The 72089-nt window shown below is 33.9% G+C and overlaps 2 long non-coding RNA genes across 5 annotated transcripts; both read right to left on the bottom strand.

Annotated features, from left to right (window-relative positions):
* Positions 1 to 21026: 21026 nt before the first annotated feature.
* Positions 21027 to 29349, bottom strand: LOC129294002 (uncharacterized). Of its 3 annotated transcripts, none has more exons than XR_008589247.1 (5): positions 29135 to 29349; positions 28863 to 28935; positions 27426 to 27541; positions 26631 to 26705; positions 21027 to 21137 (listed from the first exon to the last, which is right to left on the bottom strand). It is a non-coding gene; the product is annotated as an uncharacterized LOC129294002 (long non-coding RNA). The 3 variants fall into 3 exon arrangements; XR_008589248.1 differs by lacking the exon at positions 21027 to 21137 and adding an exon at positions 22451 to 22563; XR_008589249.1 differs by lacking the exon at positions 21027 to 21137 and adding an exon at positions 24486 to 24568.
* Positions 29350 to 60378: 31029 nt separating this feature from the next.
* Positions 60379 to 66701, bottom strand: LOC129293914 (uncharacterized). 2 transcript variants are annotated; one of them, XR_008589237.1, is made up of 3 exons: positions 66017 to 66701; positions 65746 to 65818; positions 60379 to 60428 (listed from the first exon to the last, which is right to left on the bottom strand). It is a non-coding gene; the product is annotated as an uncharacterized LOC129293914 (long non-coding RNA). The 2 variants fall into 2 exon arrangements; XR_008589236.1 differs by lacking the exon at positions 60379 to 60428 and adding an exon at positions 61132 to 61265.
* Between the last annotated feature and the right edge of the window lie 5388 nt (positions 66702 to 72089).

The following is a 72089-nucleotide window of genomic DNA, read 5'->3' as shown; positions in this document are numbered from 1 at the left end:
AATTTCCAAACAGGGAGAGAGATATGGTCATCCAAATTTAATCATATCTATCTGGAGGGTCATTGGGAGTCAGCAGTGGATCTTATGTGCTTGTTTAGTGCACAACTATCTGGTCTTGAATCAAATTGAGCTGAAATTTTTACCTAAAACTTTCAACACACATAAGGTTATATAATCTAATTTTCAAGCAAAAATTCATAGTCAATTCTTCCTAGTATTTTTTTGAATTAAGGTCTGCAACACTAGAAATTCCAGTGAACCCTGTTTCAGTCAAGCAAAAATTCAACCAACTTAATGGCTGAATTAGAAATTGTGTTCAACAAAAAAGATGTTTCTAAGATAACCAGGAACACAATAAAATAAGAATCAGCTCAAAATGTCTAGCAAAAATTATACCTGTCCAAATTTCGTGCAAAATTTCTGGGCAGAGCAAATGCTCACAGCTTGCTGGCACTTGAGTTAACCTTGACAGTTTTAGAACTCACGTCCAGAATCAATGACTTAATGGCTAAATCCAGCAGCAAACAAGATCAACAAAGAGAGATCAAGTGCTCAATTACACGTGCTAGCCACCACAGTCACAAATTACAGATTTAACATAAATGAATACAAGTTAAAAACAGCAATTGAAACCACAATTAGTATGGCTACTTGCTCTCCGGCAATGGCACCAATCGATGAAACCCTAAGTCGCTTTAGGCCATCAATGAAAACTAGAATGTAGTTGAGAGCATTGTAGGTCATCTCCCAAGAGAACAATGCACACAAATTATGGTTCAATTGCCAACAAATTAAGGGAATGAAGATATGTTTCAGCTATGTCTAATACAAGAACTAAATGTTTGTAATTTTTTGATTTAAATGTGTTGATATGAATGAATGAGATGATGAGCTCAAGTTAGAATCGCTTGTGATAATCCTTGAATTCCAGAATTGCAACCACACATGTAATGACAATTAGCTTAATAAAGAACACTCTAAAACCTTTAAAGTGTTGTGAAACATTGCATCCAATGATCATTATGAATTTAAGCCAAGTAGAGTGAAATTAACAATGTAAGTCAGCCATGTTCATAGCCATTCAATTCAGACCAAATTAAATGGCAAAAAAACTTCTCAAACCAAATTCATATAAACACATGTGGATCTAGCTTGAAATTTGGAGAAATTTGAACAAGAACATATGAACACATTCAAGAACACTCAATTGAATTCATACATTCCAGAACTGAAATACAAAATCAAATATCAATCCAACATCCACAACTTCAATCTAACATGTAATTGGAATCAAAATCACTATCCAACCTGAACAATAATTTCAAATCCTTGAAAGAAAATAGAAGAAATTGCAGAATTGAAATTACAAATAAGGAAGGCAATTATAAAATACTCAAATCACAAGTTCATCTTCCTTGAAGCTCAATGGAAAATCAGCCTCTCATGTTCTTTATTTTCAAACTAATCAGACTTTGAACTTGAGAAGACATCTTGAATTTGGAAAATATGTGACTGACTATGGATGAAATTAATGCTGGAATTGGAAAGATGAAGAATGAAATTGATGAAGAATAGGGAAGAGAATGACACAAGGTGGAAGAATCAAAGAGGAGAGATAAGAAACAAGTCTGGACAGAGGAAGAACATGAATGAAAATTGAAGAAAAAAATGATGAAGGAAATGAAGGAACAAATATGGAATGATGGAATTGATAATGAACACTTGATGAACAATCTGGATTAAGGATAGAAGAAAAACAAAATTGGATGAGGAATTGATGCTGGAAAAATGAACTTGGAGCTAGATATGGAGGAGAACCAGATCTGGAACTCCCAATACTTGAGGAATGGCGTGAATTGTGAAGGCTGGAGATGAGAGAATTCAGACCAAGAGAGAAAGGATGAATGTGTAGAATTAGGTCTCCATCTGAAAATTTTGCTTAAGTATGAGTAAATAATTCTGATCCAATGGTGATAATTCCAAGGCCAAAAACTGAATCAATTATTCAAGCTGGGAATAATGAATTAAAATTGAAAATTAATTCTGGAAATTAGAGGGAATGAGGCACCAAAATGAGCTGGAGATGAGAGCATGAACAATGTGACTAAGCATGGACCATGTGACTTCATTTAAATATTGCTTCAGCTGCCACGTGAACTTCTCATGAATCCAGATTTGAATTCACGCCTATTATGCTCTTGGCTTGCCTCATCATGACATCATCCTAATGTTCAGCTTCCACTTCACGCACAACATGCATTTCCTTGTTTCCAATGATGATGTCATCTTTGCTCCTTGATTACAAAATTGCCCTCACACAAATCTGAAAATAAAAACACAAGACTAAATAAATTCTAAAAAGATAATTAAAAAGGAAGAAAATGAGAATTTAAGCTCAAAAATCCAATCAAGCATCTTAAAGTCTCAAACCATCCACCAAATAGCATTATTAGGGTCTATATAGTTAATGTGTAAAACATAGCTAAAAACTGAGAAACAAACCCTAATATGTACTATTTGGTGTGAAAAACTAAGTGTATAACATGTAAAATATGAAGTAGATCAGTAGGCAACTGAACCCTAATTTGTGTGCATTGCTCTCTTGGGAGATGACCTAGAATGCTCATTCACGACTACATTGTAGTTTTATTTGACAGCCTAAAGCAACTTAGGGCTTCGTCAGACCCTGATAATATTGTTTTGGTGGTTGTTTTGAGGCTTGAAGATGCTTGATTAGATTTTTGGGCTCAAATTCTCATTTCCTTCCCTTTTAATTTTCTTTTCAAAATCTACTTAGTCCTGTGTTTTTACTTTTAGATTTTTGTGGGGGCAACTTTGGAATCAATGAGCAAAGACTTGGTCAACAATTTTGGAGAAGTCAAGAGCACATGTATAATCTGATCTAGGGAATATATTGGATGACATCATCACGGCTCCTCATGAGAAAGGGGAGCGATTTAGGCGTGAATTGAAGTTGATTCAACAGGAAGCAATTACTGACACCATCATGAAGCAAGCCAAGAGAAAAAGAGGCGTGGCTTCAATCTGAAATGCACGAGAATTCACGTGGAACGAAGCAGGTTGAGATAGTCACGCTTTTGGACATCATCAAGTCACATTTCCCATGCTCATGATTAGCATTTTGTGCGCCAACTTGCCTTGCATTTTCCAAAATCAGTTGCTCAATTTCAATTCCATTTTCCAGCCGAATTCTGACTAATTCCAGGCCTGGGCTTTCCTTGTTTTTAACGCCACTCACTTTGGTCTTATCACCTTCATACTATTCACATATATGTAAGCCTAGTTTTCATATTAGAGCCTCATAATTTGGATCCCATTCTCTCTCTTCGACTCAATTTTCTCTCATCTTTCTGATCAGTTTTCACGGCGTCTCCTTCATCCTCTCAAGTCCAGATCCATTTCTTCTCCTTCTTCCTTCATTTATGTCTAGATCTTCAGCCATTCTCCTCCAGATTTTCGTCCGTCGCATCCTCCTCTCCACAAATTTGTCCAGCACACATCCATTTCCAGATTTCATCTTCATCTTCATACATTCATGGAGGCTTCTCAAGTTCTGATTCAAGTGAAGAGGAAGAGCATGAGTAGCTGACTATTCTTTGAGCCTCAAGAAAGACGAACCTATGATTTGAGCACTTCAGATTTGCCTTCTTAATATGTAATTTCAATTCTAAAATTTCATCTATTTTCTTCAAGGATTCAAAATTGGATTATGATTTTGATTCCAACTACATGTTAGATTGAAGTTATGGATGTTGGAGGATTGAATTTTATATTGTGCCTTCAGTTCTAGAATCTACGAATTCAATTGAGTGTTCTTGAATGCATTCATATGATCTCATTCAGATTTCTTCATGTATTTCAAGCTAGATCCATGTGTGTTTATATTACACTGTTAATTTCACTCCACTTGGCTTAGATAATGATCATTGAATGCAATGTGCCACAACACTTTAAAGGTTTTAGAGCACCTTTCATTAACCTAATTGTCATTACATGTGTGGTTGTAAATTTAGAATTCAAGGATTATCATAGGGGATGCTAACTTGAGCTCATCATCCCATTTATTTACATCAACACATTCAAATCAAAAAATTATGAACACCTAATTCCTAGCAATTTAGATAGTAGCAAAATCATATCACCACTCTTTTAATTTGACGGCAATTGAACCCTAATTTGTGCACATTGCTCTCTTAGGAGATCACCTAGAATGCTCATTCACGACTACATTCTAGTTTTATTTGACGGCCTAAAGCGACTTAGGGTTTCATTAGACCCTGATAATACTGTTTTGGAGAGGGTTTCGCCACGACTACATGCTAGATTGAAGTTACGGATGTCGAATTGAATTTTATATTGTGTTTTCAGTTCTAGAATCTACAAATTCAATTGAGTGTTCTTGAATGCATCCATATGTTCTCGTTCATATTTCTTCATATCTCAAGCCAGATCCACATGCGTTTATATGAAATTTAGGTTGAGAAGCTTTTCTGCCACTCAATTTGGTCTGAATTGAATGGTTAAGAACAAGGCTGGATTAACTCTACTTGGCTTAGATTTATGGTGATCATTGGATGCAATGTGTCACGACACTTTAAAGGTTTTTAGAGCGTCTTTCATTGAGCTAATTGTCATTATGTGCATGGTTGCAAATCTGGAATTCAAGGATTATCATAGGAGACTCTAACTTGAACCCGTCATCCCATTCACTTACATCAACACATTCAAATTAGAAAATTATAAGCACCAAATTCTTAGCAATTTAGATAGTAGCAGAATCATATCACCACTCTTTTAATTTGTAAGCAATTGAGCCCTAATTTATAGCCATGATGACCTAGAATGCTCGTAACGGCATTCTAGTTTTACTTGACAGCCTAAAGTGACTTAGGGTTTCATCAAACCCTAATAATACTATTTGGTGGTTCTTTTCAGACTTAAAGATGCCTAATTGAATTTTTGGGATCAAATTCTCAGTTTCTTCCTTCTTAGTTTTTTCTTTTTTAGAATTTACTTTGTCTTGGGTTTTTATTTTTAGATTTTTGTGAGGGCAGCTTTGGAATCAAGGAGCAAAGACTTGGCCAACAATTTTGGGGAAGACAAGAGCACATGTATAATCCGATCCAAGGGATACATTGGATGACATCATCATGGCTCATCATGAGAAACAAGAGCAATTTGGGCGTGAATTGGGGTTGATTCAATGGGAAGTAACAGCTGACATCATCATGGGGCAAGCCAAGAGCAAAAGAGGCGCGACTTTAATCTGAAATGCATGAAAATTCACATGGAACGAAGCAGGCTGGGAGAGTCACTGTTTTGGACGTCATAAAAGTCACATTTCCCATGCTCATGATCAGTATTTTGTGCGCCAACTCACCTTGCATTTTTCAAAATTAGCTACTCAATTTCAACTCCACTTTCCAGCCAGAAATTAACCAACTCCAGACCTGGACTTCCCTTGTTTTTTAACACCACTCACTTTGGTTTTATCTCCTCCACATTGCTCACACTTGCATAAGCCTAGTTTCTAGACTAGAGCCTTGTAATTCAGATCTCATTCTCTCTCTTCAACTCAATTTTCTCTCATCTTTGCGATCAATTTTCACACCATCTCCTTCATCCTCTCAAGTCCAGAGATCCATTTCTTCTCCTTCTTCCTTCATTCACGTCTAGATCTTCAGCCATTCTCCTTCAAATTTTCGTCCATTACATCCTTCCTCTCCATAAATTCATCTAGCACACATCCATTTCCAGATTTCATCTTTGTCTTCATACATTCATGGAGGCTTCTCTAGTTCTAATTCAAGTAAAGAGGAAGAGCATGAGTGACTGACTCTCCTTTGAGCCTCAAGAAAGATGAACCTATGATTTGAGTACTTCAGATTTGCCATCTTAACGTGTAATTTCAATTCTGCAATTTCATCTATTTACTTCAAGGATTCGAAATTCTAGTTCAGGTTGGATTATAATTTTAATTCCAATTACATGTTAGATTGAAGTTGTGCATGTTGGATTGAATTTTATATTGTGTTTTGAGTTCTGGAATCTATGAATTCAATTGAGTGTTTTTGAATGCATTCATATGTTCTCGTTTAGATTTCTTCATATTTCAATCTAGATCCATATGTGTTTGTATTAAATTTGGGTTGAGAAGTTTTTCTACCACTCAATTTGGTCTGAATTGAATGGTTAAGAACAAGGCTGAATTACATTGTTAAGTTCACTCCACTTAGCTTAGATTTATAGTGATCATTGGATGCAAATCTAAGCTTACCCTTCATCGAGCACATCGTGCTATTTTTTGAAAGTCCATATGAGTCTTGAGAACCCTTGCATCATATTGGTGGAGAGACAAGGGGATTACAAGCCTGTGGTTGGACAACCTGCCAAGGAACTTGAGTGACATTTGTACGCCTATACACTGACTGTTAGAGTGAAACGCTAACCCGGTAAGGTTTCTCTTCGAGATTGCATTCTTGCAAACAGTTTGTGTACCTGTGATGTATTAAAGTTCTCTCTAAAAGGTTGCAATGCTGACTTAGTTCTTGTGATCATGTTTGGGGGTTGGATTTGCTCTTGAAAGCTTACATCTTTGTGTTCTTCTTGTTTCTAAGCTTTTGGAGAGGGTTTTGCCCGGAGGGCAAAATCCAAGTGCAGGGGAATTGATCTATCTCATATTTTACATCTTATACACTTGGCTTTTGGCATCAAATCGTGCCTACTGTGGTTCATCTCCTAACTTTTAGTTGTCTTTTACACATTGACTTTATAGACTCTAATAATGCCGTTTGATGGCTGCCTTGGCGCTTGTGGGGGCTAATTAGGATTTTTGGGCTTAAATTCTCCTTCCCTGCCTATTTCATAGTCTTTCTAGAATTCATTCAGTTTCTTCTTTTTGCACGTGCGTGTGTGCACCTTTGTTTTTCAGATTCTTGAAGAAGCAAGTTCGGAGTTAAGGGGCGAAGGTAGGTCAACTTCATTTGAGAACCTAAAGAGTAAGAGGGGAAGCGGTGAATTGAGTTAATTGTAGGTTCATTTGGGCTAAAGGGCGTGAATTCCAAAAGCTAATTAGAGAATTAATTAAATCAGAGTTAAAGGTGCATAGAATTAATAGGATGGCATCATCATAGGCGAAGGGATGATGAGCATTGTATGCATGAATTGGAATCTGGTGCAAGAAGCGATGTTTGATGACATCACTCTGAGGTAAAGGAGGAGGCATTTTGTGCCTGGCTTCACTTGAATCCAAGGGATTAATCACATGGCATCGGATCGAGCATTGAAAGGAGTCACATTGGCCTTACCTGATTCACATAGTTCGTGCTCTACAAATCCAGCACATACGGCGCCACCTTTTTGCTGATTTTCAGAGCCAATCCCTCAACTTTAATTCAATTTATCCAGCTGGAAACTCCCATTTCAGATTCAAACTTTGCAATTATCACTACTCAACCTTGGAATAATCACCTCGATTCATATTATTCATGCACACACGAGCCAAAGTCTTAGATTCGAGCCTCGTCCCTCATTCTCCATTCTCCCTCATCATCCGATTCCTCTCACGTTCCCTCTCGATTCCTCTCATCTCCAGCTTCAAGTTTCGTGCCATTTTCACCAAGATTGAAGGTCCAGATCTGATTCTTCATCTTCTCCGGCCCCAAGTCACGTTCTCCAGCAGTTCCAGCCTCCTTCCTCAATTCCAGTTCGAGCTCATCACGTTCCTTCATTTCCAGGTTTGATTTCTCATCACATATCTTTAGAGATTGTTCGTTTGCATGGTTTACCTAAGACTATTGTGAGTGACAGGATGTGAAGTTTCTTAGTCACTTCTAGCATACCCTATGGCATAAATTAGGGACTAAGTTACTTTTTTCTACTACTGCCCATCCACAAACTGATGGTCAAACTGAGGTAGTTAGCAGAACTATGACTACACTGCTAAGAGCAATAATTCAGAAGAATTTAAAGAATTAGGTGAATTATTTACCTCATATTGAATTTGCTTACAATATGGATGTTCATTCTTCTACTTCTTATTCTCCATTTGAAATTGTTTATGGTTTCAATCCATTATCTCCTATTGATATTTTACCTTTGCCTTTTTTTGAGCATACTAACACTGATGGCAAGAAAAAAACTGAGTTTGTGCAGAACTTACATGCTAAGGTTATAGCAAATATAAAGTGAAAGAATGAGCAATATGCCAAGCAAGCTAGATATATCATGAAAGGGGTCGTCACCTCTGGGATGCAACTTTGTCCTCTTTAGAAGCCTTAGCTTGGGATTGTATGGCCATGTCCAATTTCCTTAGTCGAAGATCATTCTTTTATGCTCTCTAGTAGAATGACTTCTGTATTTATATTTCTCCTTAATTGTAGACAAAGGTGGCAAAGAGTAGTCCTAGATTGTCCTTTTACTTCCATTTGAATGATCACATAATCAAATCCATGCAAAAAATGGATAGTACAAATTGGAATAGAAAAGCTAAGGTTGTTAGTAATCAAAAGTTCATCATTATACATAAGCATACTTAGAGGTTTTAGACAATTATTAACCTGGAACATATTAAAAACACAAGGCAAAGAATGATTAAGAGTGTTAGTAGTCACAATCACTCTTAATATCACCTTTCTCACTATGTTCTTGCTCATACTTTTCTTTACATGGTTCGACACTCTTTTTTATACTCAATATTTTTCTCATTCTCTTCTTATGGTTTTCTCTCAAGTAACTCTCTCTCTCATCACTCAATTTCTTTTCAATATTTTCTTTTTCAATCTCAAGCTCTTTTTCTTTTTCTCTCTCATCCTCTTTTCTTAACCTTCTTCTCTTTCTCTCTCAAGCACCTTTCTTTTTCTCGCCATATTTCTTTCTCATGCAAGATGAGAAAAAGAGAAGAAGGTTGCACTCAAAAGCATTGATTGGAGGTCTCATGGTGGCAAAGAAAAAGAAACAGGAAGCGCTTTTGTTGCATGAACCCCACAATAAAAAAAGATGGAACATAAGAAGCTCAGTAGCAAGGCCATCTTATAGTCACCACTTATTTGTCATTTCAAGCTTCAAATATACCGTTGTCAATTCAGCAGCTTGAAGTTCATCTCAATACAATGTCAGGTCAGCAATTAAGGGAACCATAATCTCTATTTGCAACACAAACTGAGTCAGAATTAAGCCCTTATTCATAGTAGCATTTGGAGTCTCCTTTACACCAACTCATATCATTGATAACTCCATTTCTTGATGGTACTACTCTATGCTCATTGTACCTTGCTTTAATTGTTGCAATTTGGCTTGTAATTCTTTTCTTGACTTGGAGTTAGAACCCAAGTCATCCATAGTGGCTCTTAGCTTTTAATTTTGAAATTCACTCATGAACAATTTAAAGATAATAAATAAACCTCACCACACAAGCTCATGTGTTTATGTAATATTGATCACTCATGTATCACATAAAATTTGGCTTTTTCAATAATAAAAATTCACTTTAGCTTTTTGCTACTTAACCTTACTTTACAAGTATCGGAAGTGAAACAAAATGCAAATCAAGAAATCAAAACCAAAAAGTGAAATCTCTAAACCAAAATTGCAAGAAAACAAGAAGAGGTAAAAAGAAGAAAACTAAAAGGACATCAAAAAGGAACACACAACCAAAAGTTAAAAGGAATCAAGCAAAAGAAACCAAACCAAGTTCTACATTAAGGGAGGGAAGAGACAAACAAGAAACCCAACCAAGCTCGGGATCTTCTTAATCAATGAATGGTCGAAGAAACAAACACAATCATTGGGCTCTTTCACGTCCTTGTGTTATTAGGCCTCCAACACCTTGTAATGGATCCTTAGACATATTATGATGGTCTTGTACCTTATGAATCAAGTGGCCTTTAAGGGGATGAGACTCAATCACACATCCTAGCTCCTTTTGGGCTCAAGTACTTCACCTCCACTCCTTTGGCCATGCTCTTCATGATCTAACTGTTAATTGAGTTGGGTTGTCTGTCCCACTAGATTTGCATCATCTATTTTGGTCTATGGGACTTTTAAGCTAACACTCATGAAGCTCTTGAGGCTGTTGGATTATTTGAACTGTTTTCACTCTTCTCTTTAATTCTTGTAATGTTACTAATGAATTTTCAAATTTTTGTATTACATTTTTCAATTAATGAAGTTTAATCATTCCTTGAGTTATCGTGTTGCAATTGATGTTATTTTATTATTCTGTTGTTGCCTTGAGTATTTCTTAATTCACAAAAGTGAGTCAAGATTATATCATTAATCCAGTATTTTGGAATATAATCTTTCTTTTAGCATGTCCCGAATTGAATTCATCATGTGTGATTACCGCATTTAATGTATTATTGAGAGATACATAGTTGAAGAAGCAACCGAGTATCTATCCAATGTTGATGCAATAGAGTTGCCAAAAAGACACAATGAAACAATAGGTAATAGGGGTGGAATTATTGGGAAAATCGACAAACATGAAAGGAAGACAAACAATAATAAGCATTAGATAATGAAAATAGAAAAAAATGTATAACAACATAATGTTCATTATAAAACAATACCTATTAAAGGAAGAAAACTACGATCAATAAAAGCCCATTATCAATAAATGAGTGAATGCCATGTGTCTCAAAATAATTAACCAAATATCATTCATATGAAAAAGATATCAAAACCATATTGCCAAAACAAAAAAATTGAATAATGAGTATACAACAACAAAAAAATAAATTAATAAATAAATAAAGATAAAAGTTATCAAAAAGAAAATAAGACAAAAAAAATAAAATAATATAATGAACAATCGAGTGAAAAAGAGAGATGATAAAATAACAAGCAAATATCATACAATAAAAAAATAATTCAAGTGAAATGGTGACATGAAAATAGTAAATAGCTAGCTTGAATAAATTATTGTTCCAAACAAATGGTTTACTTGGTCAAGAACAGGTTGGGGATTTAAAGAGTCTAGTCATTCTTTTATTGCCAAGGATAGAGCAAACACACCTTAAGAGGTTGACATTATCACTTGAATTTTCATATTCTTTCCTTTTTAGTTGAAGTCACACTCGCATATCTACTTGTTGCTTGTTTGTCTATCAATTTCTCTTGATACTCATGTATTAAAACTTATTCTCTCTTCTTCACAATCCAAACATTAAATGAAAGCAAGATTAGTTGAATGTTATCCCATCATTTAAAAGAAAACTAGCATTGTACCCATCAACCTACATCCCCTTAACATTCAACCCGTGCCAATTGTGGATAGAACAATCTACCTCAAAATTAACCAAATATCATTCATATACAAATGGTAGAGGCAAATATATATCTTGAGAGTGAACGATATAAATAATGTGAATTGAACAATATTAAACAAATTATCAACACAACATCCAATTAATATAAATTATCAACTTAACATTCAAACTATAATCAAACCACTAATTACTAATTTATCCATGATTAACAATTAGTTCCTTAAATTCAATTCAAGAAGTTACAAAAAAACAAGTATGATGTAATCGAGTAGTGTTTTATGTACCCTTCTGTAATAAAATTAATTGCCCTTACCATAAACTGCAATTTAACCTACATATTCACATCAAATTAAAATGGAAAATAAGAAAAGAAAAGAAAAAGAAAAGCAACGACTGAATAGGAGAAATATGATCACATCAATGGACAAATTGATTAAAAGCCCATTATCAATAAAATAAATTTCAAAATGGATGGACCAAAGTGAATGCCATGTGTCTCAAAACCATATTGCCAGAATAATGATTATACAATAACAAAAAAATAAATATTATGAAAATAAATTAATAAATAAATAAAGATAAAAAACAAGCTATCAAAAAGAAGCAAAAAGACAAATGTGTAATAAAATAATATAATGAACAATCGAGTGAAAAAGAGAGATGATAAAAATAACAAGCAAAAAGAACCAATTGTATTAACAAAAAACAAATAAAATTCAAGTGAAATGGTGACATAGAAAATACAGTTAGTGATAAGAAAGCCATACGAATTGGTAGAGGCAAATATAAAATGAAAATAATCTTGAGAATGAAGGATTGTAATAAAAAGGAACAATATAAATAATAAATGGCAAATAAATTATCTCATATTGACATACAAGACCAAACTAAATTATCAAAGCTCATTATCAATACAATTTCTTTTAAAACAGGTGGTCTTATCCCGAAAATGACAAAATAATGTCTCAAAATTATCAACTCAACATTCAAACTATAATCAAACCACTAATTATCAAAAATTCAACATTATAAACAAGTCTTAAAAGTGATAATAAAAGGAACAATATAACTAATATTCTATTGGTGAATTGAACAATATTACCAAATAAATAAAATAAATGACAATAAATTAATAAATATACAAAGATAAAAACAGAAAAATAATAGAAAAATAGAGTATAATAAAATAATATAATGAACAAGATGGAAAGACAAGACCAAGGAAAAAACCAAAAAAACAAACAACAGAAAATGAGTCAGTCTTCGCTAGTGTAGCTACTGAAGTAGAGCACCTGTGTAAAAAAAAAAAAACAAACGAGTGCTTTGTTGCTCCATTGTGAGAACATTGGCCAATAGAAGTTACGGATGACAAAGAAAGAGAAAATGAAGAAGTAGGAGACAAGGAAGGATAAGCAAAATAATAAAGGAAAGTGACAACTCTCAGGAATTTCTAGGACATATCTTAGAGGATTGAAAAGAAGAGTAAGCAACGAGTGGTTCAATCCGGAATGAGAGTAACCACAATCAAATTAATGGACAAATTGATTGTAAATAAATAATTAATCAATCACTAATGATCCATTTAAAATAAAATCATTCAGTTAAAAAAAAAAATAGTAAATAGCTAGCTTAAAGAAATTATATAGAATACCAATGATTATTGTTCCAAACAAAAAATCTATGATTTACCTGGCCAAGAGCACGTATGATCTAGTTGATAGTGCTAATGCACCCTCTGTAATAAATTAAATTGCCCTTACCATAATCTGGAATCTAAAACCAAACATTTTCACATCAAATTAAAATGGCAAATAAATTATCCCATATTCCATCACCCAGAAGAACCACTTGTGTCATAAGCAAAATAAGAAGGAAGAAAATGACAATTTTGAGGTAAAAACAATGCTTTTTCAATCTGACACTAAGCCGAGATGATACTGAACCGATCAAATCAATGGACAAATTGACTAAAACCCATTATCAATACATTCGATATGACGAAATAAAATAACATTCATAACAAAAAGATACAAAACCAACTGCATTAAATAATAATTAACAGGTAAATAAAAATTAATCGAAAATACAATCACTAATAATACAATCACTAATAAGAAATATAAAGAACAGGATCTCAAAGTATTTCAAAAGATTCCAAAATCAAACTATTAAAGAAAGATTACAAATATATCCACTTGGGTATGATTGTGATCGGAGTAAAAGGCCTTACCCAAGCTGGTTTGGGAACCAAAGTTTTGGTTGTTATAGTAAACACTGGCCTTCCTACTCAGGAACAACAGCTCATCGCATCCATATAAGTGGATATGAATGAGAATCTTGGATTGTTCTATTGTTGCCCAGATTTTGACTAAAATTAGAAAGACGTTATGTCGTAGTTCCAGCCACACCTTCACCAATAGCAAGGGAAGCGTCAATTTATGATTCTCTGGCTATGAAATCAGGAGATTTCTAAGGCGAGAAAGAAGAGTGCTAAGTAAATTGGCAGTCTAATTTTATGGCCGAATTTCTAGTAATTTACCCCAAAGATTTGGGCCTCGAACTTACAGATAGTGAGCTTGATATTAATACGACAATGAGAGGAATATCAGGTTAATAACTTATGATATTACTTTCTGTAACATTCATAGTCTAGAAAGGACTGAAGAATGTATGTCTACCTTTCCAACAAATAGTCAGACAAACTACTTCAAAGAGGATTATCAGACAGATAATCTCCAAGATAATTTCAAAGATACAGACAGTGTCTTAGAAGGAAGTATATCTTGCCGTAGTAATGTATCAAACTTTAGCCAGAAGTCTGATGTACAATGCCTAGTAGGGGATATTACAATGGAAGATGCGTACAGTTTGAAGAGACCTAAAGTTAGTTTACGAATATGGGCAATTTCCTAGAACTCTGTTCCTAGATTATAACCAATCTGTTGCGGAAGTTAGTAAACTGCTGCAGATAACAACAGTCAACCCCCAACTTCTTAAAGAGGTGGTGGCTCAGTGGAAACAAATCACTATAAATACCTACGTTCAATCTAATGTAAAATACACTAAGGCTGAAGACCTCTTTGGATACCTTGAAACATTCCTAGGAAGTGCCACTATGGCAACCTGGGAATCGTTTAAACGCGACAAAAGGGAAGAATTCCAAAGGTTACTGGTACAAGGTGCCAACCCTCACAATTTCGTCAATAAAATTGCGACAATTGTTCTGGGTCACGATCCTAATGAAGGGTATATAGCCCAGCAAAGGGATCATATAAGGAGATTTTGAACAGTTAAAGTTAGTAAACTTGACTGGTGTCAAAGAATTCCTCAGGGCTACGGTATACCATGTCACTCTAGCAGGAGCGGCATATGATCTTACAATCTTGAGAAGATTGTTGGACAAAATACCAAGGCAGCTTGGTGTCGATATTGTGAAGAAGTTCGAAGAATCCCCAAATAAAGAAGGGACGAACGTTTCTCAACTTTCGCAGTTTATATTGTCCATCTTAGAAACGAGATGTACATATATTCAGATCGATAGGCAAATAAAGAAAGCAGATAGCTCTTTTTGCCGCAACATATTTACTGTTCAACATTACGAGGAATCCAGTAAGAAACCTCATAAGAAGAAACAATATACCTCTGCTTCGACTCGGAGAACTCCGCGTAAAAAGAAACTTGTGTACTTACGTAAGTCGAAACAGAGGAAACCTTTCCTAGATGCTAAAAAGCATGTTAGGAAATACAACCCAAAACGACAGTACCCTAAAGAGATTACTTGTTAGGGCTGTGGTAAAGGAGGTCATCTGAGCACAGAATGTCCTTCTCGGCATTCGAGGCTACTCAATCAGAGAATTGAAATTGTGACAAATGAGGATCTCTTAGGAGTAGATTCAAATATTTCAGATACAGAAACTATCTGGAGTGTCTGCACATAATTTGTGCATGAACTAGCTAGGTCAGACTATGATTTTGATTTAGGTGAAGAAGAAATAAAGCCTTTGTTCAGGTCAAAGAAGTCCTTGCTAAGTGTCAAATAGTGCTTGGCTTGGATTCCGAAAATCATGAGTAATCCTTAGACAGAGGATAAAAATGGTAAAAATTAAAGGATTCTCTAGAAAGAAGAAACCTCTACTAGTAGATACTTTAGCCTGTAACCTTAGAAGATGACTTCTGGAAGGCTACAATAAATGCTAAAGTCACTACTAATTCTGGTCATATTATAGAAACGCCAGCACTCGCAGATAGCGGGACTACGTCGTCTGTAATATCCCAGTTCATCCTAGACAAGACAGATAATCTTGTCAGTGGACCAATCATCTTAGGATGGACGATTCTTTGAAGGTTTATGATCAATATGTTCTTTTGATGAATGTATTGGTTGGGTGAATGTTATGCCTAGTAAGGGTAATTGTCGAATAATGACGCATAACTTTGAACACCAAAAACATAATCTCATCATAAGTCTTGACATTTTGACTTGTGGAAGAAGGCAATGTTCTTTTTCAAGAGATATGTTTTATATTACGGAAACAATAGTCAATTCGGCTATTATTCCTAGCTCTTGTCCCTGTGACAAACCTGGTTCGTGTAAGCTTAAGACTAAGCTAACACAAGTTTCAGAGTAAGAGTCTCCCGAATATGATGAACAGATAGTTGATGAGTTTTGGGAAAATTGCACCGAGTATGAGCATTTGTATCTTTTTCATAGTTGTGAGAAAAATATATTTATGACAGAAGTTAGCTACTGACATGTTGGGAAATGCCAACTTAGTGAAAGATGAAATCATTGGTGAACACCCTCTAAAATATTGGGAGAGATCCAAGATTACATATTCTCTACAAATTATAATCCTGAATTAAGGATTAATGAAAAGCAAATAAGGGTTAATCTCAGATAGAGAAAACCTTCTTTGAAAGTCATATCAAAGAACTGCTTGACCTTAGGGCAATTAGACCATCTAATGGTCCTCACTGCAGTCTGGCATTTGTGGTTATGAATCACTCCGAGATAAAACGCGGTAAAGGTCGCATGGTGATTAACCATAAGCGTCTCAATGACAATACAGAAGTTGGTTCGTTTGTTATCCCAGATATGGATATGTTAATCAATCAAATCTAAGGGTGCAACTGGTTTTCAAAATTTTTGATTGCAAATCAGGATTCTATCAAGTCAGATTGGCTGAAGAATCGAAACCCTAGACTTCATTCACCTGCTCAGAAGGACAGTTTGAATGAAATGTTATGCCAAAAAATGCACCTGCAAAGATGGATGCAGAGTATTTTCAAGGATGTAATTACGTCTTGGTCTACGTAGATGATTAGCAGAGATAAGCATCTACATACGACTCACCTCCTTGAAGTTCTGACAATGGCATGAAGATGGAACTCTATAACAATCAAATAGATTTCTTAGGAGCAACCATCGAAGTATTTCTGAGTTGCTTGTGATCTCTACTAGAAGAGGCGATCCTTTTCTTGCTCTTTGTTGATTGGTGGATTTCTCCAGACCATTCAATTCTGTTGAATTCTATCTTAGTTCAATTGGCTTCATCATTATCTATGATTAGCCAAGAAAGCAAATCGATATGTTCAAAAACAAAGCTGTCTCCTATGGGCTATTGTAAAGCATTAGGCAGGCTTGCAAAATCACTCTCTACACTCTCTCTTCTTTAGTCTTATTATGGATTCTCTGAACGAGGCAATCAATAAAGCTGTCTCCAAACTTAGAGAAAGGAAGAACAAGGGGAAAGCTAAAGCCAGTCAGCCCAGCCGACCTCCACCTCCGAAGGAAGTTAAACAATTTTCCTTCAAAATGTCAGAAGTCAAGGATCTTGTTGCCCAATTGGTAGATAGCCAATTGCAAGCGATCCGTCCAAAATCTAAGGCTTCTACTTCATCTTCAAAGCAAACAGCTAAGAAGAAGATTGCCAAATCTCCAGCTAGCGAGGTTGAAGATAAGGCAAAGGACATTAGTCCGAAAACTTCAGGTGATGTTCAGAAAGAACAGCCTAAAGTGTGCAAGGATTGGAAGACGATTACTGAGTACAGGTGAGTTTCTCCGATTTAAAATTAAATTAATGAGGAGATTCCTACCACAGATTCTGATGATGCTGGAAGTTTGCCTATCTTTAAAGAAGAGCATCAGTATCGCAATCGTTATTATGGAGATAAAACTATGATAACTTATTTTGGGCCGCAAATAAGCCATGATGTGAGAGTAATCGCATAGTCGGAGGCAGTTCCGGCAGTCTACCGAAACAGTCCTAGAGAGTCAATGTCAAGAAGTGGGTTAGACAGACTCATTCCTTCGCGTCATTTACTTTGTTTGTAAATGTTTTATTTCATTGAATAATATACAGTTTATACTTTCTTTATCTCTATGAGTACTTTTATTGTCGTCGTTTCTAACTTTCATTCCTTTACATATCATGTCTCTAACCATCTTAAAATGAATGAATGCCATGTGTCTCAAAATAAGAAGACTAAAATAATAAGCATTATATAATGAAAATAAATATATTGGTGAATTGAACAATATTACGAAATAAATAAAAGTTGAATAATGATTATACAACAACACAAAATAAATATGAAAATAAATTAATAAATAAACAAAGATAAAAACAGAAAAAATAAGTTACCAATAAGATAAATAAGAGATAAAAATGTATAATAAAATAAAAAAATGAATAAGATAAGGAATCAAGTGAAAAAGAGAAATGACAAAATGACAAAATAACAAGCCAAAATTATACAACAAAGAAAAAAATTGTATTAAACAATACCTATTAGAAAGCAAAAAAATAATCAAGTGAAATCAGTGAATCTCATCAAGCTAAAAAAAAAATGGCAAATAGCTAGCTTTAAGTAAATTGCCCTTATCACAATTTCCAATCTAAAACCTACATTTTCACATCAAATTAAAATAACAAATAAATAATCTCATATTCCATCACCCAGAAAGAAACACACTTCATAGAAAGACCAAACCAAAAAATCAAGCAGCACACACTTTGACTCACGAACAATCTTCACTAGTGTAGCTATTGAAGCAGAGCACCTTGTGTATAAAGCAAGTGATTGCTCTGCTCTGCCATTGTCAGAATATTTGCCAATAGAAGTTAGGGATGACGAAAAAGAAAAAAATGAAGAAGTACGAGACAAGGTACGTGTATGTTCGCACATCCATCGTAACATTCTCATCTCTGCTACTCCAACTTTATGCTCTTGCTGTCCCGTTAGAGCCCAGCATTCACTACTATATAACATTGCCGGTCTGATAGCAGTGCGATAAAACTTTTAGGCACCTTACGGTCGCAAATAACTCCTTTAACTTTTCTCCAATTAAACCACGTGAAATATCTCCACTGATTTTGCCATCATTTTGAATAACGGCTCCCAAACTTTTTCACTTGAGGTATAATTTGATCTCTTAATTTCACTTCCAAATTATTGTCGAATAGTCCTTTACCAAATTTACAATATAAATATTCCTTCTTACTTCTACTCAGACGAAAACCTTTCGACTCCAATGTCCTCTTCCATAATTCAAGTTTGCAATTAACCTCTTCTCTTTTACTTCTACTCAGACGAAAACCTTTCGACTCCAATGTCCTCCTCCATAATTCAAGTTTGCAATTAACCTCTTCTCTTATCTCTGCTATATATCATCCGTGAAGAGCATACATTTCGGAATTTCCCCTTGAATATGTTCCGTCAAAAATTTAAGATCAAGTTGAACAAATAAGGACTCAGAGATGATCCCTGATGTAGTCCAATCTTTATATTTGTTTGACCACTAGGCGTTCTTATACTAGTTTTTACCATCTCATACATATCTTGCATGGCTTTAATATAAGCAATCCGTACTCCCTTTTTTTTCTAACGCTTTCCAAAGCACTTCTTTTGGTGTACGATCATAAGCTTTTTCCAAATCAATAAAAGCCATTATCTTTACAACGATACTTTTCATTGTGTGTGGCTCATGAGCTTAATCCCTCTATAGTTAGTACAATTCTGAATATCTCCTCTATTTTTATAAATAAAAATTAATGTACTTCTCCTCCACTCATCAGGCATTTTCTTGGACCGTAAAATCACATTAAACTTAGTTAACCATCTCACCCCTTCTTCACCTAAACATTTCCACGCTTCGATAGATCTGTTGGCTCTACCATTTGCCATTTTCTTAAGAGCTTCCTTTACCTCCTTATCACGTATTATTCGATAGAATGACAAATTTTTGTTCTCCTTCACCAGTCCAAGTTACTAGATGAACCCTCTCTATCATTGAAAAGTTTAGTTTAATCTATTTTTTAATTTCATCATCTGTAATTAAAAGTTCTTCTCTCTTCATCCTTAATACACCTTACCTGTTCTAGATCTCTTTCCCTACTCTTGGTAATCTTATAAATATTTCGCTCTCCTTCCTTCGTCTCAAGGCTCTTATAATTTTCCCTCTATGGTATGTGTCGAATCAACCCCTCCAGATCCTCCCAAAATAATTCTTTAAGACTGGCTTTTGTCCCGACTTGCGGCGCATAAGCACTAACAATATTAATAGTGTCACGTCCAATTATCAGTTTTAAGGAAATAATTCTATCTCCAATTCTGCTAACTTCTACAACGTTCTTCCACTCCTTATCTATAATGATGCCCACTCCATTGCGTGCACTTATACCAAAGTTTGAAACCTTAAATATCCTTAGCTTCTTCTCTACGCCATTTTGTTTCTTGCAGGCAAAGGATATTGTCCTTTGAATCATAACCCCGATAACCTCTACAGATTTACAATTCAATGTCCCAACATTCCAAGTACCAAATCTAATTTTGCTCTCATAGACTAATTTCTTTAGCCGCGTGCGTCCAGAATGACGCCATTTTGTTTCTTGCAGGCGAAGGATATTGTCCTTTGAATCATAACCCCGACAACCTCTACAGATTTACAATTCAATGTCCCAACATTCCAAGTACCAAATCTAATTTTGCTCTCATGGACTAACTTATTTAGTCGCGTGCGTCGAGAATGACATGGTAGCCCTTACTCATTTAATACTACATCCGGGCGCCGATACAGCGGCTCTAACTCACTTAAGCTAAATAATGAAGGAAAAAAATGACGATTCTGAGGAAAAAACGATTCAATCCGAAATGAGAGTAAGCCATGATCAAATCAACGGACAAATTAGTTAAAAGCTCATTATCAACATGATTTCTTTCAGAATGGATGGTCAAGATTGCTCTCCCAAAAATGACGAAAAAAATGAATGAATGCCATGTATCTCAAAATAAAATATCATTCCTATGAAAAAGATACAAAACCAACTGCATTAAACAATCACTAATACAATCACCAACAAAGCCAACTGTATTAGGTAAATAAATAATTAATCAAAAATACAATCACTAATAAGACAATTTATAGAAACAAAAAATTTATCCATCTATAAAGAACAAACATGAAAAGAAGACTAATAATAATAAGCATTATATAATGAAAAAAAAGTCTTGAAAGTGAAAGAATTATAATAAAAAGAACAATATAAATAATAAATGTTCTATTGATGAATTGAACAATATTACCATACAATAACATAAAATAAATATGAAAATAAATTAATAAATAAACAAAGATAAAAATAGAAAAAGGTTTTTATAGGCAATATGAAAAAACTCATTAAGTTAGAAAAAGAAAGGTAAATAGAAATTATATAAAATACTGATGATTATTGTTCCAAACGAAAAATATATGGTTTACCTGGTCAAGAACAGGCGCTAGATGCACCCCTCTATAATAAAATTAAATTGCCCTTATAACAACCTGTCAATGTGATCTGCATCTGAAACCTACATTTTCACATTAAATTAAAATAAAATGCCAAATAAAGAAGCCATCAGTAAACTGAAATCCAAGGATTATCCCATAATCCATCACCCAGAAAAAAACACACTTCATGGAAACAAACAAGACCAAGAAAAAAAAAACCAATAAAACAGACAGAACAGACTCTAACTCATGAACAATCTTCGCTAATGTAGCCATTGAAGCAGAGCACCTCGTGTAAAAAGCAAGTGATTGCTCTATTCCGCCATTGTTAGAACAGAGATGGTTTCGCCAATAGAAGAAATTAAATTTATACCAAAATGCTAAGATTGGAAGGACCATGAAGGAACCATGACTTAAGAAGGATTAAAGGAAATTGAATGATTGCACATTGCCTGAACGCAGCCAATCTGACAGTAGTTAAAACAAACACAGTTGAGACATTCATATTGAATGAAGAAAGCGAAAGATGCCCCAGAGGAAAACATGAGGTTTCCATGAAAACTTAGATTACTTGAAGGAGGAAGACTAGCCTTGAAACAAAGACCATAACCTCTCTAGAGGCATTTTTGATCGAACTCAAAATTTTCCTACCTGACATCCAAATAACCGAGAAGTTTCTAACATATAAAAATCAACTGGAAAATTGATTCAAATGCAAGGGAATTAAAGGTTGCCATTCTTGTAAGATAACAAGGCCATCATTTATATAACACACGGACCACCATTCAACATGAAAAGCAATCCTTATGATGTTCAGAGTAATGAGTGAACCCGTTATTAACGAACAGAACCAAAGAAACACACCCACTCAACTTCCAGAAAGCTAGGAACTTAGCCGGATGAAACTTGCGACTGTCCCAAATGATCCCATGAACATAATGATACTTGCACCAAGAAGAAATAACAAACTTTCCATGAAAAGGATCCATCAGCAACAACAAAGACCAGCAGAAGCAACAAGCAATAAACAGGAAGAAGGGAAAAAAAGAAAAAGAAAAAGAAACTTCAGAGAAAAAACAGAGAGATAGAGCCCTCCCATCTGATCAATTTCCGGTGTCAGCCAAGACAATACAATAACTACATGCATAGTTTGAACTTTTATCTAAGTATCCTCCGCCAACTCAAACATAATATTCATCCTAAAAATTGCCCCCAACATGAAGCCGAGTGCTCAATACATGGTTAATGCAAAATATTCCCATCTCCAAAGACAGGTCAAATATGAAGTGGGAAAAAGAACACAGGAAGAATAGAGAATAAAAAATTTCATATTGGAAAAAAAAAGGTAAATCAACCCCTGACATTAAAAAATGCACAAACTCCCTAAACAACCAGTAAAGAAAAGCACTTACATTAAATTGTAGATCTAGTTCAGCTTTCCCTTCAATGATTCCAATCAGTTCATACATGTGCTCATGTTAGAGCTAGTCACTGAAGACTCAAACTCTACCAAAAAAAAAAATCCATCTTAAGAGGAGAAGGGACACATGCAATAAAAGTAGAATGGCAAGAAAAAATTGTTATAAATATTAGAAATAAAATTTCATAACATAGAAAACTTTAAATACTTATTTTTGTAAAGATTAAACTGACAAAAACCAAGGAAAATGAGGGTGACAAGTAAGTATGAAATATCATTCATCAAAATCCCCGACACATAGCTATTGCACTCCTGGACAAAATTTCAAAAAGTAATATATATATATATATATAAATATATATAGAAACATAAATGAGTTCATGCTCAAAATGATAATTATGCCAATTCAATTCTCCATGCTCAACCTGAAATGATTCTCATGCAACTAGAATATTCAGAATGCAAACCTAGTAAGCTTGGATAGGCAAATAACCACACAAAGAAAAGTGTTTACTCTCAACTCAATAGCGTTTAGGGGTAAATTTTCACTCAAGTCCACTTATCCAATCATTCTACCATAGGCTTGTAAAAATTCTAAATCTCCACCACTTGTTAGCAAAATGCATGCATGAATCAAAAGGGCTTTCATTTGGTTGTAATGTAAAGGGTGGGAAGTGGATGTAAGAATGCATGTGGAAAGAAAAAATGTATAACAATATATCACATTTATCCAGCAAACTGATGACATGGGATTCATGAGCATGAGCTAGGTTCAAGACATGGAAATTATACAATAATACTATCAATTAAGAGCAAAGTGATTCATAACTAAGCAAGCAATAACTATTATTTCTTCTTCCTTTTTCTGGTTTTTCTTTCAATTTTTTTATACATTTTTTCACATTGCCTATTGCCTTTTTCTCTCTTCTTTTTTGACAATCTTTTCTTAACTTTTTCTTCTTGTTTTCTTTTCTTTTTCTTCCTAGCTGTATCGCCCTTGTTTCATTTCTTTTTGACAATCTTTTCTTGGCTTTTTCTCCTTCTTTTCTTTTCCTTTTTTTTTTTTCTGGCTATTGCAAATCAATCATTTCAGCTTTCACCTTCAATTCGTTCACAATTCATATCAAATATTAATACAACTCAAAATATCCAAAACTTGAATACTAGATATGCAAATGAATCCCAACAATAATAAATATAGCATAACATGCATTCCTAGAAAGCAAGAGGGTGTAAATAACAAATGTAATGAAAGAAAATAACCGACAGGCCCAAAGTGGCTAACAAAGGATATGATCATGTTAGGTTGGCTATTTGGCTAGACTGGCTATTTTATATGAAGGCTAGCTATTTTATACGAATGCCTTGATCATTTTCACAATGCAAATGCAAAAGTAGGTTTGATAAAGAATTAGAACAAGTTCTGGGGAATGAAATGGAATAAGTGGAAAATGCACACTAGAAAGGAATCAGTATAAGCTCAAAATAACCTTCCATCAGGGCTCTGTTATCCCCTAGCTCAAGCAAACCAAGTAAGAACATTCTATCCTATCCTAGCTACACTTGAAACAGCCAAGTCTAACAATTCAAATCCCATTGGCATCTCATGAATCTAAGAATTTTTATATCAAAACAAAACTTTTATTTAATTTTCTAAAGATCTTTCAAAAAAAGAACCAAAATTCTTTTTATTTTTCAAAAATTTTGGCCAAATGACCTAAAACACACTCCCCCCCACACTTAAATGTTACATTACCCTCAATGCAAATAGACATATCAACCTAAATGAATGCAACACCTAAGGGGAAGAAAGCTTCAAAATGATTACCCCCAATGCAAATAGACATATCAACCTAAATGAATGCAACACCTAAGGGAAAGAAAGCTTCAAAATGACAAAACCTAAATGCAACGGATGACTTTTTTTCTACTAGATCCCCCTACCCAGCCAGTTAGACAATTGCCAATCACAAAAATCAACCAGCAATATTCTATAGGAAAAGAAAAAGTAAAGGAGATGATACAACCTAATTTGAAGCACTTCAAGCACTTGAAGTTGAAGGTGTGATCCATAACAACCAACATGCAATCCTTCAAGATACGCTCCATATCAATATTCCTTCTTGAATTACCCGGTGGCTTGGGATCAATGGGTAATGGATCCAAGATATAAAATATAGACATTAAAAAATGAACAAACTCCTCAGACAACCATTAAAAAATGCACTTACATATTTTTTTAGTTAAAAAGCACTTACAATGATTCCAAACAATTCCTTACTGCTCTTTGGTAGAGGAGCTTGTTCATAAAAAAGACTCAAACTCTAAAAAAAAAAATCCATAAACATTTGAAATCAAGCATCAGTTGCATCTTCTAAGCTCTACAATAGCATTCAAGAACATATTTACACCCCCTAGCATATTACCAATGATGATGGAGAGGGTTCATCTAGTAACTTGAATGATTTAGTAACTGGTGAAGGAGAACAAAATTTGTCATTCTATCGAATAATACGTGATAAGGAGGTAAAGGAAGTTCTTAAGAAAATGGCAAATGGTAGAGCCAACGGACCTGATTGTATATCTATCGAAGCGTGGAAATGTTTAGGTGAAGAAGGGGTGAGATGGTTAACTAAGTTATTTAATGTAATTTTACGGTCCAAGAAAATGCCTGATGAGTGGAGGAGAAGTACATTAATTCCTATTTATAAAAATAAAGGAGATATTCAGAATTGTACTAACTATAGAGGGATTAAGCTCATAAGCCATACAATGAAATTGTGGGAGAAAGTAATTGAACACAGGTTGAGATTGGAGACAAGTATTTCTAAGAATCAGTTTGGTTTTATGCCAGGTAGATCAACTACAGAGGCGATTTATCTACTAAGGGGATTAATGGAAAAGTATCGTTGTAAAGATAAAGATCTACACATGGTTTTTATTGATTTGGAAAAAACTTATGACCGTATACCAAGAGAAGTGCTTTGGAAAGCGTTAGAAAAAAAAAGGGAGTACGGATTGCTTATATTAAAGCCATACAAGATATGTATGAGGGGGTAAAAACTAGTATAAGAACGCCTAGTGGTCAAACAAAGGATTTTTCTATAAAGATTGGATTACATCAAGGATCATCTCTGAGTCCCTATCTGTTCAACTTGATCTTAAATGTTTTGACGGAACATATTCAAGGGGAAATTCCGAAATGTATGCTCTTCGTGGATGATATAGTTCTTATAGCAGATACAAGAGAAGAGGTTAATTGCAAATTTGAGTTATGGAGGAGGACATTGGAGTCGAAAGGTTTTCGTCTGAGTAGAAGTAAGACGAAATATTTATATTGTAAATTTGGTAAAGGACTATTCGACAATAATTTGGAAGTAAAATTGGGAGATCAAATTATACCTCAAGTGGAAAAGTTTAGATATTTGGGAGCTATTATTCAAAATGATGGCGAAATTAGTGGAGATATTTCACATAGAATTCAAGCTGGGTGGTTTAATTGGAGAAAAGCTAAAGGAGTTATTTGCGATCGTAAGGTGCCTAATAAACTTAAAGGAAAGTTTTATCGCACTGCTATCAGACCGGCAATGTTATATAGTAGTGAATGCTGGGTTCTAACGGGACAACAAGAGCATAAAGTTGGAGTAGCAGAGATGAGAATGTTACGATAGATGTGCGGACATACACGTAAAGATAAAATTCGAAATGAGCACGTACGCGAAAAAGTGAGGGTGGCACCTATTGAGGAAAAAATGGTAAAAAAATCAGTTGAGATGGTTTGGGCATGTACAAAGAAGACCAAGGGAGGCACCAGTGAGAAGAGTGGAACATATAACTTTGAGTCCGATTAAAAGAGGTAGAGGAAGGCCTAAGAGAACACTTTTGGAAGTTATTGAACGCGATCTGTTAATTAATAATATTCCTAAAAGCTTGATAAATGATAGAGCACAATGGCGTCTTACAATCCATGTAGCCGACCCCACCTAGTGGGATAAAGGCTTGTTGTTGTTTGTTTGTTTGTTTGTTTAGCATATTACCAAATTAAACATATCAAATAGACAAATACACTGATAAAATAATGTCGGGAAATTACAAATTAAACATATTAAATAGACAGATACATTGATAAAATATGTTGGGGAATTACAGATACCTTTTTAATCAAATCAGTTATGGGTCTTTCCATTTTCTCTTGGGGCTTCAATAGTTCTGCTTTAACAGGGAAAACCTGAAAGAAAATAAGTATCACTTACTTCTAGCTAAAAGGCATAATAGAATAAAAGGGCCGTCAAAGTACAGCCTCTTGCATGAAAAATTCCAATCATAAATCCACTTGTCAGCATAAGGGAAATTTCTCAAGCAATACCAAAGTCAAATGAGTAATTATTTTTTGAGCTTAAATCAATTCCTAAGAATTAACGAAAGGTTAAAAAAATCATCAAGAATATGGGGGAAAAAAAAGATAAGTCAGCAGGAGGAGGACAAGGGGACATTCAATAGAAGTAAATGTCATAATATATATTTCTTACTAGAAACACTCTTGTGGGTTTATTTTTTTAAAATATATATATATATATGTATTTATTTTTCTTATGCTAGCTTGCTTCATATTTAATTTAAATGTCATGATCATTTAAATAATAATTTAAATACACAATATAGAAACACTAAACACACCAAAGCCTACAGCAAATTTAGATAGCAGTAAGGAAAATTTAAACATGTTGATGCAAATGTTTACAGCTAGACCAATACATCACAAATGTAAGGAGAATATTTTCTTTTTGACCAAAAATCTGCAATGATATTAATATTAATCCAGTAGGGTACAACTGTCCAAATGAGTGAGGTGACTTTGGAAAAGACTAAGTTACCCAATGAGATGGAATTTTTCGATGTGAATAATCACAAATTACCGAATTGAGAGTGAAAAGAGTCAAGCTGTTACATTAACTTGACTGTCAACTTAGAATTGATTATAAGGTCATCCCATGCTTAGCATCCTCATATGCAGCTGCCAGAAATTCTTCATTGCTAATATCACCAACAATGTCACAAGGAGCACTGCATCCTAAAAATTTAAGTCAAATTTTACTTTACTGAGCTTTTTTTTCCCATTCAAGCAAAAGAGAATTGGAGTGTTGTTTATTGAAGTAAACTCAAAAGAGAATCAGAGTATTGTTTCCCGAAGTATACTCTAAAAAAACATAATTTATCGTCACAGCTGCCGGAAAATGCATGGGCAAAGCTTTCTATGCCACTTCTTGAGATGAAAATGGAGGTTAAACCTTGTTTTCCTCTCTAGTAAGTTCACAATCAATTTGGTTCCATACATACTACAAACATTGACCACAAAGTCCACATAATAAAACATGCCAGTGAGTATGATATTGTTTTCTTTGAAGTAATGGATTGGCTTTTTCTTTTCAGACCAATAAAAAAAATACATTATTACTTATCACCCTATTTGATGGCTAACAAATAAAGAATTTATTGCTTCAACCACGTATATGATGCTGATCAACAGGGACAAAATGTAATAGCCCCAACTCATATTGAAATTCCAACTCATATGCCTAAGCACACAAGTTTATTACAAGGGGACGGAGATCAAGCATTTGATTGTGGGTTGGCAAATACTATTAAGACTAAACACATGCAAAATTATATGTTTTAAACTTTCAATACCAAATCAGCTTTCAATTCTGGCAGCAAATTAACATCTCATACACTATATAGTATTCAATGTAAGAAATCACTGCTCACAAAGGAACAATGTAAGCTAAACTCAATTCAAATATATCAAAAGATATATTCAGTACTCTTCTATATCTTTGACCACATCCAACAATCAATCATAACACCCACAAATAAAAGACGATTAGCAAGTTTACATTAATAGTAAGCCCAAAATAAAAAATGTTGACTATCCACTATTAAATGAAGGAATCTGAGATGTAATCCAATGAACCAAACTTTGTGAAGCAATACAGACACAATATGTAAATCAAGTACATAATACAAACAACATTTACAAGTCTCCAAAAGAGGGTGTTGCGGTTCTTCTCGATGCCCAAAAGAAAATGATGAGCATGAAAACCATATTTGAAGAGCACAATGTAAAATGATTCTGTCTAGATTATAGTAAAGAGTTTTGGTTGTGGTGCACTGTGGAAGTAAAGGAAGGATGATGCAGAGAGAGAGAGAGAGACTTGAAATTTAAAAACCAATGAAGAATGGAAGGAGAAATCGACGAAAATGACCAAGCTTTGTATATATTGAATGCTATCATTCGGTAGGTTAATCGAAGCATAGAGGAAGAGAAAGGATAATTTTTTCAACAAAATATAAGTGCATTAACCGTGAGAGATGTTAGATCAATTACCATTCTTCACTCCTCCCAAATCCTCTCCCCCATCGCAAATTCTTCTTCCAAAGCTTAATTTATGGGAGAAATCCTAGATGAAGGAAGAAAACAAACGAAGAAGTAATTAAGAACAATTGATTAGAACTTGGGGAGGGAAAAAAATAAAAAAGCATGGCGATACGACTGAAGAAGACCAATAAAGAAGAACAGCAGAGAAGACAGGGATTATTGGTTTCTATATTCTGATATAGCTTGTTAATGGGCAAAAGTGACAAGATATTTTAAACAACCTGAAGGGGTCAGAGTGGATGTCGATCTCATTCTCATTTGTCCTCCGCCTCCTTGATGACCCTCGCCGCCAACCAAGAACAACATGAACTGGGTCACAGATGGCACTTCAAATAGACGCGCACTGTCCCCTTCATCTTCTTCGTGCTGCCTTCTGTTGTGATCGAATCAAATACCTATACGCCCTTTGTCTCTTACTTAGGACATTCTAGAAGAGGGAGTGGAAGGAATGAAAGTGGCGGGCAGGTGATTAGGCAGGGAAACCGACGCGCAATTGCTACCACCTTCGTCGTTCATCGCTAACACAAACTCACAATTTCCTCCTTCAAAATCCTCAAACTCGCCTTAGATCCCAGTCGCCTCTGCCTCAGATCATTCAACCGTCCTACCGAAGACCAATATCCCAAAATTGACATCAACCCTCTTTAAGAACGCCCACACACAAAACCGAATTGCCCAGCGCACAAATGCACCGAGCCAAAAGAAACCCTCTTTCACACTCGGCCTGTGCCGAGAAAGGGTTGCCGTAGACGGCATCGTCCGCCGTGCGGAGAACCCTCCGAAAACGAGGCGACGGTTCAAAACCCTAGCAAGGCATGAGGCCCCAGCCAATCGCTTCCCTATGACTTGAGTCTCAGTCTTGAAGAGTCGCGCCGCAGATACCGTCAGTTATTTGTGCCTCGCTTAGGTTACATGATAGCAGCCGCTAATAATAGCTTCGCAGAATCGCACAGATGTGCTCATCACTCATGATTGGAAATAAAAAGCCCTTTGCAAAAGGAAGGAAATAAATAAATAAAAGAAAGCCCAACATAAATTATGATTGAACGGTAAATCATCGTCTTCTTAAATTTTAAGGCTTTACCATTAATTTAAAATTCACTGAATCTAATTTACTTAATTGTTATTAATAATTATTAATTTTTATTAAAAAATAATATGTTATTCCATAATCGTTCACACTATTCAATTTAAAATTTATTATTATTATTATTATTATTATTATTGTTATTATTATAATAAATTTGTATTCAAAAGATATTATAAACGCATGCGCACTTGTTTTTTATATGCAAGAATAGATATTTAGCCTTCTTTTGCAAAACACTCGTTGGTTAAGGGTGCTATAGATCTGTCAAAAGCATTTTTCCTTAAGAAGTTAGTTTTAAAAAAATAATAATTCCTAGAAAATATTATTCTAATTTCAATTTAGACGCATGTAAGTGACTTGCCTATTAGAATGTTTACCCCTCTAATATGGCATTTTTTTTTTGTCTTAATGTAAGAACAAGTTGACTAATTTACATCTATTCAAGAAATTAAGCAATTTAGATACAAAACTTGGATAAGTCACACCCATTATAGTAGGATTTAGACACTGAAAGTGGAATATTCTATATATTTGTAATTTAGTGTATATAGTTATATTTTCTTTTTTAAATTACATTTATTCTATGATATTTGTTAAGATTGTGTACAAAAAGGCAAAATAAATAGAGCGATGAGGATTTAAAATAAAGAATATTCAAACCTCGTGCATTGCACAAATGTGATTAAAATTCGTGTGAGAGAAACAAACATAAAAAACACAATTTAAATTAGAACATAAAAAATAAATATTTTGTCATCAAATATATAAAAAGATAAACCTTATGCACGTTGATATTATTTAAAGATCTTATTAAAAATTTTATCATTTAAAGATTAAAACATCATTTATAAAAAGAATAGACATAATGTTATTGATTAATTTTACATGTCATTTATTTATTTAATCAAATTAAATTATTAAGTTATACAATGTGATGAAATTTTGTAGAATCTTTTTAATTACTTCTTCACAAGAACAAAGGTTTTAATGAATAATAAGTAACAGACGTATGTGAAACTTCTTCGTATTGAATTGTTTTAATTGTTTTTTTTTCAAGAGATATATTTTAAAAAAATAATTATAAATGATCTTTAAGCTATTAATTTGAAGTCCCAAAAATGTAGTCTTTTTAAACATTTGATGATAGAAATACATCTAATATGTCATCTAATGTAAATACATTTGAAGTCACAAAAAAGTCATTTACTTTCTAACATAACTATGTTGTGTTTTTTATTTTTCATTTTTAATCTTTATGTAATAAAAGGGATATTTTTATCTCATAAAATGATAAATGATAAAAATCAAACTATTTGGGGAGCTCTATCTTCAGAGCCTTCAAATTTTGTAAACAGATAGAGCAAATATTGAATCACTTTTTCAAGATTAATCATCTAGCTATTTCCAAAATTTGGATTCTAACAGATTATGAAGGAAGAAACTTACTTGAGACAATATCTACAAAATATTAGGAGGAGTTAACATAATCACCATATCAAATATATCAAATTGTTCTCAATAAATAATTTATAAAGCGATTGGGACCCAAGACTTCATTTTCAAAATCGTTCAAAATTATTTGAAATCCAATACATATTAATCATTGCACAATGGAAGAGATATAAGATTAAAAAGTGAGCAATGCGCCACGGTGTGGCATGCACCACATGCACCACGGCATGTGGCACAAAGCTATGGGCTCCCCTTTTTATGCCATGCGCCATGACTTATTGAGCCATATGTCACGGCACACATGATAGATTTTTATTGTTATATGATAATTCATAAAGGCGAATTTTTAGGGTGCACAGTTTTCCCATACGTCATCCGATCAAAGTGATTCAAATGCACACATGAAGTTTATTTCATAAGCTAACTAATGAGATAAGTTTGAACACAATCTAATAGTTCAATTTAAATTTGAACACTAGAGTGCAAAAAGTCACTTTTTCTAAAAAGTTTGCACACCAAAGTGTTTAAATTGCTCACTTAGCCTCATTAAACTGTTTGGGACTTAGATCTAAAAGAACTTTATACACTTCCACACATCACATCATATATTCATGTAAATTAACATTTGACCATTCAACCGCCCATTTTACAAGCAAAAGGGGCTATATATTTCACTAGTAAACACAATAGTGTATTCTTGGCCATTCTACTCATAATCCCCATACAGTTTTCACCACAATTCATTGCAAATATACCCACACATACATTCACAACCAAATCTTAACCTCAATCACATCATTTACAAACACATTGGCTAAGATTTCTCTGAAGTCACTAGAAATCATAATTCAAACATGCATGCAAGTCCTATGGCACCTTTCATTTACAATATTCACAAGAGACAAAGTCTATTATGCATACTCTAAATTTGCATGATTTAATCCATACTAAGCTGGCCTTTAGTCTTTCCCTTTTCCTAGCTTACTATTTTGACTTGTAAAAATGTAACCACGAGATGAGATAATAATCTTAGTAATAAAACAACCCACTACTATAAATTATCACAAGTAACTATAAGCAAATATAGTATATATATAATTCAAACATAGCATATAATACAAATATGATTTCATAAAACCATTTTTACTGCAAATCACTACTTTCTGCATGATCACTGCTGTCCAAACTTTTCTATCACCACAACTAAAACCATAGACTTATAATGGGCCAATACATACTCACTGACCTGAGCGCACCTTCAGTTGTAAAATCACCTAGCTAAAGGTGTTCTGTCCCACTTTTGGACTATGATTTCCTCCTATCACACACTCATCAAGGTGTTGTTACTCCAACGCTGCATTACATAGATGCTAAGGAGCTTAGATCTCCAACACCGCACCCCTCATAAGCACTAAAGAGATAGTCTCCAACACTACACCTAAAAAAGTACTGAGGAGATAAAATTCTCTGACACCGTACCCTGTCGGACACTAAAGAGAATATGCCGTATGGGCTTTCACTATTTCTCCTTACGGGTGAACTCTCACCCCTATGACCATGCTTTCATATAAACCACATATGCATATATATAACCACATATTTTCACCTGTTTTTGTAACTGAAATCCATTTTATGCAATAACCATGCATTGTCTCAAAACATGCTTGGTTTAAAACAATGTCATGCAATAGATATCATACTTTTAAATAGTTATAATAGATAGTCAAACAAAAGAAGTTATTCGATTACCTTAATCCTTCTATCACTAAAAAGGTTACCATGGATTTCATAACCACTAACGCTTCTCTATATGCTTCCTTTCTCACTCTACATGTATAATATGCTAATCTACACACAATTGGTACTATTAGTCAATTAATCAAATTGACCAAAAGCACTTACTAGTAAAAACCATATCTAGCCATTCATTCTCTTTCACTTAGTCAATCTAGGCTCATCACTACTCATTCACCACTTTCTACCACTTTGATAAACCCTTAGTTGCCTTAGGTTTTCAAATTTAAAACTAAAATGCAAAAGTGAATATCCTAGGTCATTTCCCTAGGGACATTCAAATTATTGTTCAAGTGCTACAAATTAAGCTAAATTTCAAGTAATCAAAACTAAGTCTAAGTGCATGAATTAGATATTCGTAATTTTCTATTTTAATTGGAATGGAATAAATGGTAATTATGATGAGCTAAGTTAGATTTCCTAACATTAATAATTGATTTCCAGAAATATATTAACACAAACCCTCTTAATTAACCTAATATGAGACACTTAGAAGCCTCTAAATGTAGTGCACTATTAGATTTAATGGATACTATTAAATCTAGGTCAAGTGAATTTAGAATTAACATTATGTCCAGCTTTGTTCTACATAAGTTTCAGACTAAAATTAGTGGAAGAAAAACACCTTAAGCCAAATTCATATAACCAATATGGATCTAACTTATGTCTACATATGAACTTGAACAAGAATGAGCAAGAACTTGTGAAATAACCCTAGAACATCAAGCTAAATCATAAATTTTAGATATGGACATAGCATAAAAATCTAAATCCAACATTCATATTCTCATCAAATCAAACTTAGAATTACAAAATCCTTAACCAAACTAGGTGCAGAATTTGAATTCCACTATGAATCAAGAAAAGAACATAAAATCAAGAGAGTGAATGAAGATTACAAATATGAAAATCTCATAATATCAAGTTATCTTTCTTGGAGCTTGAGGTGATTAGCCTCTCATGCTCTTCTTCTTCAACTAAATTAGACCTTGAGCTTGAGAAACCACGGTAAATCTAGAATCATGAAGCTTGCTAGATGAAAATATAGTGATAGAATGATGAAATCTAAATTTGGAATTGAGATAGAACAGGACAAAATGGTGCTAAATCTAGACAAAGGAATGCACGCTGAATGAAATGTGGATTAGAAGTGAAGAGAAGAAGTCCAGACGAAGTGATTGAGGGTGAAAAATGAAAGAATTAAATCTGGAAATTGAAGGAGATAAACCTGGACGTGTGATGTGGATGAAGAAGATGAGAGAATTTGAGAGAAAATGTGGCTGAAGAAAGAGATTGGAATGTACATAATGAAGCTGAAAACAAAATAAAATGTTTTATATATGTGTGATAAATGTGAATGGGTGATAATTTCAAAGTGGTCCAGATCTGAATGTGGCTAATGATAAGCTGGAAAATAAACTAAAAATGAGCAAATAAATCTAGAAAATCAGAGGGGGTGAGGCGCCTAAGTGCTAACATTGAAAAGCATAAACGATGTGAATGAAGCAAGGCCAATGTGACTAATTTGAAGGCTTGATCAGATGCCACATATTTAGCCAATTAGATTTAGATGGTGTCACGCATGAAATGCTTCTCTTAAGCCTCATGATGACGTCACCTAATAACTTCTTTGAATCAGAATTGAATCACGCATGCAATGCCCTTTACTTTCTTATGATGATGTCATCTTATACTCTCATTTGGATCAGATTGCATTCACGCACGTATGCTTCTTTGTTTTCCCTTGATGATGTCATCCTATATTTCTCTTAGATCAACTTCAATTCACACACAAATGAGTCTTTAAGCCAAATGATGATGTCATTCTAAGCTTCTTTAATTAATTTCTGAATGGCACCAACTCAACTCTTTAATTATAAAATTCTAATGCCACATAAGTCCTTTCTGGTTATTGAATTCTCCAATGAAGTTGACTTAGTCTTTACCTTTTAGCTCTAAATTAGCTTATCCAAGAATCTAAAAATAAAAGATACAAAACTAAATAAATCCTAAAAAGACAACTAAAAAGGAAAGAAAAGAGAATTAAGGCCCAAGATCTCAATTAAGGTATGAAAGTGTCAAAACAATCATCACATAGCATTATTAGGGTTCATAGAGTCAATATAAAAATGACAACTCAAAATTGAAAAATAAGCCCTAATATGCACAATTTGATGCCAAAAACTAAGTGTTTAATATGTAAAATATGAGATAGATCATACTTCTAGGAATTCCATTTCACATCTACTTAATTTCCACCCCCTTTTACCATTGGTTTAGGGCTAATTTAAGCCTATAACTTTAAAGCTTTATCATTCAATCCTAAACTAGTCCTAAAGCCTTAATTTAACTTTCGAGAACTTTTTCATTACTAAAGGATAAGAAACAAACCCCTTAAATTTCCCTGATTTAATTTCTTTATAATTTATTCTAAGAGAAACTATAACAGAATCGAAGCTAAGGGTAGTACAAAACTTACTCGATAAGCTATTAGTCAGAAATTTCTTTCAAGCTCTAACAAATTGATGCCCTAGTAGAATAATGCTTTCTTCTCCTCTCTCTTTCATGTTTCCTCTTTCTCTCCTTTAAAAATCATCAGTTGACCACTATTTAATCACCAAAATTTTTGATCTGTGCATCGTAGTGCAGACAGCTTGTGCCATAGCATGTGGCATAGTGAGGAAAATCCTCACCACGCACACATGCTTCATTCCGAGACACGATTCTTTCACCTGTATCTACCTATTTAACACTCCAATGAGTCAAAATATTAAACTATCATCCAAAATCCTAATTACTCACTAATTGTGGATTGCTAACACTTTCTATAAGCTTGTATGAGGTACTCACTTGCCAAGAGCTTTCCCAATCCATGCCAACACTTGCCACAAGCTTTCCAACACATGTTCGTGTCTTGTCAACACTTGCCACGAGGCTAACTCGAGGTTGCCAACTCTTGCCACAAACTTCCATAAGGTCTTAGCACTTGTAAAGAGCTTTTCTAATCCTTGCCAACACTTCTTTGAATGTTGCCAACACTTGTCACATGTTTGCCAGCATATGTTTGCGCCTTGCCAACACTTGCCACAAGTTTGCGTGAGGTTCTAACACTTGTCAAGAGCTTTCCTAATCCTTGTCAACCCTTGCTCAAATGGTGCCAACACTTGCTACAAGTTTGCTAACACATGTTCGTGCCTTGCCTGATGTTGGCAACACTTGCCACAAGCTTTCATAAGGTTCTAGCATTTGCCAAGAGTGATAGAACACATTTGTTACACGTTTTTCTATGTTAATTAGGACCATTTATAAGGTTCTATTATCTTAAAATGCATACACGTTACATTAGATTTGGAAATTTGCCTAAGTGCCTAGATTTTGTGCACTAAAGATATTTTGGTCTAAAAATAAACTTTTGATAAAATGTACAAAAAAAATTGACAAAATGTATTTTTAGTGTAGAAGAAGAGTGGTCAAATTAGATTTTACAAATTCATTTTAATTTGGGAGTAATTAAATAAAAACTTAACACTTTCTCAAGTATGCTAGTTTAACCTAGTTTCGGTTTGTATTTATATGAAAATTTTTATATAATTTTAGGCACCTAAGAACTTGGTTACTTTAATAAATTTTTCCTTCTAAATATGAATTTAATTATACACTTTAATCATATTTTATAATGTCACATGTTAGTTAATTGAATTATGTGATTTTTGTTACAAAGGTGACATGTGACTTGTGCATCAATTAGGCAAATGAAGTCAAAAGTCTATAGGGTCAAAGCTGAAGCATTTGGACATGTTTTGCTTTATATTAGGTGGTCTAGATCAGCTTAAAATGTAGATGATACATAAAATTAATTTGACATACATTGCAATTATCTACAAATCAATAGGAGGGTGCCACCTAGCAAGTGTCACAAGGCCCCAAAATTCCTTTTTATTTTGTTTTCTTTTATTTCAATTGGTAATTAACTGAAGGAAAACTCTTTTACACATCCCACAACCTCTCATTTCAGATCTACCACCTCATTTCCTTATCTCTTCCATATCTCTCTCTAGTTAATTTTGTTTTTCATTTTCTCCACCTTCTCCACACCTTTTTCATTTTTTCAGCACCCATAACTCTATTTCTAACCACCAAAACTTCAAAAAACCCACACCATTCTTCCTCTCTTACTTGTTTGTCTTATTCCTTCCATTCTCACAAGGATCTAAGCTCAATTTTTTCATTCAAGCTTCTATAGATTTCAGGCTTCACAAGCTTTTACTAGGATTCTTGAAGATGAAGATGAAGATGGTTGGCTAAGTTTCTTGGTGGAATCCTAGAGAGATGAAGATAGAGGAATCTAGAGCTTTATTTGACTAAATTTCTTTTGTTTCCTATTCTCTTCTCTTTTTCCTAGATGATTAGATTTCTTAATCTAGAGTACATAATCTTGTGTTTTGTATTTAGTGAATTACATATGTTGATGTTGCATAATCTTGTGATGTTAATGCTTGTATTGTTGAGTAGCTTGACATAATCTTGTAGTTGCTCATTCTTTGTTTTGGCTATGGCATTGAGGGGAGAATTTGAGTGATTCACTTGGCTAGTTTTTGCACTAATTGGTTAATTAAATTAGAGACTTTAATCTAAGACTTAAGAAAAATTAGCTAATTAGGTTAATTGGCTTAGGATAGTCTTCTTAGGTCAAGACAACTTTGGTCAAAAGGAAAGGAAAGCTTAATTTAGCCTACTTACAAGAGAATAATGATTCTAAAATCAACTAATCTCGAGGGTTCCACATTCTTAAAAAGGGAAGTCCACATCATTCACCTTAGCTAGCATTTTTAATTAGTTGTTTGTCAATTAGGTAATTAGGTAATCAAACTTCTACTCATTAGGTCATTTATTCCATTAGATAACCTTTTTCGTTGAACTCAAACCATTCCTTGGGAGATGACTAATGAAACCCTAGTTACTTTAGGTCACCAAATTTGACTAGAATGTAGCAGTGAGCACTCTAGGTTATCTCCCATAGAAGCAATGCATACAAATTCTCAATTCAAATGCCAACAAATTAAAGAATGAAGATAATGGTTCAGCTAAGTCTAAATGCAAGAATTACATGTTTATGTTTTCAAATTTTAATGTGATAAGATGAATGAATGAAATGGAGAGCTCAAGTTAGATTCCCTAGCTATTACCCTTGAATTCCAGATTTGAATCCACACAAGTAATCTCAAGTAACCTAATGTAGAACACTTAAAAAACTTTCAAGTGTAGTAAATCATTTGACTCAATGTTTACTTAAAAATTTAGGTCAAGTGAATTAAAGTGAATATCATGATCAGCCTTGCTCTTAAACCACACAATTCAGACTAAATCTAGTGGTGGAAAAACCTCTTAAACTAAATTCACATGAACTCATGTGAATCTAATTCAAGCTAAAATGAAACTTTGAGTAAGAAAAGTAAGAGAACACGTAAACAAACCTAAGAACACTCAAATTAATTCATGAATTCCAAAACTAAAACACAATATTTAACTTCAATTTAACATCTATAATCTCAACTAAACATGAAATTGGAATCAAAAATCATAACTAAATAGATTACAAATTTTGAAATCTATAAGAAAAGAAGAAGAAATCATGAAATTAAAAAAACAAATGAGGAGAACAAATCTAGAAAGCTCACATTGCTAAGTCATTTTCCTTGGAGCTTAATGTTGAATCAACCATTCAAGCTCCTTTCCATCACTTAGTTGAGAGCTCTTGAACTTAAGAAGCATATATGAAATTGCTAAGTCATTTTCCTTGGAGCTTAATGTTGAATTAGCCATTCAAGCTCCTTTCCATCACTTAGTTGAGCTCTTGAACTTAAGAAGCATCTATGAATGTTGAATGAAGATGAAGAACTGTTCTGGAATTGAAGAAGAAGGGATGAAATGATGCTAGAATTTAGAAGGATATGAACGAAATTTTGAAAGAAAGAGGAATGGAGAGCTGGACATGAATGAGAGGATGAGAAGCAGAGAGAATATAAACCCAAAGCTCAAAAGTAAAAGTGAAGAATAATGAGCTGAAATGAAAATAAGGGATTATGTAGGTGTGAAAAATGTGAAGGTGATAATAACAATGCTAGAAGGTGATAAAACCAATGAAGTCAATATCTGAATTTCTAATTTCTAGCTAGAAAGTGGGGTGTAAAATAAACAAAATAAAATGGAAAGTAGGGCTGAAAGTGGTGCATAAATGTGATCTGATCATGGAGCAAGGGACATGTGATTGAAGTGTAGAAAATGTGACTTTCTTTTACTTGTCTTCAGCTACCACCTCATCTTCCCAAATCTGATACTCAATTCACGCCTATCATGTTCTTAATTCACTTGATGATGTCATCTAATGCTTCTCTTGGATCAGATTTGAATTCACGCACAAATGCTCTTTCTTTCTTATGATGATGTCATCCAATGCATTCTAAAATTAATTAATTCCTTATCATGCTCCATAAAAACAATGCAAGAGGGTGATAAAACCAAAGTGTCTAGATCTGAAATACTTGACTTTCCAGCACGAAATTGAATTAATTTGGTTGAAATATGAATTAAATGTGGTGCCTAATTAGTTGATTATATGAGCTGGAATTGAAGCTTGGAACATGTGACTGAGGTGTGGAAAATGTGACTCCTTTGGACCCTTGATCAGCTGCATACGTCATCCCCTTAGATTCAGCACTTATATCACGCCTCCCATGCTTATTTTTGCCTTGATGATATGTCTTTCATGCTTCTTATGCTCCTTAGCTTTGATTGAATTAAATTCCCTAATTAATTTCTAGAATAATCATGCCATTCAGCCTCTTTAAATATGAATTTATGATGCCAGATAAGCCTTCTTCTTGGTCTTGACTTCTTCCAAACATGCTAACTTAGTCTTTGCTTATTGATTCCATATTTGCCCTCACAAAATTTGAAAATAAAAGATGCAAGACTAAATAAATCCTAAAAAGAGAATTAAAAAGGAAGACAAGAGAATTAATGCCCAAGATGTCACTTAAGAGTTTAGAAGTGACAAATCAATTATCAAAAAAGCAACATTTGGGTTCACATAGTCAATATAGAAAAGACAACTCAAAACCGAGAATAAAATCCTAATATGCACAATTTATGCCAAAACCAAGTGTTTTAGTATGTAAAATGTGACTGATCAATTTTCCCACACTTGGATTTTGCTCTCCGGGTAAAAACTCTCAAAAAATCTAGAAAAGAAAAAAAATACAAAGATGCAATCTCTTAAGTGTAAATCCAATTCTCAAAGTAAATACATCCACACAAGAACTAAATCAATGTTGCAATCTTTAGATAAAACCTTAATACATCACAAATCAACCATTTGTAAGAATGTAATCTCAAAGAGAAACCTCACTAGAATAATATTTGCACTTTATCAACCAATATATAAAGGCACATATATATTACTCAAGTACCTTAGTTAGCCATCCTACCATAGGCTTGTAATTCTCCCATCTCTCCACCACTAAGATGTAAGGTTCTCAAGAATCATATGGACTTTTACAAGGACGTAATATGCTTAATGAAGAGTAAACTTAAATTTGCATATGAAGGGGTAAGGATTGGCTCAAGAAACTTGTCTTGGCCACAATGTAAGCATGCACAATATACAAGACTATTAAAAACTAAACCAAGTAGATAACATATAAAGATCATGGATGGAATGAATAAAATGGCCAAGAGTAAAGTGTAATTGGATGAAGTGAAAATCTATAAATACGAACAAGTGAATCACAAGACAAACTCAATGAAGCTTGCTTATTCAAACTTAACTCTTTCTTTTTTTTCTTTGATCCACTTTGGATCTTTTCTCTGTAGCTCAATTTTCTCTCATCTTTGCACGCCATCTCCTTCATCCTTTCAAGTCCAGAGATCCATTTATTCTCCTTCTTCCTTCATTCATGTCTAGGTCTTCAGCCATTCTCCTCTGGATTTTCGTCCATTGCATCCTCCTCTCCATGAATTCGTCTAGCACACAACCATTTCTAGATTTCATCTTCGTCTTCTTACATTCACGAAGGCTTCTCTCAAGCTCCGGTTCAAGTGAAGAGGAAGAGCATGAGCGGCTGACTCTCCTTTGAGCCTCAAGGAAGATGAACTTATGACTTGAGCACTTCAAATTTGCCTTCTCAACGTGTAATCTCAATTCTGCAACTTCATCTAGTTTCTTCAAGGATTGGAAATTCTAGTTCAGGCTGGGTTACGATTTTTGATTCCAGTTACATGCTAGATTGAAGTTGTGGATGTCGGATTTAATTTTATATTGCGTTTTCAGTTCTGGGATCTACGAATTCAATGGAGTGTTCTTGAATGCGTCCATATGTTCTCGTTCAGATTTGTATGAAATTTGGGTTGAGAAGCTTTTCTGCCACTCAATTTGGTTTGAATTCAATGGTTAAGAACAAGGCTGGACTAACTCCACTTGGCTTAGATTTACGGTGATCATTGGATGCAACATGTCACAACACTTTAAAAGGTTTTTAGAGCATCTTTCGTTAAGCTAATTGCCATTACGTGCGTGGTTGCAAATTTGGAATTCAAGGATTATTATAGGGGACCCTAACTTGAGCCCGTCATCCCATTCACTTACATCAACACATTCAAATCAGAAAATTATAAGCACCAAATTCTTAACAATCTAAATCGTAGCAGAATCATGTCACCACTCTTTTAATTTGTAGGCAATTGAGCCCTAATTTGCAGCCATGATGACCTAGAATGCTCGTAACTGCATTCTAGTTCCTAAGGGTGAGAAGGGACGGGTAAAGGAGAGTAAAGTCCATGAGGTTAGACCTTAAATTTTGCCTGTCTACATTTAATGCATTTGTCACAAGTAGATATGACATCTTTCTGCATGTGAGGCTAAAAGAAATGATCAGACAAAATAGCCAAAGTTTTCTCTACACCAAAGTGTCCCATCAAACCACCACTATGTGCTTCCTTAGTAAGCAGCTCATGTGTAGAACAAATAGGAATACATAATTTATTTTTCTTAAAAAGAAAGCTATTAAATTTAAAGAAATCACCAGATCCATGATTTTCACAAGATTTTCAAATATTTTCAAAATCAGAATCAGTTTTATAATAGAATCTCAAAGCCAAATAATTGAGCATGCAAATAGGAAAGTAACGTATACTTTCAAGATAAGGCATCAGCAATGATATTTACTTTACCTTGATTATGCTTAATCATATAAGGAAAGGTCTTAATAAATTTCATCCAGCGAGCATGTCTCTTGTTCAACTTACCTTGAGACTTAAGTTTAAAGTTTCATGATCAAAATGAATGATGAATTCCTTAGGCCACAAATAATAATGTTGCCATGTTTCTAAGGCCCTCTTTAGAGCATAGAGCTCTTTATCATAGGTGGAATAATTCAAAACTACACTATAAAGCCTTTCACTAAAGTAAGCTATGGGCTTAGAATCCTGCATTAAAACAGCACCTATACCAATACCAGAGGCATCAAATTGAATTTCAAATGCTTTAGAGAAATTAAGCAAAACAAGTAAAGGGGCAATAGTCAATTTATCCTTTAGGGTTTGAAAAGCCCTTTCTTGTGTCTTACCCCAATTGAAGGTCACACTCTTCTTAAGAGTTTATTAAGAGGGGTAGCAATGCTAGAGAAATCCCTAACAAACCTCCGATAGAAGCTTGTTAAGCCATGGAAGCTTCTAACTTCACTTGCATTCTTAAGGGTTGGCCATTCACAAATAGCCTTAACTTTCTCCTCATCCACACGAATTTGCTGTGATCCAACAACAAATCCTAAAAAGATAATAGAGTCCATGCAAAAGAACACTTTTGAAAATTAGCATATAGCTTATATTCCCTTAAGGTATTAAACATAGTTTTAAGATGATTCTCATGATCAGTCAAAGATTTACTATAAATCAGAATATCATCAAAGTAAACCACAACAAACTTGCCTATAAACTTTTTAAAAACATGATTCATTAATGCCATAAAAGTACTAGGAGCATTAGTCAAACCAAAAGGCATAACTAACCATTCATATGATCCAAATTTAGTTTTAAAGGCAGTTTTCCATTCATCACCCTCTTTCATATGAATTTGCTAATCTTCGACCAAGCTAAGGCTTCTAAAGAGGACAAAGTTGCATCCCAAAAGCGACGGCCCCTTTCATGATATATCTAGCTTGAGCGACTGTTTATATAAGTGATTTCAAGGTAAGTATGATGTGACAATTATTCTTGGTGTTACTAATTTCAAGGTAAGTATGATGTGACAATTATTCTTAGTTTTCCATTCCAAATTTAATGGAATGTGTGACTCAAGTGTAAACAATGTGATTCAAAGATTTGTGTAAGAACCAGCACATGCTAATGGTGAGTCTTCAATCTCAAAATACAAACTAGGTGAAGATAAAAGAGCCTCCCCCTAAACCATTGTACAAATATAAAATTAGACTAGTTATGCTTCAGTTATTAACAACACATCTTGTTATTTCATGATAGATTTATTAGCTCAACTAAGTAGCATTAGATTCTTGAATACACCATTATAAAAAGTGACCATCCACAACAGATATACTCCTCAAGAGAGAGAGAGAGAGACTACCCATGACTAATATATACCTATAAGGAGAATGGGTTCATGTTTTAGCTATAAGATGATCCTACCCTAACTCATTTCAAAGACTATTATGAGACTTTCCTCAGTTGGTTTTGCCTCCATCCATGTGAAAATGCCTCCCTCTTTCCATCGTTTCTTCCCTTTTATTTAGCCAGGGCAAATGGGTCAGGACCAAGAGACTTCAAAATAATTTTTCTATTTCATAGGACTTGACTGTATTTAAGTTTCTTCTATAAGACCTGATTGTAATTTTCCACTATTTTTAAGTTGCTATTTCCCCTTACTTTGATCACCACTATGACCTTAAAATGTAACCTAAATTTTGACTAGAGTTGTCACTACCCAAGCAAAATAATACTAAACTACACTAATGTAGTACTAGTATGAACATTAGCATAGAAATGATTATTTGACATGTATATGTAACTAAGCGTGAACAATAAAAATTTATTAGTCGAAGTAAATTTTGATAATTTATCGAATAAATATGAAAATGCAATCACTAATTAAGAAAGACAAACAATAATAAGCATTAGATAATGAAAATATAACAACATAATATAATGAACAACTATAAAACAAAAATGGACAAATTGGTTAAAAGCCCATTATCAATACGATTTCAGAAGTGGATGGTCCAGATTAATAATAAAATGAGTGAATGCCATGTGTCTCAAAATAATTTAACCAAATATCATTCATATGAAACCATAATGCCAAAACAAAAATAATGATTATACAATAACAAAAAAATAAATATGAAAAAAAGAAAATAAGAAAAAAAAATGTGTAGTAAAATAATATAATGAACAATCGAGTGAAAAATAACAAGCAAATATCATACAATAATTTTGAATTGAAATTCAAAAGAGGTATGATATAATCGAGTGGTTATGCACCCTTGTGTATAATCACTATATTGCCAAAGTTGAACAATGATTATACAATAACAAAAAAATAATATGAAAATAAATTAATAAATAAATAAAGATAAAAACAAAAATATATAATGAAAATAATCTTGAGAGTGAACGATATGTAATAAAAAGGAACAATATAAATAATAAATGATCTATTGGTGAATTGAACAATATTACCAATTATACAATCTAAAAATAAACAAATATATTTATTAATACAACATCCAATTAACATAAATTATCAACTCAAAATTCAAACTATAATCAAACCACTAATTACTAATTTATTCATGATTAGCAACTATTTCAATTCAAGAAGTTACAAAAAATAATGATCAAATCAATGGACAAATTGGTTAAAAACCCATTATCAATTCAAAATGGATGGTCCAGAGTGAATGCCATGTGTCTCAAAACCATATTGCCAAAAAAATTATGAAAATAAATTAATTATATAAAAGAAAATAAGATAAAAAAATGTGTAATAAAATAATATAATGAACAATCGAGTGAAAAAGAGAGACGACAAAAATAACAAGCAATTGTATTAACAAAAAACAAATAAACATGAAAATGGTAAATAGCTAGCTTATCAAATACAATTAGTAATAAGAAAGCCATACGAATGGTAGAGGCAAATAATAAGATGAAAATAATCTTGAGAGTGAAGGATTGTAATAAAAAGGAACAAAATAAATAATAAATGGCAAATAAATTATCTCATAAACATAGAAACATACAAGACCAAAAAAACAGGTGGTCTTATCCCAAAAATGACAAAATAGTGTCTCAATTCAACATTCAAACTATAATCAAACCACTAATTAATCCATGCAACAGGTATGATGTAATCAAGTGGTGTTTTATGCACCAAAAAAAAAAACAAACAAACAAACAGAACACACCCTGGATTGCTCTGTTCGGCCGTTGGCCAATAATATTTTTCCTCAGCTTTCCTCAGGACATGTCTTAAACTAAAGGATTGAAAAGAAGAATAAGCGAGGAGTGGTTCAATCCCGAATGAGGAAAAATTTTCAGAATGGATGGTCCAGATTAATAAAATGAATGAATGCCATGTGTCTCTTCATATGAAAAAGCAAAAATTGAATAATGATTATACAATAACAAAAAAATAAATATGAAAATAAAGTAATAAATAAATAAAGTTATCAAAAAGAAAATAAGAAAAATGTGTAATAAAATAATATAATGAACAATCGAGTGAAAAAGAGAGATGATAAAATAACAAGCAAATATGGTTTACTTGGTCAAGAATAGGTCTGATTTAGCTCATGCACCCCTCTGTAATAAAATTTAAATTGCCCTTGCCACAAAATTACATTTTCACTCAAATTAAAACGGCAGATAAATTATCTCATCAAAGCTCATTATCAATATGGTTTCTTTTAAAATGGGTGTCTAATCCCAAAAATGACGAAATAAAATGTCATGTGTCTCAAAATAAATATTATTCGAAAAAGATAAATCAAGAAGTTGAAAAAACAAGTATGATGTAGTTGAGTGGTTGATGCACCTTTCTGTAATAAAATTAATTGCACTTACCATAATCTGCAATTTAACCTACATTTTCACATCAAATTAAAATGGCAAATAAATTAACTCATATTCCATCACCCAGAAAGAAACTCACGAACAGCAGCTAGTGTAGTAGCTATTGAAGCGGAGCACCTATGTAGAAATCAAGTGATTGCTACGGCCGTTGTCATCAAAACATTAGCCAATAGAAGTAACAGGTATAATGTAGTTGAGTGGTGCTAGATGCACCCCTCTGTAAAATTACCATATTTCATCACCCAGAAAGAACCAACCACTTGGGTCATAAGCAAAATAAGAGGAAGAAAATGATGATTCTGAGGAAAATTCAATCCGAAATGATAGTAAGCCACGATCAAATCAATGGACAAATTGCTTATTAAAAATTTATAATAAAATAATATAATGAATAAGATGAGGAATCAAGTGAAAAAGAGATAAGAAAGCAAGTTCAATCAAGTTAAAAAAGAATGGCAAATAGCTAGCTTTAAAATAGCGATGACTATTATTCCAAATAAAAATCCATGGTTTACCTGATCAAGAATAGGTATGATGTTGTTGAGTGGTGCTATTATCACAATCTCCAATCTGAAACCTACATTTTCACATTCCATCACAAAAGAAACACACCTCATAGAAACAGACTAGACCAAACCAAAAAAACAAGCAGAACACACTTTGTTTCAATCAGTCTTACACTAGTGTAGCTACTGAAGCACACTTTGTCCAAATCAGTCTTACACACTAGTGTAGCTACTGAAGCAGAGCACCCTGTGTGTGAAGCAAGTGATTGCTCTGCTCCGCCAATGTTCTGACAATGGCCAATAGAAATTAGGAATGACAAAAAAAAGAAAAAAATGAAGAAGTGCGACACAAGTGCTAATGAAGGTAAAAAAATGACGATTCTGAGGAAAATTGATTCAATCTGGAATGAGAGTAAGCCACAATCAAATCAACGAACAAATTGGTTAAAAGCTCATTATCAATATGATTTCTTTCAGAATGGATGGTCTAGATTAGTCTCCCAAAAATGATGAAATAAAATGAATGAAATGCTGTGTCTCAAAATAAAATATCATTCATACGAAAAAGATACAAAAACCAACTGTATTAAATAATTAATCAAAAATACAATCACTAATAAGAGAAAAAAATATAGAAACAGAATTTATCCATCTAAAAAGAACAAAACATGAAAAGAAGACTAACAATAATAAACATTATAAAAAGTGATAATAAAAGGAACAATATAACTAATAAATGTTCTATTGGTGAATTGAACAATATTACCAAATAAATAAAAGTTGAATAATTACAATAACAAAATAAATGACAATAAATTAATAAATATACAAAGATAAAAACAGAAAAAATAATAGAAACATAAGAGTATAATAAAATAATATAATGAACAAACAAAAAAACAAACAACAGACAATGAGTCAGTCTTCGCTAGTGTAGCTACTGTGTGTAAAAAAAACAAAGTGAGTGCTTTGTTCCTCCATTGTGAGAACATTGGCCAATAGAAGTTACGGATGACAAAGAAAGAGAAAATGAAGAAGTAGGAGACAAGGAAGAATAAGCAAAATAATAAAGGAAAGTGACAACTCTCAAGAATTTCCAGGACATATCTTAGAGGATTGAAAAGAAGAGTAAGCGACGAGTGGTTCAATCCGGAATGAGAGTGACCACAATCAAATTAATGGACAAATTGATTGTAAATAAATATTTAATCAATCACTAATGATCCATTTAAAATAAAATCATTCAGTTAAAAAAAAAAAGTAAATAGCTAGCTTAAAGAAATTATATAAAATAACAATGATTATTGTTCCAAACAAAAAATCTATGATTTACCTGGCCAAGAGCAAGTATGATCTAGTTGATAGTGCTAATGCACTCTCTGTAATAAAACTAAATTAAATTGCCCTTACCATAATCTAGAATCTAAAACCAAACATTTTCACATTAAATTAAAATGGCAAATAAATTATCCCATATTCCATCACCCAGAAGAACCACTTGTGTCATAAGCAAAATAAGAAGGAAGAAAATGACAATTTTGAGGTAAACAATGCTTTTTCAATCTGACACTAAGCCGAGATGACACTAAGCTGATCAAATCAATGGACAAATTGACTAAGACCCATTATCAATACATTCGGTATGACAAAATAAAATAACATTCATAAGAAAAAGATACAAAACCAACTGCATTAAATAATAATTAACAAGTAAATAAAAATTAATCGAAAATACAATCACTAATAATACAATCACTAATAAGAAATGTAAAGAACAGGATCTCAAAGTCGGAGATGCTGATGGCGAGATGATAGATTTGATTTCGGAAGATTCCAAAATCAAACTATTAAAGAAAGATTACAAATATATCCACTTGGATATGATTGTGATCGGAGTAAAAGGCCTTACCCGAGCTGGTTTGGGAACTAAAGTTTTGGTTGTTATAGTAGACACCAGGCTTCCTACTCAGGAACAACAGCTCATCGCATCCATAGAAGTGGATATGAATGAGAATCTTGGATTGTTCTATTGTTGCCCTGATATTTTGACTAAAATTAGAGATTCCAGCACCGCAAACTAAAACCTTATGTCCTAGATCCAGCCACACCTTCACCAATAGCTTGATCGAAGCGGTCCTAAGCCGACTGCATAGATCTCATTCAGAAGATGTCTAATGAGATGAAAACCTACAAATCTGAATCTCAAGCGAGATTTCAGAGATTAGAAGCTAAGATAGATAGTCTTGCTTCTAAAATTCTTGATAGACGCTGTTGATGGCCTATCTTCAGATCTTGAAACTATCAAGAAAAACCTTGACTTTCTCCTAAGTTGTCAGCAAACAATAACCAGAGAGAATCTGCAGATCTAGCTTCAAAGGTATATAAATATCTTGAAACTATAATTGTAGATCTTCAAAACCCCTTAGAAAAAGGATTTAAAGAGGTCAAAATTCTTTTGAACAATAACGTTCTTAAGAAACTCGAGAAAATTAGAGAGGTGGTAGAAAGCACCCTCCTTGATGTAAGCGAATTGAGACAATTATCTCAAAATAGCTTACCTCTTCTTGAAACAAATTTGCCTATTCTCAAATCTAAACTAGATGACCTTAGCTTGAGGTTATTTGGTGAAGTAATGAGAACTGTACAACCGTCATCAGATTGATGTCGCTAAATACAGTAGATGAAAGAACCCAAGGTATCTTGCCAGAAGTGCAGATACTTCGGACTCATCTAAAGGCAGTGGAGGATCAAATTACTAGATTTAGTAAAGCAGTTGAGACACAACTAAATTCGATACTCCAAGAGGTCATTGCCGTCAAAGTTGATCAGGCAAGGATTCCAAGAAAGATTGAAACGTTGTTTACCAACATTCAGTCTTCTCTAAATACGCAGATAGCAGATTTAGAGAGAATTGCCAAGGGTGAGATAACACCTCAGGTATCAATCAATCTTTCTGAATCTCAAATCGATCGTCTAGCGCAAGACTTTTGCTAGTATGTTCGGCGCTGGTACAGCACCACCCAGATTGGGTAATGTGTTTAACTGAGAAACGGAAGAAGATTAGCTATTAGATAGATGGCTAATAATCGTCCTAATCTTCCTGGAATTCCAAGGATGGGTAGAAGCCTACCTTTAGATGTATATTCGAACTTAGAAAAGTTGAAGAGGTATTGGAAAAAGAGCTCAAGAGTTTAAAAGAAGTCAAGAGTTTCTCTACAGTGCTTTCCAGAAGGTTCCATTGAGTATGAAATATTTGCTCGAACAAGGAACAAAACGCTTAAGGCTAGAGATGTCCTCTAGAATATGCTCTCTTTCCTTATCCAAGCTTATCCAGATAATTGATAGATAGTCAAATGTCTGCGATAACAAAAGCTTTCACTGGATCTAGTAGGACTCTGAGTGAAAACCATTTCTTAAGGCTTCAGAAGAAGAAAGGCGACCTTGAAGAAGTTATAGACTTAGATAGAGACTATAACAACTTCAGTTAACGAACGCTAGAAGTTATCGAATTGAGTAAGCTATACGAGGTCGGTACTTGGCAGTTCAATACTGGACTTTACAAGAAATGTAAAGAACAGGATCTCAAAGTCAGAGATGCTGATGGCGAGATGATAGATTTGATTTCGAAAGATTCCAAAATCAAACTATTAAAGAAAGATTACAAATATATCCACTTGGGTATGATTGTGATCGGAGTAAAAGCCCTTACCCGAGCTGGTTTGGGAACCAGAGTTTTGGTTGTTATAGTAGACACCGGCCTTCCGACTCAAGAACAACAGCTCATCGCATCCATAGAAGTGGATATGAATGAGAATCTTGGATTGTTCTATTGTTGCCCAGACATTTGACTAAAATTAGAGATTTTACAAAATATTTCAAAATTGGAATCCTTACTAAAGGATATGGGGCAATACAACATTCCAATATTGTTGTTTCAGTTGCTGTTTTGGGGAAATTAACCCATAACACAACTCTGAACTACAAACTCAATATAAAGTCCTTAGAAGACTTGTATTTGAAAACGCAGACAAAACCTTAATAAACTCAACTAAGATCTGGCTAGCTTTTGAAATGAATTACTGTGAAAGAATTAGAAAGATCCTAAGGCAAGAAAGAAGAGTGCTAAGTAAATTGGCAGTCTAATTTTATGGCCGAATTTCCAGTAATTTACGCCAAAGATTTGGGCCTCGAACTTACAGATAGTGAGCTTGATATTAGTACGACAATGAGAGGAATATCAGGTTAATAACTTATGATATTACTTTCTGTAACATTCATAGTCTAGAAAGGACTGAAGAATGTATGTCTACCTTTCCAACAAATAGTCAGACAGACTACTTCAAAGAGGATTATGAGACAGATAATCTCCAAGATAATTTCAAAGATACAGACAGTGTCTTAAAAGGAAGTATATCTTGCCGTAGTAATGTATCAAACTTTAGCCAGAAGTCTGATGCACAATGCCTAGTAGGGGATATTACAATGGAAGATGCGTACAGTTTGAAGAGACCTAAAGTTAGTGATCCTCAAACTTACGAATATGGGCAATTTCCTAGAACTCCGTTCCTAGATTATAACCAATATGTTGTGGAAGGAAATTATAAGCCTAGAGGGAAATCAGGACCCAATGAGTTCATTGGTACTAGAAAACTGCTGCAGATAACAACAATCGACCCTCAACTTCTTAAAGAGGTGATGGCTCAGTGGAAACAATTCACTGTAAATACCTACAGTCTAATATAAAATACACCAAGGCTGAAGACCTCTTTGGGTACCTTGAAACATTCCTAGGAAGTGCCGCTATGGCAATTTGGGAATCCTTTAAACGCGACAAAAGGGAAGAATTCCAAAGGTTGTTGGTACAAGGTGCCAACCCTCACAATTTCGTCAATAAAATTGCAACAATTGTTCTGGGTCACAATCCTAATGAAGGGTATATAGCCCAGCAAAGGGATCATATGAGGAGATTTGAACAATTAAAGTTAGTAAACTTGACTGGTGTCAGAGAATTCCTCAGGGCTGCAGTATACCATGTCACTCTAGCAGGAGCGGCATATGATCTTACAATCTTGAGAAGATTGTTGGACAAAATACCAAGGCAACTTGGTGTCGATATTGCGAAAAAGTTCGAAGAATCCCCAAATAAAGAAGGGACGAACGTTTCTCAACTTTCGCAGTTTATATTGTCCATCTTAGAAACAAGATGTACATATATTCAGATCAACAAGCAAATAAAGAAAGCAGATAGCTCTTTTTGCCGCAACATATTTACTATTCATCATTATGGGGAATCCAATAAGAAATCCTTGTTTCATTTGTCAAGATGGGTACTCGATTCTTAGATTGAGAAACCAGTGTACTAAATGCCATAATGAAATTTGTGCATTTTGTCTTCCAGACCATTTTGGTGTAGATCGCACCATCTTGGCCAAAGATCCATCTTTATTAACCTCAGAAGAAAAAGTGTTGGTGGGGGAGTTAGAAGGCAAACCTACTAATTATTCTTCTTCGGTTAATATACCAATTGACCTTGAAAGACTCTCACTCTTAAAAGTTAGAAATAATCTTCTAGACTTTATGAACTTGAGGCTTCATATAGTGAATTAACTAAAGCCTTTATTCAGGTCAAAGAAGTCCTTGCTAAGTGTCAGATAGCGCTTGGCTTGGATTTCAAAAATCATGAGTAATCCTTAGACAGAGGATAAAAATGGTAAAAATTAAGGGATTCTCCAGAAAGAAGAAACCTTTAATAGTAGATACTTTAGCCTGTAACCCTGATAAAGAAGATGACTTCTAGAAGGTTACAATAAACGCTAAAGTCACTACTAATTCTGGTCATATTATAGAAACGCCAGCACTCGCAGATAGCGGGACGACGAGGTCTGTAATATCCCAGTTCATCCTAGACAAGACAAATAATCTTGTCAGTGGACCAATCATCTTAGGACGTCAGATAGACAGTTCTTTGAAGGTTTATGATCAATATGTTCTTATATCAAAATTTTTTGATGAATGTATTGGTTGGGTGAATGTTATGCCTAGTAAGGGTAATCGTCGAATAATGAGACATAACTTTGAACACCAAAAACATAATCTCATCATAGGTCTTGACATTTTGACTTGTGGAAGAAGGCAATGTTCTTTTTCAAGAGATAAGTTTTATATTACGGAAACAATAGTCAGCTATTATTCCTAGCTCTTCCCTGTGACGAACCTGGTTCATGTAAGCTTAAGACTAAGCTAACACAGGTTTCAGAGTAAGAGTCTCCCGAATCTGATGAACAGATAGTTGATGAGCATTGGGAAAATTGTAGAGCATTTGTATCTTTTTCATAGTTGTGAGAAAAATATATTTATGACAGCTCAGAAGTTAGCTACTGGCATGTTGAGAAAGAAGCTAGATAAGTTTCTTGCCAACTTAGAGAAAGATGAAATCATTGGTGAACACCCTCTAAAATATTGGGAGAGATCCAAGATTACATATTCTCTACAAATTATAATCCTGAATTAAGGATTAATGAAAAGCAGATAAGGGCTAAATCTCAGATAGAGAAAACCTTCTTTGAAAGTCATATCAAAGAACTACTTGACCTTGGGGCAATTAGACCACCTAATAGTCTTCACCGCAGTCTAGCATTTGTGGTTATGAATCACTCCAAGATAAAACGCGGTAAAGGTCACATGGTGATTAACCATAGGCGTCTCAGAAGTTGATTCATTTGTTATCCCCGATAAGGATATGTTAATCAACCAAATCTAAGGGTGCAACTGGTTTTCAAAATTTGATTGTAAATCAGGATTCTATCAAGTCAGATTGGCTGAAGAATCGAAACCCTAGACTTTATTCACCTGCTCAGAAGGACAGTTTGAATGGAATGTTATGCCGTTTGGCCTGAAAAATGCACCTGCAGTCTTTCAAGGATGGATGCAGAGTATTTTTCAAGTATGTAATTATGTGCTGGTCTACGTAGATGATATACTTGTCTTTAGCAGAGATAAGCATCTACATACAGCTTACCTCCTTGAAGTTCTAAAGAGATTTCATGACAATGGCATGATTAATCAGATAGATTTCTTAGGAGTAACTATCGATCAAGGAGAAGTGCTGTTGCAAGCCCATATAGCGCATAAAAGATCTGAAATCTTAAGAGCTAAGATAGTTCTTCTAGAATTCAGCAAAATTGAATGGTCTAGGGAAGTTTCTCCGATTTAAAATTAATGAGGAGATTCCTACCACAGATTTTGATGTTGGTAGTTTGCCTATCTTTAAAGAAGAGCATCAGTATCGCAATCGTTATTATGAAGATAAAACTCAAAGATAACTTATTTTGGGCCGTAAAAATTAAAAACATGAGGTGGCTAAACACAACCATTAATTGTTTGAATGCCTATCACTACAATCTTAACGACGAGTGTTGGGTAGTTCCTGTTGGTCCAAACAGAGGAGTTTCTTCCTGAGGATCACTCCAGATGGGAGGCGAATTGAAGTTCCTTACAAATCCAAGAAATAAAGGCCTCAATCCTTGTGCCTTCCTTTTGTCACGCCCAAGGCGCCAGAAGACGCTCTAGTAGAGGGGTCTACTCGCTCAGACAATCACATGGGAGAGTAACCTTTAAAGGACAAAAGGACAAAGCGCTTCAGGCAGGAGCGGGAAAAGAAGCCATGTGAAGTTGTCGGTGTGCTTTTAGCATGCGTCTGTCTTTTTATTTAATAAAAGTTGATGCCCACTTGCAAGTGGGAGCCATCGGTCCAGTGGCGTGTTGTCACGTGTCTTTACTTTTGAAAGTTGATGCCAGCCTGTACTTTTTATTTAAGAGGGTTGAAGTCTCATTTGAGAGGCATCGACGAACAAGTAGCAATACTCCTCTCTTCTCTTAGGCTTAATTTGTCCTAGGCATTCTTGCTTCCGCGGATCATTCTCTTGGGAGTGTTCCACCCCTTTCTGGTATCAGAGCGGTTCGCCATTCTTAAGCCATGATGTGAGAGTAATCGCATAGTCGGAGGCAGCTCTTGCAGTCCACCGGAATAGTCCTAGAGAGTCAATGTCAAGAAGAAGTGGGTTAGACAGACTCATTCCGTCACTTACTTTGTTTATTTCATTGAATAATATACAGTTTATACTTTCTTTATCTCTATGAGTACTTTATTGTCGTCATTTCCTTTACATATCATGTCTCTAACCATCTTAATTTATGTTGTTCGTCTCTAAGAATTCGATACTCCAAGAGGTCATTGCCGTCAAAGCTGATCAGGAAAGGATTCCAAGAAAGATTGAAACGTTGTTTACCAACGTTCAGTCTTCTCTAAATACGCAAACTGCTTTAGAGAAAATTGCCAAGGGTGAGATAACACCTCAGGCATCAATCAATCTTTCTGAATCTCAAATCGATCGTCTAGCGCAAGACTTTGATAGTACGTTCGGCGCCGGTACAGCACCACCCAGATTGGGTAATGTGTTTAACCGAGAAACGGAAGAAGATTAGCTATTATATAGATGGCTTTGGAATCTAAAACGTACATTTTCACATCAAATTAAAATGGCAAATAAATTATCCCATATTCCATCAATCAGAAAACAAACTTCATGGAAATAGACAAGAGAAAAGCCAAAGAAACAAACAGAACAGACTCTGACTCACGAACAGTTTCACCAGTGTAGTTACTAAACCAGAGCACCTTGTGTAAAAAGCAAGTGATTGCTCTGTTCCGCCATTATCAGAACATTGGCTAATAGAAGTTAGGGATGACAAAGAAAGAAAAAAATGAAGAAATGGACAAATTGGTTAAAACCCATTATCAATATGATTTCATTCAGTATGGTGAAATGTCTCAAAATAAGAAGACTAAAATAATAAGCATTATATAATGAAAATAAATATAAATAATAAATGTTTTATTGATCAATTGAAGAATATTATTCTTAAGCTAAATAATGAAGGAAAAAAATGATGATTCTGAGGAACAATCCGGAATGAGAGTAAGCCATGATCAAATCAACGGACAAATTGGTTAAAAGCTCATTATCAACATGATTTCTTTCAAAATGGATGGTCAAGATTGCTCTCCCAAAAATGACAAAAAAAATGAATGAATGCCATGTATCTCAAAATAAAATATCATTCCTATGAAAAAGATACAAAACCAACTGCATTAAACAATCACTAATACAATCACCAACAAAGCCAACTGTATTAGGTAAATAAATAATTAATCAAAAATACAATCACTAATAAGACAATTTATAGAAACAAAAAAATCCATCTATAAAGAACAAACATGAAAAGAAGACTAATAATAATAAGCATTACATAATGAAAAAAAAGTCTTGAAAGTGAATTATAATAAAAAGAACAATATAAATAATAAATGTTCTATTGGTGAATTGAACAATATTACCATACAATAACATAAAATAAATATGAAAATAAATTAATAAATAAACAAAGACAAAAATAGAAAAAGGTTTTTATAGGCGACATGAAAAAACTCATTAAGTTAGAAAAAAAAAGGTAAATAGAAATTATATAAAATACTGATGATTATTGTTCCAAACAAAAAATATATGGTTTACCTGGTCAAGAACAGGTGCTAGATGCGCCCCCTCTGTAATAAAATTAAATTGCCCTTATCACAACCTGTCAATGTGATCTGCATCTGAAACCTACATTTTCACATTAAATTAAAATAAAATGCCAAATAAAGAAGCCATCAGTAAACTGAAATCCAAGGATTATCCCATAATCCATCACCCAGAAAAAAACACACTTCATGGAAACAAACAAGACCAAGAGAAAAAAACCAATAAAACAGAGAGAACAGACTCTAACTCATGAACAGTCTTCGCTAATGTGGCCATTGAAGCAGAGCACCCCGTGTAAAAAGCAAGTGATTGCTCTATTCCGCCATTGTTAGAACAGAGATGGTTTCGCCAATAGAAGAAATTGAATGATTGCACATTGCCTGAACGCAGCCAATCTGACAATAGTCAAGACAAACACAGTTGAGACATTCATATTGAATGAAGAAAGCGAAAGATGCCCCAGATGAAAACATGAGGTTTCCATGAAACCTTAGATTTCTTGAAGGAGGAAGACTAGCCTTGAAACAAAGACTATAACCTCTCCAGAGGCATTTTTGATCGAACTCAAAATTTCACCTGACATCCAAATAACCGAGAAGTTTCTAACATATAAAAATCAACTGGAAAATTGATTCAAATGCAAGGAAATTAAAGGTTGCCATTCTTGTAAGATAACAAGGCCATCATTTATATAACACACGGACCACCATTCAACATGAAAAGCAATCCTCATGATGTTCAGAGTAATAAGTGAACCTGTTATTAACGAACAGAGCCAAAGAAACACACCCACTCAACTTCCAGAAAGCTAGGAACTTAGCCGGATGAAACTTGCGACTGTCCCAAATGATCCCATGAACATAATGATACTTGCACCAAGAAGAAATAACAAACTTTCCATAAAAAGGATCCATCAGCAACAACAAAGACCAGCAGAAGCAACAAGCAATAAACAACAGGAAGAGGGGAAAAAAAGAAAAAGAAACTTAAGAGAAAAAACAGAGAGACAGAGCTCCCCCATCTGATCAATTTCCGGTGTCAGCCAAGACAATACAATAATTACATGCATAGTTTGAACTTTTATCTAAGTATCCTCCACCAGCTCAAACATAATATTCATCCTAAAAATTGCCCCCAACATGAAGCCTAGTGCTCAATACATGGTTAATGCAAAATATTCCCATCTCCAAAGACAAGTCAAATATGAAGTGGGAAAAAGAACACAGGAAGAATAGAGAATAAAAAATTTCATATTGGAAAAAAAAGGTAAATCAACTCCTGACATTAAAAAATGAACAAACTCCCTAAACAACCAGTAAAGAAAAGCACTTACATTAAATTGTAGATCTAGTTCAGCTTGCCCTTCAATGATTCCAAGCAGTTCATACATGTGCTCATGTTAGAGAGAGTCACTGAAGACTCAAACTCTACCAAAAAAAAAATTCAATCTTAGGAGGAGAAGGGACACATGCAACAAAAGTAGAATGGCAAGAAAAAATTGTTATAAATATTAGAAATAAAATTTCATAACATAGAAAACTTTAAAAACTTATTTTTGTAAAGATTAAGTGACAAAAACCAAGGAAAATGAGGGTGACAAGTAGGTATGAAATATCATTCATCAAAATCCCCCACACATAGCTATTGCACTCCTGGACAAAATTTCAAAAAGTAATATATATATATATATATATAGAAACATAAATGAGTTCGTGCTCAAAATGATAATTATGCCAATTCAATTGTCCATGCTCAACCTGAAATGATTCTCATGCAACTAGAATATTCAGAATGCAAACCTAGTAAACTTGGATAGGCAAATAACCACACAGGAAAAAGTGTTTACTCTCAACTTAATAGTGTTTAGGGGTAAATTTTCACTCAAGTCCACTTATCCAATCATTCTACCATAGGCTTGTAAAAATTCTAAATCTCCACCACTTATTAGCAAAATGCATGCATGAATCAAAAGGTCTTTCATTTGGTTGTAATTTAAAGGGTGGAAAGTGGATGTAAGAATGCATGTGGAAAGAAAAAATGTATAACAATATATCACATTTATCCAGCAAACTGATGACATGGGATTCATGAGCATGAGCTAGGTTCAAGACATGGAAATTATACAATAATACTATCAATTAAGAGCAAAGTGATTCATAACTAAGCAAGCAATAACTATTATTTCTTCTTCCTTTTTCTGGTTTTTCTTTGTATTTTTTTATACATTTTTTCACATTGCCTATTGCCTTTTTCTCTCTTCTTTTTTGACAATCTTTTCTTGACTTTTTCTTCTTGTTTTCTTTTCTTTTTCTTCCTAGCTGTATCGCCCTTGTTTCTTTTCTTTTTGACAATCTTTTCTTGGCTTTTTCTCCTTCTTTTCTTTTCCTTTTTTTTTTCTGGCTATTGTAAAACAATCATTTCAGCTTTCACCTTCAATTCGTTCACAATTCATATCAAATATAAATACAACTCAAAATATCTAAAACTTGAATACTAGATATGCAAATGAATCCCAACAATAATAAATATAGCATAACATGCATTCCTAGAAAGCAAGAGGGTGTAAATAACAAATGGAATGAAAGAAAATAACCGACAGGCCCAAAGTGGCTAGCAAAGGATATAATCATGTTAGGTTGGCTATTTGGCTAGACTGGCTATTTTATACGAAGGCTGGCTATTTTATACGAATGCCATGATCATTTTCACAATGCAAATGCAAAAGTAGGTTTGATAAAGAATTAGAACAAGTTCTGGAGAATGAAATGGAATAAGTGGAAAATGCACACTAGAAAGGAATCAGTATAGGCTCAAAATGACCTTCCATCAGGGCTCTGTTATCCCCTAGCTCAAGCAAACCAAGTAAGAACATTCTTATCCTATCCTAGCTACACTTGAAACAGCCAAGTCTAACAATTCGAATCTCATTGGCATCTCATCAAACTAAGAATTTTTATATCAAAACAAAACTTTTTATTTAATTTTCTAAAGATCTTTCAAAAGAAGAACCAAAATTTTTTTTAATTTTTTAAAAATTTTGGCCAAATGACCTAAAACACACTTCCCCATACACTTAAATGTTACATTACCCTCAATGCAAATAGACATATCAGCCTAAATGAATGCAACACCTAAGGGAAAGAAAGCTTCAAAATGATTACCCCCAATGCAAATAGACATATCAACCTAAATGAATGCAACACCTAAGGGAAAGAAAGCTTCAAAATGACAAAACCTAAATGCAAGGGATGACTTTTTTTCTACTAGATCCCCCCACCCAGCCACTTAGACAATTGCCAATCACAAAAATCAACCAGCAATATTCCATAGGAAAAGAAAAGGTGAAGGAGATGATACAACCTAATTTGAAGCACTTCAAGCACTTGAAGTTGAAGGTGTGATCCATAACAACCAACATGCAATCCTTCAAGATACGCTCCATATCAATATTCCTTCTTGAATTACCCGGTGGCTTGGGATCAATGGGTAATGGATCCAAGATATAAAATATAGATATTAAAAAATGAACAAACTCCTCAGACAACCATTAAAAAATGCACTTACATATTTTTTTAGTTAAAAAGCACTTACAATGATTCCAAACAATTCCTTACTGCTCTTTGGTGGAGGAGCTTGTTCATAAAAAAGACTCAAACTCTAAAAAAAAAATCCATAAACATTTGAAATTAAGCATCAGTTGCATCTTCTAAGCTCTACAATAGCATTCAAGAACATATTTACATCCCCTAGCATATTACCAAATTAAACATATCAAATAGACAAATACACTGATGAAATAATGTCGGGAAATTACAAATTAAACATATTAAATAGACAGATACATTGATAAAATATGTTGGGGAATTACAGATACCTTTTTGATCAAATCAGTTATGGGTCTTTCCATTTTCTCTTGGGGCTTCAATAGTTCTGCTTTAACAGGGAAAACCTGAAAGAAAATAAGTATCACTTACTTCTAGCTAAAAGGCATAATAGAATAAAAGGGCTGTCAAAGAACAGTCTCTTGCATGAAAAATTCCAATCATAAATCCACTTGTCAGCATAAGGGAAATTTCTCAAGCAGTACCAAAGTCAAATGAGTAATTATTTTTTGAGCTCAAATCAATTCCTAAGAATTAACGAAAGGTTAAAAAAATCATCAAGAATATAGGGGAAAAAAAAAAGATAAGTCAGCAGGAGGAGGAGGACAAGGGGACATTCAATAGAAGTAAATGTCATAATATATATTTCTTACTAGAAACACTCCTGTGGGTTTATTTTTTTAAAATATATATATATGTATTTATTTTTCTTATGCTAGCTTGCTTCATATTTAATTTAAATGTCATGATCATTTAAATAATAATTTAAATACACAATATAGAAACACTAAACACACCAAAGCCTACAGCAAATTTAGATAGCAGTAAGGAAAATTTAAACATATTGATGCAAATGTTTACAGCTAGACCAATACATCACAAATGAAAGGAGAATATTTTCTTTTTGACCAAAAATCTGCAATGATACCAATATTAATCCAGTAGGGTACAACTGTCCAAACGAGTGAGGTGACTTTGGAAGAGACTAAGTTACCCAATGAGATGGAATTTTTTGGTGTGAATAATCACAAATTACCGAATTGAGAGTGAAAAGAGGCAAGCTGTTACATTAACTTGACTGTCAACTTAGAATTGATTATAAGGTCATCCCATGCTTAGCATCCTCATATGCAGCTGCCAGAAATTCTTCATAGCTAATATCACCAACAATGTCACAAGGAGCACTGCATCCCAAAAATTTAAGTCAAATTTTACTTGACCGAGCTTTTTTTCCCATTCAAGCAAAAGAGAATTGGAGTGTTGTTTATTGAAGTAAACTCAAAAGAGAATCAGAGTATTGTTTCCCGAAGTATACTCTAAAAAAACATAATTTATCGTCACAGCTGCCGGAAAATGCATGGGCAAAGCTTTCTATGCCACTTGAGATGAAAATGGAGGTTAAACCTTGTTTTCCTCTCTAGTAAGTTCACAATCAACTTGGTTCCATACATACTACAGACATTGACCACAAAGTCCACATAATAAAACATGCCAGTGAGTATGATATTGTTTTCTTTGAAGTAATGGATTGGCTTTTTCTTTTCAGACCAATAAAAAAAAATACATTATTACTTATCACCCTATTTGATGGCTAAGAAATAAAGAATTTATTGCTTCAACCACGTATATGATGCTGATCAACAGGGACAAAATGTAATAGCCCCAACTCATATTGAAATTCCAACTCATATGCCTAAGCACACAAGTTTATTACAAGGGGACGGAGATCAAGCATTTGATTGTGGCTTGGCAAATACTATTAAGACTAAACACATGCAAAATTATATGTTTTAAACTTTTAATACCAAATCAGCTTTCAATTCTAGCAGCAAATTAACATCTCATACACTATATAGTATTCAATGTAAGAAATCACTGCTCACAAAGGAACAATGTAAGCTAAACTCAATTCAAATATATCAAAAGATATATTCAGTACTCTTCTATATCTTTGACCACATCCAACAATCAATCATAACACCCACAAATAAAAGACGATTAGCAAGTTACATTAATAGTAAGCCCAAAATAAAAACTGTTGACTATCCGACACGAACACGCGTTCAGTACGCAAGAACAGCGCGTCCCTTTTCCCAGTTTCTGGCGGACGAAGGTCAGACGCGGGCAGACGCGAAACTCTGCGTTTTTCACTTCCTTTTACTCAGTCCCAGCTCCAGAAATCCGTTGCCCTATCTTTTCAGCTCCAATCGACCACTGTTTTACTCAGACCGTTGTTTTCTGCAGTAGCTTCACGGTTCACTCTGCGTCGCTGCCTCACCCGCTCACCGTCTGCTCTGCCTCAGTCTTCGTATTTGACCGTCTGCTCTGGCTCAACGTCTTCGACCGTCTACTCTGCCTCACCGTCGTTCTTCAGCTTCATTGGTAATTTATTCAGTTCATGTAGTCGGTCGACGGTCATTTTTCAGCTTCATTTTCAGTTCCTCTTGTGCTGCTGAGTGCTGATGGATATTTTATTATTATTATTATTGCATTGCATTACTGATTGAATTACTGATTTGAACGAGAGAGCTGATCGCCTGATTGAATTACTGCTGAACCAAGAGAGCTGTCCAGAACCTTGAATTACTGATTTAATTTTTTTTATTTAGATGGATTATTTTGTTGAGTTAAACATTGATTTATTTTAAATTTTTATTAGCTCTCTTCTTGTTAAAATTGCAGGATATTATTTAAAATTAAACCTGCAATGGCTTCTAATTCTAGACTCGGTAGTAGTTCAGGAAGTGTGAATTCTCAATTTCAATCTAGTAATGAAAGACAGAAAGAGAGTACTCCTTTATGAGCTTATATAACTTTGGTTCCTCAAAAAAATGAAGGGGATGGTGGAAATAGAAGTTGGAAGTGTAACTATTGTAATAACCAATATAATGGCTCTTATTCTAGAGTTAAATTTCATTTGTTGAGGATCTCTGGAAAGGGTATTGCTATATGCCCGAAAGTTGATGATAGTTGTTTAGGTGAAATGCGAAAAGCTCAAGAGGAGGCTGAGAATAGAACAAAACTAAGACATGTGCCATTGCCAACTCCAACTGAGAGCTTGTCTCCTTTATGTCAAAGGGGTTCTACCCCTATTCAAAGTGAACACAATCAGGGAAAAGGAGGGCAATAAATACAATAGAAAGAGCTTTCCAACAAGGAGCTAGAGATAATTTAACTGCTGAAATTACTAGAATGTTCTATTCGGCTGACTTGTCTTTTAATTTGGCACGTAACCCATATTTTATTAGTGCATTTCAATATGCTGCCAACAACATAATTCTTGGTTTTAAACCTCCTAGTTATAATGCACTAAGGTCTACTTTGTTGCAAAAAGAAAGGGCCAATGTTGAAAAGCAACTTGAATCAATCAAAGGGACTTGGAATCATAAGGGGGTAAGTATAGTTACGGATGGTTGGACAGATGTACAAAGAAGGCCATTAATTAATTTTATGGCTGTCAGTGATGGAAGCCCCATGTTTTTGAAGGCAATTGATGCAACTAGTGAGTATAAAGATAGATTTTACATGGCTGACTTGATAAAGAAAGTGGTTGAAGAAGTGGGGCCTCATAAAGTTGTTCAAGTAATTACTGATAATGCACCTGTTTGTAAATCTGCTGGTAAGATGGTGGAAGATGAATATCCTCACATCTTTTGGACACCATGTGTGGTGCATACACTTAATCTTGCCTTGAAGAATATATGTGCAGCAAAAAATACAGAGGCAAATGAAATTGTTTATGAAGAATGTCGTTGGATCATTGAGGTGAGGGATGATGCAGTCTTTATCCGAACATTTATCATGAATCATTCTATGAGATTGGCTATGTTTAATGAATTCGTGCCATTAAAATTGCTTGCAATAGCCGAAACAAGATTTGCATCAACAATTGTGATGTTGAAGAGATTCAGACTTATCAAAACTTCTCTTCGTACACTGGTTATTAGTGAAGAATGGAATGCTTATAGAGATGATGATATTGGAAAGGCTGCTACTTTGAAGGACATAATTCTTAATGATCTTTGGTGGGAGAAGGTTGATTATATTCTCTCTTTCACTAAGCCAATTTATGATATGTTGAGATTTGCTGACACAGATGGACCCACACTTCATTTGATTTATGAGATGTGGGATTCAATGATAGAGCAAATCAAGGAATCAATTTATAAGCATGAAAGAAAATCACTTTCTGAGTACTCTTCATTTTATGAAGTTGTTTATAACATCATCATTGATCGATGGACAAAAAGTGCCACTCCACTACATTGTCTTGCCCACTCACTGAATCCTAGGTGTGTTATTCTTATTTTTTATCATGAAATTCTTTTCTTTATCATTTTTGCATCACAACTCCAATTAATTTTATTATATTATTGTAGGTATTATACAACACAATGGCTTGAAGGTGGACTAAATAGAGTCTCTCCACATAGAGATGCTGAAATATCAACTGAAAGGAAAAAGTGCATTAGAAGGATGTTTCCAGATGAAGAAGAGAGGAAATTGGTTATGAATGAATTTTCAAAATTTTCTGGATGTTCAGATGAGTTCTCTTTTGTTGAATCCATACAAGATAGATATATATTAGAGCCTAAGGTTTGGTGGAGCAATCATGGTGCTGATGCTCCTAAACTTCAAGGGATTGCATTGAAACTTCTCAATCAACCATGCTCATCATCTTGTTGTGAAAGAAATTGGAGCACTTACTCTTTTGTTCATTCACTAAAGAGAAATAGGATGCTTCCAAAAAGAGCAGAGAACTTAGTTTTTGTTCATTCAAATCTTCGCCTTCTTTCAAGAAAGAGTGAGAAGTATTCCACTGGAGAAAGTAGATTGTGGGATATTAGTGGAGATTGTTGGGAAATAGATGATGTTGAAAATCTTGAAGTTGCAAGTTTATCTCTAGATGAGCCAATTTTGGAGAGAGAACTTATAGAAAAAAGTGGTGATGTCAATGAAGATGAAGAAGTTTAGAATTACTTTAAGTTGATAATTATCTTTTGCCACTTGATAGTGTTTAAGTGCTTGACTATTTATCATATTATATTTTGTGATGACATTAGACATCTTGAAATTGTGTTTTTAGACATCCAAATATTTAATATTTAATTATTTATATAGCTGTACCCGTATCCTAAAATTTTGAAAAATAGTCGTGTCCGCGTATCGTATCGTACCCGACACTTGTACCCGTATCGGTGCTTCTTAGCTATCCACTATTAAATGAAGGAATCTGAGATGTAATCCAATCAACCAAACTTTGTGAAGCAATACAGACACAATATGTAAATCAAGTACATAATACAAACAACATTTGCAAGTCTCCAAAAGAGGGTGTTGCGGTTCTTCTCGATGCCCAAAAGAAAATGATGAGCATGAAAACCATATTTCAAGAGCACAATGTAAAATGATTCTGTTTAGATTATAGTAAAGAGTTTTGGTTGTGGTGCACTGTGGAAGTAAAGGAAGGATGATGCAGAGAGAGAGAGACTTGAAATTTAAAAACCAATGAAGAATGGAAGGAGAAATCGACGAAAATGACTAAGCTTTGTATATATTGAATGCTATCATTCGGTAGGTTAATCGAAGCATAGAGGAAGAGAAAGGATAATTTTTTCAACAAAATATAAGTGCATTAACCGTGAGAGATGTTAGATCAATTACCATTCTTCACTCCTCCCAAATCCTCTCCCCCATCGCAAATTCTTCTTCCAAAGCTTAATTTATGGGAGAAATCCTAGATGAAGGAAGAAAACAAACGAAGAAGTAATTAAGAACAATTGATTAGAACTTGGGGAGGGAAAAAATAAAAAAGCATGGCGATACGACTGAAGAAGACTAATAAAGAAGAACAGCAGAGAAGACAGGGATTATTGGTTTCTATATTCTGATATAGCTTGTTAATGGGCAAAAGTGACAAGATATTTTAAACAACCTGAAGGGGTCAGAGTGGATGTCGATCTCATTCTCATTTGTCCTCCGCCTCCTTGATGACCCTCGCCGCCAACCAAGAACAACATGAACTGGGTCACAGATGGCACTTCAAATAGACGCGCACTATCCCCTTCATCTTCTTCGTGCTGCCTTCTGTTGTGATCGAATCAAATACCTATACGCCCTTTGTCTCTTACTTAGGACATTCTAGAAGAGGGAGTGGAAGGAATGAAAGTGGCGGGCAGGTGATTAGGCAGGGAAATCGACGCGCATTTGCCGCTGACATCGACGCGCATTTGCTACCACCTTTGTCGTTCATCGCTAACACAAACTCACAATTTCCTCCTTCAAAATCCTCAAACTCGCCTTAGATCCCAATCGCCTCTGCCTCAGATCATTCAACCGTCCTACCGAAGACCAATATCCCAAAATTGACATCAACCCTCTTTGAGAACGCCCACACACAAAACCGAATTGCCCAGCGCACAAATGCACCGAGCCAAAAGAAACCCTCTCTCACACTCAGCCTGTGCCGAGAAAGGGTTGCCGTAGACGGCATCGCTCCGCCGTGCGGAGAACCCTCCGAAAACGAGGCGACGGTTCAAAACTCTAGCAAGGCATGAGGCCCCAGCCAATCGTTTCCCTATGACTTGAGTCTCAGTCTTGAAGAGTCACGCCGCAGATCCCGTCAGTTATTTGTCCCTCGCTTAGGTTACATGATAGCAGCCACTAATAATAGCTTCGCAGAATCGCGCAGATGTGCTCATCACTCATGATTGGAAATAAAAAGCCCTTTGCAAAAGGAAGGAAATAAATAAATAAAAGAAAGCCCAACATAAATTATGGTTGAACGGTAAATCATCGTCTTCTTAAATTTTAAGGCTTTACCATTAATTTGAAATTCACTGAATCTAATTTACTTAATTTTTATTAATAATAATTAATTTTTATTAAAAATAATATTTTATTCCATAATCGTTCACACTATTCAATTTAAAATTTATTATTATTATTATTATTATTGTTATTATTATTATAAATTTGTATTCAAAAGATATTACAAACGTGTGTGCACTTGTTTTTTATATGCAAGGATAGATATTTAGCCTTCTTTCACAAAACACTCGTTGGTTAGGGGTGCTATAGATTTGTCAAAAGTATTTTTCCTTGAGAAGTTAGTTTTAAAAAAATAAAATAAAGAATGAATTTATACTAATTTCTAGAAAGCATTATTCTAATTTCAATTTAGACGCATGTAAGTGACTTGCCTATTAGAATGTTTACCCCTCTAATATGGCATATATTTTTTGGTCTTAACGTAAGAACAAGTTGACTAATTTACATCTATTCAAGAAATTAAACAATTTAGATACAAAACTTGGATAAGTCACACCCATTATAGTAGGATTTAGACATTAAAAGTGGAATATTCTATATAGTTGTAATTTAGTATATATAGTTATATTTTCTTTTTTAAATTACATTTATTCTATGATATTTGTTAAGATTGTGTACAAAAAGGCAAAATAAATAGAGCAATGAGGATTTAAAATAAAGAATATTCAAACCTCATGCATTGCACAAATGTGATTAAAATTCGTGTGAGCGAAACAAACATAAAAAACACAATTTAAATTAGAACATAAAAAATAAATATTTTGTCATTAAATATATAAAAAGATAAACCTTCTACACGTTGATATTATTTAAAAATCTTATTAAAAATTTTATCATTTAAAGATTAAAACATCATTTATAAAAAGAATAGACATAATGTTATTGATTAATTTTACATGTCATTTATTTATTTAATCAAATTAAATTATTAAGTTATACAATGTGATGAAATTTTGTAGAATCTTTTTAATCACTTCTTCACAAGAACAAAGGTTTTAATGAATAATAAGTAATAAACGTATATGAAACTTCTTTGTATTGAATGGTTTTAATTGTATTTTTTTTTCAAGAGATATATTTTAAAAACATAATTATAAATGATCTTTTAGCTGTTAATTTGAAGTCCCAAAAATATAGTCTCTTTAAACATTTGATGATAGAAATACATCTAATATGTCATCTAATGTATATTTGAAGTCACAAAAAAGTCATTTATTTTCTAACATAACTATGTTGTGTTTTTTATTTTTCATTTTTAATCTTTATGTAATAAAAGGGATATTTTTATCTTATAAAATGATAAATGATAAAAATCAAACTATTTGGGGAGCTCTGTCTTCAGAGCCTTCAAATCTTGTAAACAAATATAGCAAATCTTGAATCACTTTTTCAGGATTAATCATCTAGCTATTCCCAAAATTTGGATTCTAATAGATTCTAAAGGGGGAAACTTACTTGAGACAATATCTACAAAATATTAAGAGGTGTTAACATAATCACCATATCAAATATATCAAATTGTTCTTAATAAATAATTTATAAAGCACTTGGGACCCAAGACTTCATTTTCAAAATCATTCAAAATTATTTGAAATCCAATACATATTAATCATTGCACAACGGAAAACAACTATGTGTATTCATCACATTCAACCCATGCTTAAACATAAGAGATATAAGATTAAAAAGTGAGCAATGTGCCACAGTGTGGCATGCACCACATGCGCCATGGCATGTGGCACAAAGCTATGGGCTTCCCTTTTTATGCCATGTGCCATGGCTTATTGAGCCATATGTCACGGCGCACATGATAGATTTTTACTGTTATATGATAATTCGTAAAGGTGAACTTTTGGCGTGCGCAATTTTCACATACGTCATCCGATCAAAGTGATTCAAATGCACACTTGAAGTTTATTTCATAAGCTAACTAATGAGATAAGTTTGAACACAATCTAATAGTCCAATATAAATTTGAACACTAGAGTGTAAAAAGTCACTTTTTCTAAAAAAAGGGAGAATGACAATTAAGGACCTGTTAAGAATATTAATCCTAATTACGGATCGTGAAATTTTGAAATCAGAGTTAAGGATCATGGTCCTTAATTGTGATATAAAAAATATAATTTGTGATGTGGGATTCACTAACGCGACTTGGGAATTCACTAACCCAACTTAAGAAAATTACTAACGTATATTGTGAAAATATGAAACCCCACCTGGAAATGAAATGTTTAACAAAAAGCACCATTTGAGAATTCACTAACTAGACTTCAAAAAATTTCTAACATATATTATGAAAAAATGAAACCCCACTTGAGAATCATTAATAAAAAGTGACTTATCCAAATTGGTGTTTTTTATTAAACAATTGATTCCCAAGTGAAGTTTCATGTTTTCACAATATACGTTAGAAATTTTTCCAAGTCGAGTTAGTGAATTCTCAAGTGGCGTTTTTTGTTAAACATTCAATTTCCAAGTGGGGTTTCATGTTTTCACAATATACATTACAAATTTTCTCAAGTTGGGTTAGTGAATTCCCAAGTGTAATGAATCCCACCTCACAAATTACATTTTTTAATCACAATTAAGGACTATGGTCCTTAACTGGGATTTCAAAATTTCACAATCCGTAATTGAGATTAATGTTCTTAGCAGGTCCTTAATTGTCATTCTCCCCTAAAAAATTTTGCACACCAAAGTGTTCAAATTGCTCACTTAGCCTCATTAAATTGTTTGGGACTTAGAACCAAGTCCAAAAGAACTTTATACACTTGACTGACCACACATCACATAATATATTCACATAAATTAACATTTGACCATTCAACTGCCTATTTTACAAACAAAAGGGGCTATATTTCACTACTAAACACAACAGTGTATTCTTGGCCATTCTACTCATAATCCTCACACAGTTTTCACCACAATTCATTGCATATATACCCACACATACATTCACAACCAAATCTTAGCCTCAATCACATCATTTACACACACATTGATTAAGATTTCTCTGAAGTCACTAGAAATCATAATGCAAACATGCATACAAGTCCTATGGCATCTTTCATTTATAATATTCACAAGAGACAAAGTCCATTATACAAACTCTAAATTTTCATGATTTAATCCATCCTAAGCTGGCCTTGAGTCTTTCCCTTTTCCTAGCTCACTACTTTGACTTGTAAAAATGTAACCACGAGATGAGATAATAATCTAAGTAATAGAACAGCCCACTACTATAAACTATCACAAGTAACTATAAGCAAATATAGTATATATATAATTCAAACATAGCATATAATACAAATACGATTTCATAAAACCATTTTTACTGCAAATCACTACTTTCTGCATGATCACTACTGTCCAAACGTTTCTATCACCACAACTGAAACCATAGACTTATAATGGGCCAATACACACTCACTGACCTGAGCGCACCTTCAGTTGTAGAATCACCCAGCCAAAGGTATTCTGTCCCACTTTTAGACTATGATTTCCCCCTATCACACACTCATCAAGGTGTTGTTACTCTAACGCTGCATTACATAGATGCTAAGGAGCTTAGATCTCTAACACCACACCCCTCATAAGCACTAAGGAGATAGTCTCCAACACTACACCTAAAAAAGCACTAAGGAGATGAAATTCTCTGACACCGCACCCTGTCAGGCACTAAGGAGAATATACCATATGGACTTTCACTATTTCTCCTTACAGGTGAACTCTCACCCCTATGACCATGCTTTTATATAAATCACATATAAATAAATAAATAAATATATATATATATAACCACATATTTTCACCTGTTTTTGTAGCTGAAATTCATTTTATGCAATAACCATGCATTGTCTCAAAACATGCTCGATTTAAAATAATGTCATGCAATAGATATCATACTTTCAAATAGTTATAATAGATAGTCAAACAAAAGAAGTTATTCGATTACCTTAATCCTTCTATCACTAGAAAGGTTACCATGGATTTCACAACCACTAACGCTTCTCTATATGCTTCCTTTCTCACTCTACATGTATAATATGCTAATCTACACATAATTAGTACTATTAGTCAATTAATCAGATTGACCAAAAGCACTTACTAGTAAAAACCATATCTAGCCATTCATTCTCTTTCACTTAGTCAATCTAGGCTCATCACTACTCATTCACCACTTTCTACCACTTTGATAAACCCTTAGTTGCCTTAGGTTATCAAATTTAAAACTAAAATGGAGAAGTGAATATCCTAGGTCATTTCCTTAGGGATATTCAAATTATTGTTCAAGTGCTACAAATTAAGCTAAATTTCAAGTAATCAAAACTAAGTCTAAGTGCATGAATTAGATATTTGTAATTTTCTATTTTAATTAGAATGGAATAAATGGTAATTATGATGAGCCAAGTCAGATTTCCTAACATTAATAATTAATTTCCAGAAATATATTAATAAAAACCCTCTTAATTAACCTAATATGAGACACTTAGAAGCCTCTAAATATAGTGCACTATTAGATTTAATGGATACTATTAAATCTAGGTCAAGTGAATTTAGAATTAACATTATGTCCAGCCTTGTTCTACATAAGTTTTAGACCAAAATTAGTGGAAGAAAAACACCTTAAGCCAAATTCATATAACCAATATGGATCTAACATATGTCTACATATGAACTTGAACAAGAATGAGCAAGAACTTGTGAAATAACCCTAGAACATCAAGCTAAATCATAACTTTTAGATATGGACATAGCATAAAAATCTAAATTCAACATTCATATTCTCATCAAATCAAAATTAGAATTACAAAATCCTTAACCAAACTAGGAGCAAAATTCGAATTCCACCATGAATCAAGAAAAGAACATAAAATCAAGAAAGTGAATGAAGATTACAAATATGAAAATCTCATAATGTCAAGTTATCCTTCTTGGAGCTTTAGGTGATTAGCCTCTCATACTCTTCTTCTTCAACTAAATTAGACCTTGAGCTTGAGAAACCATGGTGAATCTAGAATTATGAAGCTTGCTAGATGAAAATATAGTGATGGAATGATGAAATCTAAATTTGGAATTGAGATAGAAGAGGACAAAATGGTGCTAAATCTGGACAAAGGAATGGACACTGAATGAAATGTGGATTAGGAATGAAGAGAAGAAGTCCAGACGAA

Source organism: Prosopis cineraria, unplaced genomic scaffold (assembly GCF_029017545.1).
Source record: "Prosopis cineraria cultivar Desert tree isolate PC_DT_omini unplaced genomic scaffold, ASM2901754v1 PC14, whole genome shotgun sequence".
In the NCBI taxonomy this organism is placed as follows: Eukaryota; Viridiplantae; Streptophyta; class Magnoliopsida; order Fabales; family Fabaceae; genus Prosopis; species Prosopis cineraria.
Note: the sequence above shows the minus strand (reverse complement) of the source record. Positions and strands in the feature narration are given on the sequence as shown.